This window comes from Megalopta genalis, unplaced genomic scaffold (genome assembly GCF_051020955.1).
Source record: "Megalopta genalis isolate 19385.01 unplaced genomic scaffold, iyMegGena1_principal scaffold0263, whole genome shotgun sequence".
Taxonomy (NCBI): Eukaryota; Metazoa; Arthropoda; class Insecta; order Hymenoptera; family Halictidae; genus Megalopta; species Megalopta genalis.
In genome coordinates, this window is record NW_027476332.1 from 88,955 (window position 1) to 161,043 (window position 72,089).

General features: G+C 36.5%; 1 protein-coding gene across 1 annotated transcript; it reads left to right on the forward strand.

Annotated features, from left to right (window-relative positions):
* Positions 1-36,129: 36,129 nt before the first annotated feature.
* LOC143262997 (uncharacterized) lies at positions 36,130-41,555 on the forward strand (the record flags this gene model as incomplete). Its single annotated transcript, XM_076528318.1, has 3 exons — positions 36,130-36,344; positions 36,542-39,342; positions 39,766-41,555. Coding segments are annotated over 3 exons (4,806 nt in total), but the record flags the coding sequence as incomplete, so codon positions are not given.
* Between the last annotated feature and the right edge of the window lie 30,534 nt (positions 41,556-72,089).

A 72,089-nucleotide genomic window follows, 5' to 3' on the forward strand; every position in this document is an offset into this window, starting at 1 on the left:
ACTCGTTTGTTTCGTCTGCATTTGAAGCTCTATCACTTATACCGCAAGTATCTGAACCTAAATCATTTGTTTCGCATGGATTGGAAGCTAAGCCTTCTACTTCGCATTGATTTGAAGCTAAATCAAGTTTATCGCATGGATTTTGAAGCTTACTCGTTTGATCGTCTGCATTTCAATCTATATCACTTATATCCGAACTGTTTGAAGCTAAATCATTTGTTGCGCATGGATTTGAAGGTGAACCTTCTACATCGCATTGATTTGAAGCTAAATCATGAGTTTCGCATGGATTAAATGCTAACTCGTTTGTTTCGCCTGCATTTGAAGCTATATCATTTACATCGCAAGTATTTGAAGCTAAATCATTTGTTAAGCATGGATTTGAAGGTAAACCTTCTACATCGCATTGATTTGAAAGTAAAATCATGTGTTTCGCATAGATATGAAGCTAACTCGTTTGTTTCGTCTGCATTTGAAGCTGTATCACTTATACCGCAAGTATCTGGACCTAAATCATTTGTTTCGCATGGATTGGAAGCCAAGCCTTCTACATCGCAATTGATTCGAATCTAAATCAAGTTTATCGCATGGATTTTGAAGCTAACTAGTTTGTTTCGCCTGCATTTGAAGCTATATCATTTATATCGCAAGTATTTGAAGCTAAATCATTTGTGTTGCATGGATTTGAAGCTCATCCTTCTACTTCGCATTCATTTGAAGCTAAATCAAGTTTATCGCATGGATTTTGAAGCTAACTCGTTTGATCGTCTGCATTTGAAGCTATATCACATATATCCCAAGTGTTTGAAGCTAAATTATTTGTTAAGCATGGATTTGAAGGTAAACCTTCTAAATCGCATTGATTTGAAGCTAAATCATGAGTTTCGCATGGATTAGAAGCTAACTAGTTTGTTTCGCCTGCATTTGAATCTATATCATTCATATCGCAAGTATTTGAAGCTAAATCATTTGTGTTTCACGGATTTGAAGCTAATCCTTCTACTTCGCATTGATTTGAAGCTAAATCAAGTTTATCGCATGGATTTTGTGGCTAACTTGTTTGATCGTCTGCATTTGAAGCTATATCACTTATATCCCAAGTGTTTGAAGCTAAATCATTTGTTGCGCATGGATTTGAAGGTGAACCTTCCACATCGCATTGATTTGAAGCTAAATCATGAGTTTCGCATGGATTAGAACTAACTCGTCTGCTTCTCCTGCATTTGAAGCTATATCATTTATATCGCAAGTATTTGAAGCTAAATCATTTGTGTTGCATGGATTTGAAGCTCATCCTTCTACTTCGCATTCATTTGAAGCTAAATCAAGTTTATCGCATGGATTTTGAAGCTAACTCGTTTGATCGTCTGCATTTGAAGCTTTTTCAGTTATATCCCAAGTGTTTGAAGCTAAATCATTTGTTAAGCATGGATTTGAAATTAAACCTTCTACATCGCATTGATTTGAAGCTAAATCATAAGTTTCGCATGGATTAGAAGCTAACACGTTTGTTTCGCCTGCATTTGAAGCTATATCATACATATCGCAAGTATTTGAAGCTAAATCATTTGTTAAGCATGGATTTGAAGGTAAACCTTCTACATCGCATTGATTTGAAGCTAAATCAAGTTTTTTCGCATGGATTTTGAAGCTAACTCGTTTGTTTCGCCTGCATTTGAAGCTATATCATTTATACCGCAAGTATCTGAACCTAAATCATTTGTTTCGCATGGATTGGAAGCTAAGCCTTCTACTTCGCATTGATTTGAAGCTAAATCAAGTTTATCGCATGGATTTTGAAGCTTACTCGTTTGATCGTCTGCATTTCAATCTATATCACTTATATCCGAACTGTTTGAAGCTAAATCATTTGTTGCGCATGGATTTGAAGGTGAACCTTCTACATCGCATTGATTTGAAGCTAAATCATGAGTTTCGCATGGATTAAATGCTAACTCGTTTGTTTCGCCTGCATTTGAAGCTATATCATTTACATCGCAAGTATTTGAAGCTAAATCATTTGTTAAGCATGGATTTGAAGGTAAACCTTCTACATCGCATTGATTTGAAGCTAAATCATGTGTTTCGCATAGATATGAAGCTAACTCGTTTGTTTCGTCTGCATTTGAAGCTGTATCACTTATACCGCAAGTATCTGAACCTAAATCATTTGTTTCGCATGGATTGGAAGCTAAGCCTTCTACTTCGCATTGATTTGAAGCTAAATCAAGTTTATCGCATGGATTTTGAAGCTAACTCGTTTGTTTCGCCTGCATTTGAAGCTATATCATTTATATCGCAAGTATTTGAAGCTAAATCATTTGTGTTTCACGGATTTGAAGCTAATCCTTCTACTTCGCATTGATTTGAAGCTAAATCAAGTTTATCGCATGGATTTTGTGGCTAACTTGTTTGATCGTCTGCATTTGAAGCTATATCACTTATATCCCAAGTGTTTGAAGCTAAATCATTTGTTGCGCATGGATTTGAAGGTGAACCTTCCACATCGCATTGATTTGAAGCTAAATCATGAGTTTCGCATGGATTAGAACTAACTCGTCTTCTTCTCCTGCATTTGAAGCTATATCATTTATATCGCAAGTATTTGAAGCTAAATCATTTGTGTTGCATGGATTTGAAGCTCATCCTTCTACTTCGAATTCATTTGAAGCTAAATCAAGTTTATCGCATGGATTTTGAAGCTAACTCGTTTGATCGTCTGCATTTGAAGCTTTTTCAGTTATATCCCAAGTGTTTGAAGCTAAATCATTTGTTAAGCATGGATTTGAAATTAAACCTTCTACATCGCATTGATTTGAAGCTAAATCATAAGTTTCGCATGGATTTGAAATTAAACCTTCTACATCGCATTGATTTGAAGCTAAATCATAAGTTTCGCATGGATTAGAAGCTAACACGTTTGTTTCGCCTGCATTTGAAGCTATATCATACATATCGCAAGTATTTGAAGCTAAATCATTTGTTAAGCATGGATTTGAAGGTAAACCTTCTACATCCCATTGATTTGAAGCTAAATCAAGTTTTTTCGCATGGATTTTGAAGCTAACTCGTTTGTTTCGCCTGCATTTGAAGCTATATCATTTATATCGCAAGTATTTGTAGCTAAAACATTTGTTAAGCATGGATTTGAAGGTAAACCTTCTACATCGCATTGATTTCAAGCTATATCATGTGTTCCGCATAGATATGAAGCTAACTCGTTTGTTTCGTCTGCATTTGAAGCTGTATCACTTATACCGCAAGTATCTGAACCTAAATCATTTGTTTCGCATGGATTGGAAGCTAAGCCTTCTACTTCGCATTGATTTGAAGCTAAATCAAGTTTATCGCATGGATTTTGAAGCTAACTCGTTTGTTTCGCCTGCATTTGAAGCTATATCATTTATATCGCAAGTATTTGAAGCTAAATCATTTGTGTTGCATGGATTTGAAGCTCATCCTTCTACTTCGCATTGATTTGAAGCTAAATCATGAGTTTCGCATGGATTAGAACTAACTCGTCTGCTTCTCCTGCATTTGAAGCTATATCATTTATATCGCAAGTATTTGAAGCTAAATCATTTGTGTTGCATGGATTTGAAGCTCATCCTTCTACTTCGCATTCATTTGAAGCTAAATCAAGTTTATCGCATGGATTTTGAAGCTAACTCGTTTGATCGTCTGTATTTGAAGCTATATCACTTATATCCCAAGTGTTCGAAGCTAAATTATTTGTTAAGCATGGATTTAAAGGTAAACATTCTACATCGCATTGATTTGTAGCTAAATCATGAGTTTCGCATGGATTAGAAGCTAACCCGTTTGTTTCGCCTGCATTTGAAGCTATATCATTTATATCGCAAGTATTTGAAGCTAAATCATTTGTGTTGCATGGATTTGAAGCTAATCCTTCTACTTCGCATTGATTTGAAGCTAAATCAAGTTTATCGCATGGATTTTGTGGCCAACTTGTTTGATCGCCTGCATTCGAAGCTATATCACTTATATCCCAATTGTTTGAAGCTAAATTATTTGTTAAGCATGGATTTGAGGGTAAACCTCCTACATCGCATTGATTTGAAGCTAAATCATGAGTTTCGCATGGATTAGAAGCTAACACGTTTGTTTCGCCTGCATTTGAAGCTATATCACTTATATCCCAAGTGTCTGAAGCTAAATCATTTGTTGTGCATGGATTTGAAGGTAAACCTTCTACATCGCATTGATTTGAAGCTAAATCACGAGTTTCGCATGGATTAGAAGCTAACTCGTTTGTTAGGCCTGCATTTGAAGCTATATCATTTATATCGCAAGTATTTGAAACTAAATCATTTGTGTTGCATGGATTTGAAGCTAATCCTTCTACTACGCATGGATTTGAAGCTAAATCAAGTTTATCGCATGGATTTTGAAGCTAACTCGTTTGATCGTCTGCATTTGAAGCTATTTCACTTATATGCCAAGTGTTTGAAGCTAAATTATTTGTTAAGCATTGATTTGAAGGTAAACCTTCTACATCGCATTGATTTGAAGCTAAATCATGAGTTTCGCATGGATTAGAAACTAACTCGTTTGATTCGTCTGCATTTGAAGCTATATCATTTATATCGCAAGTATTTGAAGCTAAATCATTTGTGTTTCACGGATTTGAAGCTAATCCTTCTACTTCGCATTGATTTGAAGCTAAATCAAGTTTATCGCATGGATTTTGTGGCTAACTTGTTTGATCGTCTGCATTTGAAGCTATATCACTTATATCCCAAGTGTTTGAAGCTAAATCATTTGTTGCGCATGGATTTGAAGGTGAACCTTCCACATCGCATTGATTTGAAGCTAAATCATGAGTTTCGCATGGATTAGAACTAACTCGTCTTCTTCTCCTGCATTTGAAGCTATATCATTTATATCGCAAGTATTTGAAGCTAAATCATTTGTGTTGCATGGATTTGAAGCTCATCCTTCTACTTCGAATTCATTTGAAGCTAAATCACTTATATCCCAAGTGTTCGAAGCTAAATTATTTGTTAAGCATGGATTTAAAGGTAAACATTCTACATCGCATTGATTTGTAGCTAAATCATGAGTTTCGCATGGATTAGAAGCTAACCCGTTTGTTTCGCCTGCATTTGAAGCTATATCATTTATATAGCAAGTATTTGAAGTTAAATCATTTGTGTTGCATGGATTTGAAGCTCATCCTTCTACTTCGCATTGATTTGAAGCTAAATCAAGTTTATCGCATGGATTTTGAAGCTAACTCGTTTGATCGTCTGCATTTGAAGCTATATCACATATATCCCAAGTGTTTGAAGCTAAATTATTTGTTAAGCATGGATTTGAAGGTAAACCTTCTAAATCGCATTGATTTGAAGCTAAATCATGAGTTTCGCATGGATTAGAAGCTAACTAGTTTGTTTCGCCAGCATTTGAATCTATATCATTTATATCGCAAGTATTTGAAGCTAAATCATTTGTGTTGCATGGATTTGAAGCTCATCCTTCTACTTCGCATTGATTTGAAGCTAAATCATTTGTTTTGCATGGATTTGAAGCTAAACCTTCTACATCGCATTGAATTGAAGCTAAATCATGTGTTTCGCTTGGATTTGAAGCAAAACCTTCTACATCGCATTGAATTGAAGCTAAATCATGTGTTTCGCTTGGATTTGAAGCAAAACCTTCTACATAGCATTGATTTGAAGCTTAATCATGTGTTTTGCATGGATTTGAAGTTAACTCATTTGTTTCCCCTCCATTTGAAGCTATATCACTTGTATCGCAAGTATTTGATGTTAAATCATTTGTTTCGCAGGGATTTGAAGCTAAACCTTCTACATCGCATTGATTTGAAGTTAAATCATGTGTTTCGCTTGGATATGAAGCTAACTCGTTGGTTTCGCATGCTGTTGAAGCTATATCACCTATATCCCAAGTGTTTGAAGATCAATCATTTGCTTCGCATGGATTTGAAGCTAATCCTTCTACAGCGCATTGATTTGAAACTAAATCAAGTGTTTCGCATGGATTTGAAGCTAACTCGTTATTTCGCCTGCAGATGAATCTATATCACTTATATCGCAAGTATCAGATGTTAAATCATTTGTTCCGCATGGATTTGAAGCAAAACCTTCTACATCGCATTGATTTGAAGCTAAATCATGTGTTTCGCTTGGATTTGAAGCTAAACCTTCTACATAGCATTGGTTTGAAGCTTAATCATGTGTTTTGCATGGATTTGAATCTGACAAATTTGTATCCCCTCCATTTGAAGCTATATCACTTATATCGCATGTATCTGATGTTAAATCATTTGCTTCGCATGAATTTAAGGCTAAGCCTTCTACATCGCATAGATTGGAAGCTAAATCATGTGTTTCGCTTGGATTTGAAGCTAACTCGTTTGATTCTTCTCCATTTGAAGCTATATCACTTATATCCCAAGTGTTTAAAGCTAAATCATTTGTTTCGCAGGGATTTGAAGCTAAACCTTCTACATCGCATTGATTTGAAGTTAAACCATGTGTTTCGCTTGGATATGAAGCTAACTCGTTGGTTTCGCATGCTGTTGAAGCTATATCACCTATATCCCAAGTGTTTGAAGATCAAGCATTTGCTTCGCATGGATTTGAAGCTAATCCTTCTACAACGCATTGATTTGAAACAAACATCAGGTGTTTCGCATGGATTTGAAGCTAACTCATTTGTATCCCCTCCATTTGAAGCTATATCACTTATATTGCATGTATCTGATGTTAAATCATTTGCTTCGCATGGATTTGAAGCTGAACTTTCTACATCGCATTGATTTGAAGCTAAATCATGTGTTTCGCTTGGATTTGAATCTAAACCTTCTACTTCGCATTGATTTGAAGCTAAATCATGTGCATCGTATGGATTTTGAAGCTAACTAGTTTTTTTTCGTCTGCATTTGAAGCTATATCACTTATATCACAAGTGTTTGAAGCTAAATCATTTGTTTCGCACGAATTTGAAGCTAAACCTTCTACATCGCATTGATTTGCAGCTAAATCATATGTTTCGCATGGAATTGAAGCTAACTCGTTTGTTTCGCCTGCATTTGAAGCTATATCACTGATATCGCAAGCATCTGATGTTATATCATTTGTTCCGCATGTATTTGAAGCTAAACCTTCTACATCGCATTGATTTGAAGCTAAATCATGTGTTTCGCTTGGATTTGAAGCTAAACCTTCTACATAGCATTGATTTGAAGCTTAATCATGTGTTTTGCATGGATTTGAAGCTGACTCATTTGTTCCACTCCATTTGAAGCTATATCACTTATATCGCAAGTATCTGATGTTAAATCATTTGTTCCGCATGGATTTGAAGCTAAACCTTCTAGATCGCATTGATTTGAAGCTAAATCATGTGTTTCGCTTGGATTTGAAGCTAAACCTTCTACATAGCATTGATTTGAAGCTTGAACATGTGTTTTGCATGGATTTGATGCTAACTCCTTTGTTTCCCCTCCATTTGAAGCTATATCACTGATATCGCAAGTATTTGTTGTTAAATCATTTGTTTCGCAGGGATTTGAAGCTAAACATTCTACATCGCATTGATTGGAAGCTTAATCATGTGTTTCGCTTGGATATGAAGCTAACTCGTTTGATTCTTCTCCATTTGAAGCTATATCACTTATATCCCAAGTGTTTAAAGCTAAATCATTTGTTTTGCATGGATTTGAAGCTAAACCTTCTACATCGCATTGAATTGAAGCTAAATCATCTGTTTCGCTTGGATTTGAAGCAAAACCTTCTACATAGCATTGATTTGAAGCTTAATCATGTGTTTTGCATGGATCTGATGCTAACTCATGTGTTTCCCCACCCTCTGAAGCTATGTCACTTATATCGCAAGTATCTGATGTTAAATCATTTGTTTCGCATGGATTTGAAGGTAAACCTTCTATTTCGCATTGATTTGAAGCTAAATCATGTGTATCGTATGGATTTTGAAGCTAACTTGTTTTTCTTCGACTGCATTTGAAGCTATATCACATATATCCCAAGTGTTTGAAGCTAAATCATTTGTTTCGCACGAATTTGAAGCTAATCCATGTGTTGCGCATGAATTTTAAGCTAAATCATGTGTTTCTCATGGAATTGAAGCTAACTGGTTTGTTTTGCCTGCATTTGATGCTATATCACTTATATCCCAAGTGTCTGAAGCTAAATCATTTGTTGTGCATGGATTTGAAGGTAAACCTTCTACATCGCATTGATTTGAAGCTAAATCACGAGTTTCGCATGGATTAGAAGCTAACTCGTTTGTTAGGCCTGCATTTGAAGCTATATCATTTATATCGCAAGTATTTGAAACTAAATCATTTGTGTTGCATGGATTTGAAGCTAATCCTTCTACTACGCATGGATTTGAAGCTAAATCAAGTTTATCGCATGGATTTTGAAGCTAACTCGTTTGATCGTCTGCATTTGAAGCTATTTCACTTATATGCCAAGTGTTTGAAGCTAAATTATTTGTTAAGCATTGATTTGAAGGTAAACCTTCTACATCGCATTGATTTGAAGCTAAATCATGAGTTTCGCATGGATTAGAAACTAACTCGTTTGATTCGTCTGCATTTGAAGCTATATCATTTATATCGCAAGTATTTGAAGCTAAATCATTTGTGTTTCACGGATTTGAAGCTAATCCTTCTACTTCGCATTGATTTGAAGCTAAATCAAGTTTATCGCATGGATTTTGTGGCTAACTTGTTTGATCGTCTGCATTTGAAGCTATATCACTTATATCCCAAGTGTTTGAAGCTAAATCATTTGTTGCGCATGGATTTGAAGGTGAACCTTCCACATCGCATTGATTTGAAGCTAAATCATGAGTTTCGCATGGATTAGAACTAACTCGTCTTCTTCTCCTGCATTTGAAGCTATATCATTTATATCGCAAGTATTTGAAGCTAAATCATTTGTGTTGCATGGATTTGAAGCTCATCCTTCTACTTCGAATTCATTTGAAGCTAAATCACTTATATCCCAAGTGTTCGAAGCTAAATTATTTGTTAAGCATGGATTTAAAGGTAAACATTCTACATCGCATTGATTTGTAGCTAAATCATGAGTTTCGCATGGATTAGAAGCTAACCCGTTTGTTTCGCCTGCATTTGAAGCTATATCATTTATATAGCAAGTATTTGAAGCTAAATCATTTGTGTTGCATGGATTTGAAGCTCATCCTTCTACTTCGCATTGATTTGAAGCTAAATCAAGTTTATCGCATGGATTTTGAAGCTAACTCGTTTGATCGTCTGCATTTGAAGCTATATCACATATATCCCAAGTGTTTGAAGCTAAATTATTTGTTAAGCATGGATTTGAAGGTAAACCTTCTAAATCGCATTGATTTGAAGCTAAATCATGAGTTTCGCATGGATTAGAAGCTAACTAGTTTGTTTCGCCAGCATTTGAATCTATATCATTTATATCGCAAGTATTTGAAGCTAAATCATTTGTGTTGCATGGATTTGAAGCTCATCCTTCTACTTCGCATTGATTTGAAGCTAAATCATTTGTTTTGCATGGATTTGAAGCTAAACCTTCTACATCGCATTGAATTGAAGCTAAATCATGTGTTTCGCTTGGATTTGAAGCAAAACCTTCTACATCGCATTGAATTGAAGCTAAATCATGTGTTTCGCTTGGATTTGAAGCAAAACCTTCTACATAGCATTGATTTGAAGCTTAATCATGTGTTTTGCATGGATTTGAAGTTAACTCATTTGTTTCCCCTCCATTTGAAGCTATATCACTTGTATCGCAAGTATTTGATGTTAAATCATTTGTTTCGCAGGGATTTGAAGCTAAACCTTCTACATCGCATTGATTTGAAGTTAAATCATGTGTTTCGCTTGGATATGAAGCTAACTCGTTGGTTTCGCATGCTGTTGAAGCTATATCACCTATATCCCAAGTGTTTGAAGATCAATCATTTGCTTCGCATGGATTTGAAGCTAATCCTTCTACAGCGCATTGATTTGAAACTAAATCAAGTGTTTCGCATGGATTTGAAGCTAACTCGTTATTTCGCCTGCAGATGAATCTATATCACTTATATCGCAAGTATCAGATGTTAAATCATTTGTTCCGCATGGATTTGAAGCAAAACCTTCTACATCGCATTGATTTGAAGCTAAATCATGTGTTTCGCTTGGATTTGAAGCTAAACCTTCTACATAGCATTGGTTTGAAGCTTAATCATGTGTTTTGCATGGATTTGAATCTGACAAATTTGTATCCCCTCCATTTGAAGCTATATCACTTATATCGCATGTATCTGATGTTAAATCATTTGCTTCGCATGGATTTAAGGCTAAGCCTTCTACATCGCATAGATTGGAAGCTAAATCATGTGTTTCGCTTGGATTTGAAGCTAACTCGTTTGATTCTTCTCCATTTGAAGCTATATCACTTATATCCCAAGTGTTTAAAGCTAAATCATTTGTTTCGCAGGGATTTGAAGCTAAACCTTCTACATCGCATTGATTTGAAGTTAAACCATGTGTTTCGCTTGGATATGAAGCTAACTCGTTGGTTTCGCATGCTGTTGAAGCTATATCACCTATATCCCAAGTGTTTGAAGATCAAGCATTTGCTTCGCATGGATTTGAAGCTAATCCTTCTACAACGCATTGATTTGAAACAAACATCAGGTGTTTCGCATGGATTTGAAGCTAACTCATTTGTATCCCCTCCATTTGAAGCTATATCACTTATATTGCATGTATCTGATGTTAAATCATTTGCTTCGCATGGATTTGAAGCTGAACTTTCTACATCGCATTGATTTGAAGCTAAATCATGTGTTTCGCTTGGATTTGAATCTAAACCTTCTACTTCGCATTGATTTGAAGCTAAATCATGTGCATCGTATGGATTTTGAAGCTAACTAGTTTTTTTTCGTCTGCATTTGAAGCTATATCACTTATATCACAAGTGTTTGAAGCTAAATCATTTGTTTCGCACGAATTTGAAGCTAAACCTTCTACATCGCATTGATTTGCAGCTAAATCATATGTTTCGCATGGAATTGAAGCTAACTCGTTTGTTTCGCCTGCATTTGAAGCTATATCACTGATATCGCAAGCATCTGATGTTATATCATTTGTTCCACATGTATTTGAAGCTAAACCTTCTACATCGCATTGATTTGAAGCTAAATCATGTGTTTCGCTTGGATTTGAAGCTAAACCTTCTACATAGCATTGATTTGAAGCTTAATCATGTGTTTTGCATGGATTTGAAGCTGACTCATTTGTTCCACTCCATTTGAAGCTATATCACTTATATCGCAAGTATCTGATGTTAAATCATTTGTTCCGCATGGATTTGAAGCTAAACCTTCTAGATCGCATTGATTTGAAGCTAAATCATGTGTTTCGCTTGGATTTGAAGCTAAACCTTCTACATAGCATTGATTTGAAGCTTGAACATGTGTTTTGCATGGATTTGATGCTAACTCCTTTGTTTCCCCTCCATTTGAAGCTATATCACTGATATCGCAAGTATTTGTTGTTAAATCATTTGTTTCGCAGGGATTTGAAGCTAAACATTCTACATCGCATTGATTTGAAGTTAAATCATGTGTTTCGCTTGGATATGAAGCTAGCTCGTTGGTTTCGCACGCTGCTGAAGCTATATCAATTATATCCCAAGTGTTTGAAGCTCAATCATTTGCTTCGCATGGATTTGAAGCTAATCCTTCTACATCGCATTGATTTGAAACTAAATCAAGTGTTTCGCATGGATTTGAAGCTAACTCGTTTATTTCGCCTGCAGTTTAATCTATATCACTTATATTGCAAGTATCTGATGTTAAATCATTTGTTCCGCATGGATTTGAAGCAAAACCTACTACATCGCATTGATTTAAGGCTAAATCATGTGTTTCTCTTGGATTTGAAGCTAAACCTTCTACATAGCATTGGTTTGAAGCTTAATCATGTGTTTTGCATGCGATTGAATCTAACTCATTTGTATCCCCTCCATTTGAAGCTATATCACTTGTATCGCATGTATCTGATGTTAAATCATTTGCTTCGCATGGATTTAAAGCTAAGCCTTCTACATCGCATAGATTGGAAGCTTAATCATGTGTTTCGCTTGGATATGAAGCTAACTCGTTTGATTCTTCTCCATTTGAAGCTATATCACTTATATCCCAAGTGTTTAAAGCTAAATCATTTGTTTTGCATGGATTTGAAGCTAAACCTTCTACATCGCATTGAATTGAAGCTAAATCATCTGTTTCGCTTGGATTTGAAGCAAAACCTTCTACATAGCATTGATTTGAAGCTTAATCATGTGTTTTGCATGGATCTGATGCTAACTCATGTGTTTCCCCACCCTCTGAAGCTATGTCACTTATATCGCAAGTATCTGATGTTAAATCATTTGTTTCGCATGGATTTGAAGGTAAACCTTCTATTTCGCATTGATTTGAAGCTAAATCATGTGTATCGTATGGATTTTGAAGCTAACTTGTTTTTCTTCGACTGCATTTGAAGCTATATCACATATATCCCAAGTGTTTGAAGCTAAATCATTTGTTTCGCACGAATTTGAAGCTAATCCATGTGTTGCGCATGAATTTTAAGCTAAATCATGTGTTTCTCATGGAATTGAAGCTAACTGGTTTGTTTTGCCTGCATTTGATGCTATATCACCTGTATCGCAAGTATTGAAGAACAATCATTTTTTTCGCACGGATTTGAGGCGATCTCGTTTATTTCGCCTGCAGTTGAATCTATATCACTTATATCGCAACTATCTGATGTTAAATCATATGTTCCGCATGGATTTGAAGCTAAATCATGTGTTTCGCTTGGATTTGAAACTAAACCTTCTACATAGCATTGATTTGAATCTTAATCATGTGTTTTGCATGGATTTGAAGCTAACTCATTTGTATCCCCTCCATTTGAAGCTATATCACTTATATCGCATGTATCTGATGTTAAAACATTTGCTTCGCTTGGATATGAAGCTAAACCTTCTACTTCGCATTGATTTGAAGCTAAATCATGTGCATCGTATGGATTTTGAAGATAACTAGTTTCTTTTCGTCTGCATTTGAAGCTATATCACTTATATCACAAGTGTTTGAAGCTAAATCATTTGTTTCGCACGAATTTGATGCTAAACCTTCTACATCGCATTGATTTGCAGCTAAATCATATGTTTCGCATGGAATTGAAGCTAACTCGTTTGTTTCGCCTGCATTTGAAGCTATATCACTGATATCGCAAGCATCTGATGTTAAATCATTTGTACCGCATGTATTTGATGCTAAACCTTCTACATCGCATTGAATTGAAGCTAAATCATCTGTTTCGCTTGGATTTGACGCAAAACCTTCTACATAGCATTGATTTGAAGCTTAATCATGTGTTTTGCATGGATTTGATGCTAACTCATTTGTTTCCCCTCCATTTGAAGCTATATCACTGATATCGCATGCATCTGATGTTAAATCATTTGTTTCGCATGGATTTGAAGCTAAACCTTCTATTTCGCATTGATTTGAAGCTAAATCATGTGTATCGTATGGATTTTGAAGCTAACTTGTTTTTCTTCGTCTGCATTTGAAGCTATATCACGTATATCCCAAGTGTTTGAAGCTAAATCATTTGTTTCGCACGAATTTGAAGCTAATCCATGTGTTGCGCATGAATTTTAAGCTAAATCATGTGTTTCTCATGGAATTGAAGCTAACTGGTTTGTTTTGCCTGCATTTGATGCTATATCGCCTGTATCGCAAGTATTGAAGAATAATCATTTTTTTCGCACGGATTTGAAGCTAAATCATGTGTTTCGCTTGGATTTGAAACTAAACCTTCTACATAGCATTGATTTGAATCTTAATCATGTGTTTTGCATGGATTTGAAGCTAACTCATTTGTATCCCCTCCATTTGAAGCTATATCACTTATATCGCATGTTTCTGATGTTAAATCATTTGCTTCGCATGGATTTGAAGCTAAGCCTTCTACATCGCATTGATTTGAAGCTAAATTATGTGTTTCGCTTGGATTTGAAGCTAAACCTTCAACATAGCATTGATTTGAAGCTTAATCATGTGTTTAGCATGCATTTGAAACTAACCCGTTTGTTTCCTCTGCATTTGAAGCTATATCACATATATCCCAAGTGGTAGAAGCTAAATCATTTGTTGCGCATGGATTTGAAGCTAAACCTTCGACATCGCATTGATTTGAAGCTAAATCATGAGTTTCGCATGGATTAGAAGCTAACTTGTTTGTTTCGCCTGCATTTGAAGCTATATCATTTATATCGCTAGTATTTGAAGCTAAATCATTTGTGTTGCATGGATTTGAAGCTCATCCTTCTACTTCGCATTGATTTGAAGTTAAATCATGTGTTTCGCTTGGATATGAAGCTAACTCGTTGGTTTCGCATGCAGATGAATCTATATCACTTATATCGCAAGTATCAGATGTTAAATCATTTGTTCCGCATGGATTTGAAGCAAAACCTTCTACATCGCATTGATTTGAAGCTAAATCATGTGTTTCGCTTGGATTTGAAGCTAAACCTTCTACATAGCATTGGTTTGAAGCTTAATCATGTGTTTTGCATGGATTTGAATCTGACAAATTTGTATCCCCTCCATTTGAAGCTATATCACTTATATCGCATGTATCTGATGTTAAATCATTTGCTTCGCATGGATTTAAGGCTATGCCTTCTACATCGCATAGATTGGAAGCTAAATCATGTGTTTCGCTTGGATATGAAGCTAACTCGTTTGATTCTTCTCCATTTGAAGCTATATCACTTATATCCCAAGTGTTTAAAGCTAAATCATTTGTTTTGCATGGATTTGAAGCTAAATCTTCTACATCGCATTGAATTGAAGCTAAATCATGTGTTTCGCTTGGATTTGAAGCAAAACCTTCTACATAGCATTGATTTGAAACTAAATCAAGTGTTTCGCATGGATTTGAAGCTAACTCATTTGTTTCCCCTCCATTTGAAACTATATCACTTATATTTCAAGTATCTGATGTTAAATCATTTGTTCCGCATGGATTTGAAGCAAAACCTTCTACATCGCATTGATTTGAAGCTAAATCATGTGTTTCGCTAGGATTTGAAGCTAAACCTTCTACATAGCATTGATTTGAAGCTTAATCATGTGTTTTGCATGGATTTGAAGTTAACTCATTTGTTTCCCCTCCATTTGAAGCTATATCACTGATATCGCAAGTATTTGATGTTAAATCATTTGTTTCGCAGGGATTTGAAGCTAAACCTTCTACATCGCATTGATTTGAAGTTAAATCATGTGTTTCGCTTGGATATGAAGCTAACTCGTTGGTTTCGCATGCTGTTGAAGCTATATCACCTATATCCCAAGTGTTTGAAGATCAATCATTTGCTTCGCATGGATTTGAAGCTAATCCTTCTACAACGCATTGATTTGAAACTAAATCAAGTGTTTCGCATGGATTTGAAGCTAACTCGTTATTTCGCCTGCAGATGAATCTATATCACTTATATCGCAAGTATCAGATGTTAAATCATTTGTTCCGCATGGATTTGAAGCAAAACCTTCTACATCGCATTGATTTGAAGCTAAATCATGTGTTTCGCTTGGATTTGAAGCTAAACCTTCTACATAGCATTGGTTTGAAGCTTAATCATGTGTTTTGCATGAATTTGAATCTGACAAATTTGTATCCCCTCCATTTGAAGCTATATCACTTATATCGCATGTATCTGATGTTAAATCATTTGCTTCGCATGGATTTAAGTCTAAGCCTTCTACATCGCATAGATTGGAAGCTAAATCATGTGTTTCGCTTGGATATGAAGCTAACTCGTTTGATTCTTCTCCATTTGAAGCTATATCACTTATATCCCAAGTGTTTAAAGCTAAATCATTTGTTTTGCATGGATTTGAAGCTAAATCTTCTACATCGCATTGAATTGAAGCTAAATCATGTGTTTCGCTTGGATTTGAAGCAAAACCTTCTACATAGCATTGATTTGAAACTAAATCAAGTGTTTCGCATGGATTTGAAGCTAACTCATTTGTTTCCCCTCCATTTGAAACTATATCACTTATATTTCAAGTATCTGATGTTAAATCATTTGTTCCGCATGGATTTGAAGCAAAACCTTCTACATCGCATTGATTTGAAGCTAAATCATGTGTTTCGCTAGGATTTGAAGCTAAACCTTCTACATAGCATTGATTTGAAGCTTAATCATGTGTTTTGCATGGATTTGAAGTTAACTCATTTGTTTCCCCTCCATTTGAAGCTATATCACTGATATCGCAAGTATTTGATGTTAAATCATTTGTTTCGCAGGGATTTGAAGCTAAACCTTCTACATCGCATTGGTTTGAAGCTTAATCATGTGTTTTGCATGAATTTGAATCTGACAAATTTGTATCCCCTCCATTTGAAGCTATATCACTTATATCGCATGTATCTGATGTTAAATCATTTGCTTCGCATGGATTTAAGGCTAAGCCTTCTACATCGCATAGATTGGAAGCTAAATCATGTGTTTCGCTTGGATATGAAGCTAACTCGTTTGATTCTTCTCCATTTGAAGCTATATCACTTATATCCCAAGTGTTTAAAGCTAAATCATTTGTTTTGCATGGATTTGAAGCTAAATCTTCTACATCGCATTGAATTGAAGCTAAATCATGTGTTTCGCTTGGATTTGAAGCAAAACCTTCTACATAGCATTGATTTGAAACTAAATCAAGTGTTTCGCATGGATTTGAAGCTAACTCATTTGTTTCCCCTCCATTTGAAACTATATCACTTATATTTCAAGTATCTGATGTTAAATCATTTGTTCCGCATGGATTTGAAGCAAAACCTTCTACATCGCATTGATTTGAAGCTAAATCATGTGTTTCGCTAGGATTTGAAGCTAAACCTTCTACATAGCATTGATTTGAAGCTTAATCATGTGTTTTGCATGGATTTGAAGTTAACTCATTTGTTTCCCCTCCATTTGAAGCTATATCACTGATATCGCAAGTATTTGATGTTAAATCATTTGTTTCGCTGGGATTTGAAGCTAAACCTTCTACATCGCATTGATTTGAAGTTAAATCATGTGTTTCGCTTGGATATGAAGCTAACTCGTTGGTTTCGCATGCTGTTGAAGCTATATCACCTATATCCCAAGTGTTTGAAGATCAAGCATTTGCTTCGCATGGATTTGAAGCTAATCCTTCTACAACGCATTGATTTGAAACAAACATCAGGTGTTTCGCATGGATTTGAAGCTAACTCATTTGTATCCCCTCCATTTGAAGCTATATCACTTATATTGCATGTATCTGATGTTAAATCATTTGCTTCGCATGGATTTGAAGCTGAACTTTCTACATCGCATTGATTTGAAGCTAAATCATGTGTTTCGCTTGGATTTGAATCTAAACCTTCTACTTCGCATTGATTTGAAGCTAAATCATGTGCATCGTATGGATTTTAAAGCTAACTAGTTTTTTTTCGTCTGCATTTGAAGCTATATCACTTATATCACAAGTGTTTGAAGCTAAATCATTTGTTTCGCACGAATTTGAAGCTAAACCTTCTACATCGCATTGATTTGCAGCTAAATCATATGTTTCGCATGGAATTGAAGCTAACTCGTTTGTTTCGCCTGCATTTGAAGCTATATCACTGATATCGCAAGCATCTGATGTTATATCATTTGTTCCGCATGTATTTGAAGCTAAACCTTCTACATCGCATTGATTTGAAGCTAAATCATGTGTTTCGCTTGGATTTGAAGCTAAACCTTCTACATAGCATTGATTTGAAGCTTAATCATGTGTTTTGCATGGATTTGAAGCTGACTCATTTGTTCCACTCCATTTGAAGCTATATCACTTATATCGCAAGTATCTGATGTTAAATCATTTGTTCCGCATGGATTTGAAGCTAAACCTTCTAGATCGCATTGATTTGAAGCTAAATCATGTGTTTCGCTTGGATTTGAAGCTAAACCTTCTACATAGCATTGATTTGAAGCTTGAACATGTGTTTTGCATGGATTTGATGCTAACTCATTTGTTTCCCCTCCATTTGAAGCTATATCACTGATATCGCAAGTATTTGTTGTTAAATCATTTGTTTCGCAGGGATTTGAAGCTAAACATTCTACATCGCATTGATTTGAGGTTAAATCATGTGTTTCGCTTGGATATGAAGCTAGCTCGTTGGTTTCGCACGCTGCTGAAGCTATATCACTTATATCCCAAGTGTTTGAAGCTCAATCATTTGCTTCGCATGGATTTGAAGCTAATCCTTCTACATCGCATTGATTTGAAACTAAATCAAGTGTTTCGCATGGATTTGAAGCTAACTCGTTTATTTCGCCTGCAGTTTAATCTATATCACTTATATTGCAAGTATCTGATGTTAAATCATTTGTTCCGCATGGATTTGAAGCAAAACCTACTACATCGCATTGATTTAAGGCTAAATCATGTGTTTCTCTTGGATTTGAAGCTAAACCTTCTACATAGCATTGGTTTGATGCTTAATCATGTGTTTTGCATGCGATTGAATCTAACTCATTTGTATCCCCTCCATTTGAAGCTATATCACTTGTATCGCATGTATCTGATGTTAAATCATTTGCTTCGCTTGGATATGAAGCTAAACCTTCTACTTCGCATTGATTTGAAGCTAAATCATGTGCATCGTATGGATTTTGAAGCTAACTAGTTTCTTTTCGTCTGCATTTGAAGCTATATCACTTATATCACAAGTGTTTGAAGCTAAATCATTTGTTTCGCACGAATTTGATGCTAAACCTTCTACATCGCATTGATTTGCAGCTAAATCATATGTTTCGCATGGAATTGAAGCTAACTCGTTTGTTTCGCCTGCATTTGAAGCTATATCACTGATATCACAAGCATCTGATGTTAAATCATTTGTACCGCATGTATTTGATGCTAAACCTTCTATATCGCATTGAATTGAAGCTAAATCATCTGTTTCGCTTGGATTTGACGCAAAACCTTCTACATAGCATTGATTTGAAGCTTAATCATGTGTTTTGCATGGATTTGATGCTAACTCATTTGTTTCCCCTCCATTTGAAGCTATATCACTGATATCGCATGCATCTGATGTTAAATCATTTGTTTCGCATGGATTTGAAGCTAAACCTTCTATTTCGCATTGATTTGAAGCTAAATCATGTGTATCGTATGGATTTTGAAGCTAACTTGTTTTTCTTCGTCTGCATTTGAAGCTATATCACGTATATCCCAAGTGTTTGAAGCTAAATCATTTGTTTCGCACGAATTTGAAGCTAATCCATGTGTTGCGCATGAATTTTAAGCTAAATCATGTGTTTCTCATGGAATTGAAGCTAACTGGTTTGTTTTGCCTGCATTTGATGCTATATCGCCTGTATCGCAAGTATTGAAGAATAATCATTTTTTTCGCACGGATTTGAAGCTAAATCATGTGTTTCGCTTGGATTTGAAACTAAACCTTCTACATAGCATTGATTTGAATCTTAATCATGTGTTTTGCATGGATTTGAAGCTAACTCCTTTGTATCCCCTCCATTTGAAGCTATATCACTTATATCGCATGTATCTGATGTTAAATCATTTGCTTCGCATGGATTTGAAGCTAAGCCTTCTACATCGCATTGATTTGAAGCTAAATTATGTGTTTCGCTTGGATTTGAAGCTAAACCTTCAACATAGCATTGATTTGAAGCTTAATCATGTGTTTAGCATGCATTTGAAACTAACCCGTTTGTTTCCTCTGCATTTGAAGCTATTTCACATATATCCCAAGTGGTAGAAGCTAAATCATTTGTTGCGCATGGATTTGAAGCTAAACCTTCGACATCGCATTGATTTGAAGCTAAATCATGAGTTTCGCATGGATTAGAAGCTAACTTGTTTGTTTCGCCTGCATTTGAAGCTATATCATTTATATCGCTAGTATTTGAAGCTAAATCATTTGTGTTGCATGGATTTGAAGCTCATCCTTCTACTTCGCATTGATTTGAAGCTAAATCAAATTTATCGCGTGGATTATGAAGCTAACTCGTTTGATCGTCTGCATTTGAAGCTATATCACTTATATCCCAAGTGTTTGAAGCTAAATTATTTGTTAATCATGGATTTAAAGTTAAACCTTCTATATCGCATTGATTTGAAGCAAAATCATGTCTTTCGCTTGAATTTGAAGCTAAACCTTCTGCATCGCATTGATTTGAAGCTTAATCATGTGTTTAGCATGCATTTGAAACTAACTCGTTTGTTTCGTCTGCATTTGAAGCTATATCACTTATATCCCAAGTGTTAGAAGCCAAATCATTTGTTTGGCATGGATTTGAATCTATGCCTTCTTCTTCGCATTGCTTTGAAGCTAAATCATTTGATTCGCCTAGATTTTGAACTCAACTCGTTTGATTCGTCTGCATTTGATGCTATATCACTCATACCGCAATTATTTGAAGCTAAATCTTTGGTTCCGCATGGATTTGAAGCTAAATCTTTGGTTCCGCATGGAATTGAAGCTAAATCTTTGGTTCCGCATGGATTTGAAGCTAAACCTTCTACATCGCATTCATTTGAAGCTAAATCATGTGTTTCGCTTGTATTTGAAGCGAACTCGTTTGTTTGGTCTGCGTTTGAAGCTATATCATTTACATCGCAGGTATCAGAAGCTTAACGATTTGCTTCGCATGGATTTGATGCTAAACTTTCTTCATCGTATTAATTTGAAGCTAAATCATGTGTATCGCTTGGATTTGAAGCTGTCTCTTTTGTTTCGCCTGCAGTTGAATCTATATCACTTATATCGCAAGTATTTGAAGCTAAATCAATTGACCCGCATGAATTTGAAGCTGAGCCTTCAACATCGCATTGATTTGAAGATAAATCATGTGTATCGCACGGATTTTTAAGCTAACTCGATAGTTTCGTCTGCATTTGAAACTATATCACTTATATCGCAAGTGTTTGAATCTATATCATTTGTTTCGCATGGATTTGAAGCTCAACCTTCTACATCGCATTGATTTGAAGCTAAATCATGTGTTTCGCTTGGATTTGATGCTAATCCTTCTACATCGCATTGATTTGAAGCTAAATCATGTGTTTCGCATTTATTTGAAGCTAACTCGTTTGTTTCGTCTGCATTTGAAGCTATATCACTTATATCACGAGTATTTGAATCTAAATCATTTGTTTCTCATGGATTTGAAGCTAAGCCTTCTACCTCGTATTGATTTGAGACTAAATCATGTGTTTCGCATGGAGTTGAAGCTAGCTCGTTTGTTTCGTCCGCAATTGAAACTATATCACTTACATCGCAAGTATCTGAAGCTAGATCAATTGTTTCGCATGTATTTGCAACTAAGCCTTCTGCATCTCATTGATTTGAAGCTAAATCATATGTTTCGCTTGGATTTGAAGCTAATCCTGCTATTTCGCATTGATTTGAAGCTAAATCATGTGTATCGTATGGATTTTGAAGCTAACTCGTTTGATTCGTCTGCGTTTGAAGCTATATCACTTATATCGCAAGTATCTGAAGCTAAATCGTTTGTGTCGCATGGATTTGAAGCGAAACCTTCTACATGGCATTGATTTGAGGCTAAATCGTGTGTTTCACATGGAGTTGAAGCTAGCTCGTTTGTTTCGTCTGCAATTGAAAGTATATCACTTACATCGCAAGTATCTGAAGCTAGATCAATTGTTTCGCATGTATTTGCAACTAAGCCTTCTACTTCGCATTGATTTTAAGATAAATCATTCGTTTCGCATGGATTTTTGAGCTAACTCGATTGATTCGTCTGCATTTGAAGCTATATCACTTATATCACAAGTGTTTGAAGCTAAATAATTTGTTTCGCATGGATTTGGAGCTAAACCTTCTGCATCTCATTGATTTGAAGCTAAATCATATGTTTCGCTTGGATTTGAAGCTAATCCTTCTATTTCGCATTGATTTGAAGCTAAATCATGTGTATCGTATGGATTTTGAAGCTAACTCGTTTGATTCGCCTGCATTTGATGGTATATCACTTATATCACAGGCATCTGATGCTAAATCATTTGTTTCGCATGGATTTGAAGCAAAACCTTCTACATCGCATTGATTTGATGCTACATCATGTGTTTCGCATGGATTTGAAGCTAACTCGTTTGTTTCGTCTGCATTTGAAGCTATATCACTTATATCGCTAGTATCTGAAGCTTAATTTTTTTTTCGCATGGATTTGAAGCTAAGCCTTCTACATCGCATTGATTAGACGCTAAATCATGTGTTTCGCATGGAGATGAAGCTAGCTCGTTTGTCTCGCCTGCAGTTGAATCTATATCACTTATATCGCAAGTATTTGAAGCTAAATCATTTGTTTCGCATGGATTTGTATCTAAGCCTTCTACTTCGCATTGATTTGAAGCCAAATCATTTGTTTCGCTTGGATTTTGAAGCTAACTCGTTTGATTCGTCTGCATTTGAAGCTATATCACTTATATCGCGATTATTTGAAGCTAAATCATTGATACCGCATGGATTTGAAGCTAAACCTTATACATCGCATTGATTTGAAGCTAAATAATTTGTTTCGCATGGATTTGAAGCTAAACCATCTACATCGCATTGATTTGAAGCTAAATCATGTGTTTCGCTTGGATTTGAAGCTAAACCTTCTATTTCGCATGGATTTGAAGCAAACCCTACTACATCGCATTGATTTGAAGCTAAATCATGTGTTTCGCTTGCACTTGAAGCTAAACCTTCTACATCGCATTGATTTGAAGCTAAATCATGTGTATCGCACGGATTTTGAAGCAAACTCGTTTGTTTTGTCTGCATTTGAAGCTATATCACTTATATCGCAATTAGTTGAAGCTAAATCATTGGTTCCGCATGGATTTAAAGCTAAGCCTTCTACTTCGCATTGATTTGAAGCTAAATCATGTGTTTCGCTTCGATTTGAAGCTTTCTAGTTTTATTTCGCCTGCAGTTGAATCTATGTCACTTATATCCCAAGTGTTTGAAGCTAAATAATTTGTTTCGCATGGATTTGGAGCTAAACCTTCTGCATCGCATTGATTTGAAGCTTAATCATGTGTTTAGCATGCATTTGAAACTAACCCGTTTGTTTCGTCTGCATTTGAAGCTATATCACATATATCCCAAGTATTAGAAGCTAAATCATTTGTTTCGCATGGATTTGAAGCTAAACCTTCGACATCGCATTGATTTGAAGCTAAATCATGAGTTTCGCATGGATTAGAAGCTAACTTGCTTGTTTCGAATTGCATTTGAAGCTATATCATTTATATCACAAGTGTTTGAAGCTAAGTCATTTGTTTCGCATGGATTTGAAGCTAAGCTTTCTACTTCGCATTGATTAGAAGCTAAATCATGTGTTTCGCTTGGATTTGAAGCGAACAGGTTTGGTTGGTCTGCGTTTGAAGCTATATCACTTATATCGCAAGTGTTTGAAGCTAAATCCATTTGTTTCGCATGGATTTGAAGCTAAACCTTCTACATCGCATTCATTTGAAGCTAAACCTTCTGCATCGCATTGATTTGAAGCTAAATCATGAGTGTCGCGTGGAGTTGAAGCTAGCTCGTTTGTTTCCTCTGCATTTGAACCTATATCACTTATATCGCAAGTATCTGAAGCTAAATCATTTGTGCCGCATGGATTTGAAGCTAAACCTTTTACATCGCATTGACTTGAAGCTAAATCTTGTGTTTCGCATGGATTTGAAGCTAACTCGTTTGTTTCGCCTGCATTTGAAGCTATATTACTTATGTCGCTAGTATCTGAAGCTAAATATTTTTTCGCATGAATTTGAAGCTAAGCCTTCTACATCGCATTGATTAGAAGCTAAATCATGTGTTTCTCATGGAGATGAAGCTAGCTCGTTTGTCTCGCCTGCAGTTGAATCTATATCACTTATATCGCAAGTATTTGAAGCTAAATCATTTGTTTCGCATGGATTTGAATCTAAGCCTTCTACTTCGTATTGATTTGAAGCCAAATCATTTGTTTCGCATGGATTTTGAAGCTAACTCGTTCGATTCGTCTGCATTTGAAGCTATATCACTTATATCGCAATTATTTGAAGCTAAGTCATTGATTCCGCATGGATTTGAAGCTAAGCCTTCTACTTCGCATGGATTTGAAGGTAAATCATGTGTATCGCTTGGATTTGAAGCTAACTCGTTCGTTTCGCCTGCATTTGAAGCTATATCACATATATCGCAAGTATCTGAAACTAAATCATTTGTATCGCTTGGATTTGAATCTAACTCCTCTGTTTCGTCTGCATTTGAAGCTATATCACTTATATTGCAAGTGTTTGAAGCTATATCATTTGTTTGGCATGGATTTGAAGCTAAACCTTCTACATCGCATGGATTTGAAGGTAAAATGTGTATCGCTTGGATTTGAAGCTAACTCGTTCGTTTCGCCTGCATTTGAAGCTATATCACATATATCGCAAGTATCTGAAACTAAATCATTTGTATCGCTTGGATTTGAATCTAACTCCTCTGTTTCGTCTGCATTTGAAGCTATATCACATATATTGCAAGTGTTTGAAGCTATATCATTTGTTTGGCATGGATTTGAAGCTAAACCTTCTACATCGCATTGAATTGAAGCTAAATCATGTGTTTCGCTGGATTTGAACTAAACCTTCTACATAGCATTGATTTGAAGCTTAATCATGTGTTTTGCATGGATATGAAGCTAACTCGTTTGATTCTTCTCCATTTGAAGCTATATCACTTATATCCCAAGTGTTTGAACCTAAATCATTTGTTTGGCATGGATTTGAAGCTAAACGTTCTACATTCGCATTGAATTGAAGCTAAATCATGTCTTTCGCATGGATTTGAAGCTAAACCTTCTACATCACTTTGATTTGAAGCTAAACCTTCTACATCGCATTGATTTGAAACTAAATCACGAGTGTCGCATGGATTTGTAGCTACCTCGTTTGATTCGTCTGTATTTGATGCTATATCACTTACATCGCAATTATTTGAAGCTAAATCTTTAGTTCCGCATGGATTTGCAGCTAAATCTTTGGTTCCGCATGGATTTGAAGCTAAACCTTCTACATCGCATTGATATGAATCTAAACCTTCTACATCGCATTGATTTGAAGCTAAATCATGAGTGTCGCATGGATTTGCAACTAAGCCTTCTACTTCGCATTGATTTGAATATAAATCATTTGTTTCGCAAGGATTTTTGAGCTAACTCGTTTGATTCGTCTGAATTTGAAGCTATAACACTTATATAACTAGTGTTTGAAGCTAAATAATTTTTTCGCATGGATTTGAAGCTAAACCTTCTACATCGCATTGAATTGAAGCTAAATCATGTGTTTCGCTTGGATTTGAAGCTAAACCTTCTACATAGCATTGATTTGAAGCTTAATCATGGGTTTTGCATGGATTTGAAGCTAACTCATTTGTTTCCCCTCCATTTGAAGCTATATCACTGATACCGCAAGCATCTGATGTTAAATGATTTGTTCCGCATGGATTTGAAGCTAAACCTCCTACATCGCATTGATTTGAAGCTAAATCATGTCTTTCGCATGGATTTGAAGCTAACCTTCTACATCACATTGATTTGAAGCTAAACCTTCTACATCGCATTGATTTGAAGCTAAATCTTTAGTTCCGCATGGATTTGAAGCTAAATCTTTGGTTCCGCATGGATTTGAAGCTAACCTTCTACATCGCATTGATTTGAAGCTAAATCATGTGTTTCGCTTGGATTTGAAGCTAAACCTTCTACATAGCATTGATTTGAAGCTTAATCATGTGTTTTGCATGGATTTGAAGCTAACTCATTTGCTTCCCCTCCAATTGAAGCTATATCACTGATATCGCAAGTATCTGATGTTAAATCATTTGTTTCGGATGGATTTGAAGCTAAACCTCCTACATCGCATTGATTTGAAGCTAAACCTTCTACATCGCATTGATTTGAAGCTAAATCATGTGTTTCGCTTGCATTTGAAGCTATATCATTTGTATCGCAAGTATTAGAAGAAAATTATTTTTTTCGCATGGATTTGAAGCTATCTCGTTTATTTCACCTGCAGTTGAATCTATATCACTTATATCGCAAGTATTTGAATAAAAATCATTTGTTTCGCAAGGATTTGAAGCTAAGCCTTCTACTTCGCATTGATTTGAAGCTAAATCATGTTTATCGCTTGGATTTTGAAGCTAACTCGTTTGATTGTCTGCATTTGAAGCTATATCACTTATATCCCAATTGTTTGAAGCTAAATCATTTGTTTCGCATGGATTTGAAGATAAACCTTCTACATCGCATTGATTTGAAGCTAAATCCTTTTTTTCGCATGGATATGCAGGTATCTCGTGTGTTTCTCCTGCATTTGAAGTTATATCACTTATATCGCAAGTATCTTAACCTAAATCATTTGTTTCGCATGGAATTGAATCTACCTGGTTTGTTTTGCCTACATTTGAAGCTATATCACTTGAATCGCAAGTATTTAAAGAAAAATCATTTGTTCGCATGGATTTGAAGCTAAGCCTTCTATTTCGCATTGATTGGAGGCTAAACCTTCTACATCGCATTGATTTGATGCTAAATCATGTGTTTCGCATGGATTTGGAGCTAACTCGTTTGTTTCGCCTGCATTTGAAGCTATATCACTTCTATCGCAAGTATTTGAAATAAAATCATTTTTTCACATGGATTTGAAACTATCTCGTTTATTTCGCCTGCAGGTGAATCTATATCTCTTATATCGCAAGTATGTGAAGCCAAATCATTTGTTTCGCATGGATTTGAAGCTAAACCTTCTACATCGCATAGATTTGAAGCTTAATTATCTGTTTAGCATGGAATTGAAGTTATCTCGTTTGTTTCGCATGCAGTTGAAGCTATTTCACCTATATCCCAAGTGTTTGAAGCCCAATCTTTGTTTCGCATGGATTTGAAGCTAAACCTTCTACATCGCATCGATTTCAAGCTAAATCATGTGTTTCGCTTGGATTTGAAGCTAAGCCTTCTACTTCGCATTGATTTGAAGCTAAATCATTTGATTCGCATGAATTTGGAGCTAACTCGGTTGTTGCGAATGCAGTTGATTCTAAATAACGTATATCACAAGTATTTGTAGCTAAAACATTTGTTTCGCATGGATTTGATGCTAATCGTTCTACTTCGAATTTATTTGAAGCTAAATCATATGTTTGGCATGAATTTGAAGCTAACTCGTTTGTTTCGCATGTAGTTGAATCTATATCGCCTATATCCCAAATGTTTGAAGCACAATCATTTGCTTCGCATGGATTTGAAGCTAATCCATCTACATCGCATTAATTTGAAGCTAAATCATGTGTTTCGCATGGATGTGAAGCTAACTCGTTTGTTTCCTCTACATTTGTAGCTATATCACTTATATCACAAGTTCCTGTGCTAAATCATTTGTTCCGCATGGATTTGAAGCTAAGCCTTCTATTTCGCATTGATTTGAAGCTAAATCATTTGCTTCGCATGGATTTGAAGCTAATCCATCTACATCGCATTAATTTGAAGCTAAATCATGTGTTTCGCATTGTTGTGAAGCTAACTCGTTTGTTTCCTCTACATTTGTAGCTATATCACTTATATCACAAGTTCCTGTGCTAAATCATTTGTTCCGCATGGATTTGAAGCTAAGCCTTCTATTTCGCATTGATTTGAAGCTAAATCATTTGATTCGCATGGATTTGGTTCTAACTCGTTCGTTCCTCCTGCAATTGAAGCTATATCACTTATATCGCAAGTATCTGAACCTAAATCATTTGTTTCGCATGGATTTGAATCTAAAGCTTCTACGTCGCATTGATTTGAAGCTAAATCATGTGATTCGCATGGATTTGTGGCTAACTCGTTTGTTTCTCCTGCAATTGAAGCTATATTACTTATATCGCAAGTATCTGATCCTAAATCATTTGTTTCGCATTGATTTGTATCTAAACCTTCTACATCGCATTGATTTGCTGCTAAATCATGTTCTTCGCATGGATTTGAAGCCACTTCGTTTGTTGCGCATGCAGTAGAATCAAAATAACGTATGTGACAAATGTTTGAAGCTCAATCTTTTGTTACGCATGGATTTGAAGCTAAACCTTCTACATCGCATAGATTTGAAGCTTAATTATCTGTTTAGCATGGAATTGAAGTTATGAATTGAAGTTATCTCGTTTGTTTCGCATGCAGTTGAAGCTATTTCACCTATATCCCAAGTGTTTGAAGCCCAATCTTTTGTTTCGCATGGATTTCAAGCTAAACCTTCTACATCGCATTGATTTCAAGCTAAATCATGTGTTTCGCTTGGATTTGAAGCTAAGCCTTCTACTTCGCATGGATTTGAAGCTAATCCATCTACATCGCATTAATTTGAAGCTAAATCATATGTTTCGCATGGATGTGAAGCTAACTCGTTTGTTTCCTCTACATTTGTAGCTATATCACTTATATCACAAGTTCCTGTGCTAAATCATTTGTTCCGCATGGATTTGAAGCTAAGCCTTCTATTTCGCATTGATTTGAAGCTAAATCATTTGCTTCGCATGGATTTGAAGCTAATCCATCTACATCGCATTAATTTGAAGCTAAATCATGTGTTTCGCATGGTTGTGAAGCTAACTCGTTTGTTTCCTCTACATTTGTAGCTATATCACTTATATCACAAGTTCCTGTGCTAAATCATTTGTTCCGCATGGATTTGAAGCTAAGCCTTCTATTTCGCATTGATTTGAAGCTAAATCATTTGCTTCGCATGGATTTGAAGCTAATCCATCTACATCGCATTAATTTGAAGCTAAATCATGTGTTTCGCATGGATGTGAAGCTAACTCGTTTGTTTCCCCTACATTTGTAGCTATATCACTTATATCACAAGTTCCTGTGCTAAATCATTTATTCCGCATGGATTTGAAGCTAAGCCTTCTATTTCGCATTGATTTGAAGCTAAATCATTTGATTCGCATGGATTTGGTGCTAACTCGTTCGTTCCTCCTGCAATTGAAGCTATATCACTTATATCGCAAGTATCTGAACCTAAATCATTTGTTTCGCATGGATTTGAATCTAAAGCTTCTACGTCGCATTGATTTGATGAAAATAATTTTCTTCGGATGGACTTGAAGCTAATTCGTTTGTTGCGCATGCAGTGGAATCTGAATAACGTATATGACAAATGTTTGCAGCTCTATCTTCTGTTTCGCATGGATTTGAAGCTAAACCTTCTACATCGCATAGATTTGAAGCTTAATTATCTGTTTAGCATGGAATTGAAGTTATCTCGTTTGTTTCGCATGCAGTTGAAGCTATTTCACCTATATCCCAAGTGTTTGAAGCCCAATCTTTTGTTTCGCATGGATTTGAAGCTAAACCTTCTACATCGCATTGATTTCAAGGTAAATCATGTGTTTCGCTTGGATGTGAAGCTAACTCGTTTTGTTTCCTCTACATTTGTAGCTATATCACTTATATCACAAGTTCCTGTGCTAAATCATTTGTTCCGCATGGATTTGAAGCTAAGCCTTCTATTTCGCATTGATTTGAAGCTAAATCATTTGCTTCGCATGGATTTGAAGCTAATCCATCTACATCGCATTAATTTGAAGCTAAATCATGTGTTTCGCATGGTTGTGAAGCTAACTCGTTTGTTTCCTCTACATTTGTAGCTATATCACTTATATCACAAGTTCCTGTGCTAAATCATTTGTTCCGCATGGATTTGAAGCTAAGCCTTCTATTTCGCATTGATTTGAAGCTAAATCATTTGCTTCGCATGGATTTGAAGCTAATCCATCTACATCGCATTAATTTGAAGCTAAATCATGTGTTTCGCATGGATGTGAAGCTAACTCGTTTGTTTCCTCTACATTTGTAGCTATATCACTTATATCACAAGTTCCTGTGCTAAATCATTTATTCCGCATGGATTTGAAGCTAAGCCTTCTATTTCGCATTGATTTGAAGCTAAATCATTTGATTCGCATGGATTTGGTGCTAACTCGTTCGTTCCTCCTGCAATTGAAGCTATATCACTTATATCGCATCTATCTGATGCTAAATCATTTGAATCACATGGAATTCAATCTAAACCCTCTATTTCGAATTGATTTGAAGCTAAATCATGTGTTTCGCTTGGATATGAAGCTAACTCGTTTGTTTCTCCTGCATTTGAAGCTATATCACTTATATCGCATGTATCTGATGCTAAATCATTAGTATCGCATGGATTTGAAACCATGCCTTCTACTTCGCATTGGTTAGAAGCTAAACCATTTGTTTCGCATGGATTTAAAGCTAAGCCTACTACTCCGAATTGATTTGAAACTAAATCATGTGTTTCGCCTGGATTTGGACCTAACTCGTTTGTTTCGTCTGTATTTGAAGCTAGATCACTTATATTGCAAGAATATGAAGCTAAATCATTTGTGTCGCATGGATTTGAAGCTAAAACTTCTACATAGCATTGATTTGTAGCTTAACCATGTGTTTCGCATGGATTTGAAGCTAAGCCTTCTATTTCGCATTGATTTTAAGCTGAATCATTTGCTTTTCGTGGATTTGAAGCTAATCCATCTACATCGCATTAATTTGAAGCTAAATCATGTGTTTCGCATGCATTAGAAGCTAAATCAGGTCTATTGGAATAATTTGAAGCTAAATCATCTGCTTCGCTGCAATTTGAAGCCAACTCGTTCATTTCGCATGCAGTTGGAGCTAAATTACGTTTACCTCTAGATTTTGTAGCTAAACCATTTGTTTCGTATGGATTTGAAGGTAAGCCTACTACTCCGAATTGATTTGAAGATAAATCATCTGTTTCGCATGGATTTGAATCTAAACCTTCTACATCGCGCTGATTTGAAGCTTAATCTTGTGTTTTGCATGGATTTGTAGCTAACTCGTTTGTTTTCCCTGCATTTGAAGCTATATCACTTCTATCGCAAGTATCTGAAGCTGCATCATTTGTTTCGCATGGATTTTGAGCTCACTCGTTTGTTTCTCCTGCATTTGAAGCTATATTACTTATGCCGCAAGTATCTGAAGCTAAATCATTTGTTTCGCATGGATTTGAACCTAAGCCTTCTATTTCGCATTGATTTGAAGCTAAATCATGTGTTTCGCTTGGATATGAAGCTAATTCGTTTGTTTCTCCTGCATTTGAAGCTATATCACTTATATCGCATCTATCTGATGCTAAATCATTTGAATCACATGGAATTGAATCTAAACCCTCTATTTCGAATTGATTTGAAGCTAAATCATGTGTTTCGCTTGGATATGAAGCTAACTCGTTTGTATCTCCTGCATTTGAAGCTATATCACTTATATCGCGTGTATCTGATGATAACCATTTGTGTCGCATGGATTTGAACTTAAACCTTCTACATCGCATTGATTTGGAGCTAAATCATGTGTTTCGCATGGAGTTGAAGCTAAATCTTCTATATCGAATTGATTAGCTGCAAAATCAGGTGTCTCGCATGGATTTGAAGCTAAATCGTTTGTTTCGCATGAAGTTGAAGCTATTTCACGTATATCCCAATTGAGTTAAGCTCAATCATTTGATTCGCATAGATTTGAAGCTAAACCTTCTAGATCGCATTGATTTGAAGCTAAATCATTTGTGTCGCATGGATTTGAAGCAAAACCATCTACATCGCATTGATTTGAAGCTAAATCATGTGTTTCGCATGGATTTGAAGCTAACTCGTTTGTTTCGTCTGCGTTTGAAGCTATTTCACTTATATCGCAAGTATCTGAAGCTAAATCATTTGTATCGCATGGATTTGAATCTAACTCGCTTGTTTCGTCTGCATTTGGAGCTATATCACCTATATCCCATGTGTTTGAAGCTAAATCATTTGTGTCGCATAGATTTGAATCTAAGCCTTCTACTTCGCATTGATTTGAAGCCAAATCATGTGTTTCGCATGGATATGAAGCTAACTCGTTTGTTACGTCTGCATGTGAAGCTATTTCACTTATATCGCAAGTATCTGCATCTAAATCATTTGTATCGCATGGATTTGAAGCTAACTCGTTTGTTTCTCCTGCATTTGAAGCTATATCACTTATATCGCATGTATCTGATGCAAAATCGTTAGTATCGCATGGATTTGAAGCCATGCCTTCTACTTCGCATTGGTTTGAAGCTAAACCATTTGTTTCGCATGGATTTAAAGCTAAGCCTACTACTCCCAATTGATTTGAAACTAAATCATGTGTTTCGCCTGGATTTGGACCTAACTCGTTTGTTTCGTCTGTATTTGAAGCTAGATCACTTATATTGCAAGAATATGAAGCTAAATCATTTGTGTCGCATGGATTTGAAGCTAAAACTTCTACATAGCATTGATTTGAAGCTTAATCATGTGTTTCGCATGGATTTGAAGCTAAGCCTTCTATTTCGCATTGATTTGAAGCTAAATCATTTGCTTCGCATGGATTTGAAGCTAATCCATCTACATCGCATTAATTTGAAGCTAAATCATGTGTTTCGCATGGATGTGAAGCTAACTCGTTTGTTTCCTCTACATTTGTAGCTATATCACTTATATCACAAGTTCCTGTGCTAAATCATTTGTTCCGCATGGATTTGAAGCTAAGCCTTCTATTTCGCATTGATTTGAAGCTAAATCATTTGATTCGCATGGATTTGGTGCTAACTCGTTCGTTCCTCCTGCAATTGAAGCTATATCACTTATATCGCATCTATCTGATGCTAAATCATTTGAATCACATGGAATTCAATCTAAACCCTCTATTTCGAATTGATTTGAAGCTAAATCATGTGTTTCGCTTGGATATGAAGCTAACTCGTTTGTATCTCCTGCATTTGAAGCTACATCACTTATATCGCGTGTATCTGATGATAATCATTTGTGTCGCATGGATTTGAACTTAAACCTTCTACATCGCATTGATTTGGAGCTAAATCATGTGTTTCGCATGAAGGTGGAGCTAAACCTTCTACATCGCATTGATTTGCTGCTAAATCAGGTGTTTCGCATGGATTTGAAGCTAAATCGTTTGTTTCGCATGCAGTTGAAGCTATATCATCTATATCGCAAGTGATTTAAGCTCAATCATTTGATTCGCATAGATTTGAAGCTAAACCTTCTACATCTCATTGACTTGAAGCTAAATCATTTTTGTCGCATGGATTTGAAGCAAAACCATCTACATCGCATTGATTTGAAGCTAAATCATGTGTTTCGCATGGATTTGAAGCTAACTCGTTTGTTTCGTCTGCGTTTGAAGCTATTTCACTTATATCGCAAGTATCTGAAGCTAAATCATTTATATCGCATGGATTTGAATCTAACTCGCTTGTTTCGTCTGCATTTGATGCTATATCACCTATATCCCATGTGTTTGAAGCTAAATCATTTGTGTCGCATAGATTTGAATCTAAGCCTCCTACTTCGCATTGATTTGAAGCCAAATCATGTGTTTCGCATGGATATGAAGCTAACTCGTTTGTTACGTCTGCATGTGAAGCTATTTCACTTATATCGCAAGTATCTGCATCTAAATCATTTGTATCGCATGGATTTGAAGCTAACTCGTTTGTTTCTCCTGCATTTGAAGCTATATCACTTATATCGCATGTATCTGATGCTAAATCATTAGTATCGCATGGATTTGAAACCATGCCTTCTACTTCGCATTGGTTTGAAGCTAAACCATTTGTTTCGCATGGATTTAAAGCTAAGCCTACTACTCCGAATTGATTTGAAACTAAATCATGTGTTTCGCCTGGATTTGGACCTAACTCGTTTGTTTCGTCTGTATTTGAAGCTAGATCACTTATATTGCAAGAATATGAAGCTAAATCATTTGTGTGGCATGGATTTGAAGCTAAAACTTCTACATAGCATTGATTTGTAGCTTAATCATGTGTTTCGCATGGATTTGAAGCTAAGCCTTCTATTTCGCACTGATTTTAAGCTGAATCATTTGCTTTTCGTGGATTTGAAGCTAATCCATCTACATCGCATTAATTTGAAGCTAAATCATGTGTTTCGCATGCATTAGAAGCTAAATCAGGTCTATTGGAATAATTTGAAGCTAAATCATCTGCTTCGCTGCAATTTGAAGCCAACTCGTTCATTTCGCATGCAGTTGGAGCTAAATTACGTTTACCTCTAGATTTTGTAGCTAAACCATTTGTTTCGTATGGATTTGAAGGTAAGCCTACTACTCCGAATTGATTTGAAGATAAATCATCTGTTTCGCATGGATTTGAATCTAAACCTTCTACATCGCGCTGATTTGAAGCTTAATCTTGTGTTTTGCATGGATTTGTAGCTAACTCGTTTGTTTTCCCTGCATTTGAAGCTATATCACTTCTATCGCAAGTATCTGAAGCTGCATCATTTGTTTCGCATGGATTTTGAGCTCACTCGTTTGTTTCTCCTGCATTTGAAGCTATATTACTTATGCCGCAAGTATCTGAAGCTAAATCATTTGTTTCGCATGGATTTGAACCTAAGCCTTCTATTTCGCATTGATTTGAAGCTAAATCATGTGTTTCGCTTGGATATGAAGCTAATTCGTTTGTTTCTCCTGCATTTGAAGCTATATCACTTATATCGCATCTATCTGATGCTAAATCATTTGAATCACATGGAATTGAATCTAAACCCTCTATTTCGAATTGATTTGAAGCTAAATCATGTGTTTCGCTTGGATATGAAGCTAACTCGTTTGTATCTCCTGCATTTGAAGCTATATCACTTATATCGCGTGTATCTGATGATAATCATTTGTGTCGCATGGATTTGAACTTAAACCTTCTACATCGCATTGATTTGGAGCTAAATCATGTGTTTCGCATGGAGTTGAAGCTAAATCTTCTATATCGAATTGATTAGCTGCAAAATCAGGTGTCTCGCATGGATTTGAAGCTAAATCGTTTGTTTCGCATGAAGTTGAAGCTATTTCACGTATATCCCAATTGAGTTAAGCTCAATCATTTGATTCGCATAGATTTGAAGCTAAACCTTCTAGATCGCATTGATTTGAAGCTAAATCATTTGTGTCGCATGGATTTGAAGCAAAACCATCTACATCGCATTGATTTGAAGCTAAATCATGTGTTTCGCATGGATTTGAAGCTAACTCGTTTGTTTCGTCTCCGTTTGAAGCTATTTCACTTATATCGCAAGTATCTGAAGCTAAATCATTTGTATCGCATGGATTTGAATCAAACTCGCTTGTTTCGTCTGCATTTGGAGCTATATCACCTATATCCCATGTGTTTGAAGCTAAATCATTTGTGTCGCATAGATTTGAATCTAAGCCTTCTACTTCGCATTGATTTGAAGCCAAATCATGTGTTTCGCATGGATATGAAGCTAACTCGTTTGTTACGTCTGCATGTGAAGCTATTTCACTTATATCGCAAGTATCTGCATCTAAATCATTTGTATCGCATGGATTTGAAGCTAACTAGTTTGTTTCTCCTGCATTTGAAGCTATATCACTTATATCGCATGTATCTGATGCTAAATCGTTAGTATCGCATGGATTTGAAGCCATGCCTTCTACTTCGCATTGGTTTGAAGCTAAACCATTTGTTTCGCATGGATTTAAAGCTAAGCCTACTACTCCTAATTGATTTGAAACTAAATCATGTGTTTCGCCTGGATTTGGACCTAACTCGTTTGTTTCGTCTGTATTTGAAGCTAGATCACTTATATTGCAAGAATATGAAGCTAAATCATTTGTGTCGCATGGATTTGAAGCTAAAACTTCTACATAGCATTGATTTGAAGCTTAATCATGTGTTTCGCATGGATTTGAAGCTAACTGGTTTGTTTCCTCTGCATTTGTGGCTATATCACTTATATCACAAGTTCCTGTGCTAAATCATTTGTGTTACGGCCAAGTGACCTGGATTTATGGCAGGGGCCATGTGCTTGGGTACCCGGACGGTATGGGTCTGTCCCGGGCCGTTCCCGGGCACATGCGGCACCGTCATAACGTGCGGCACCGAGATTCCTGATCTCAGGAGCTCAGTGACGAGAAGTTTCTTCCGGAGGCTACAGCATCCAGAGAAGGCAGTGCATATAGCTTCAGAGCACTGCAACACCACAGAAGTCCAGCACCACAGCACCACAGCAGGACAATCACGCAGCAGCTCAACATCATTGCAGAACAACGCAGCATCCCAGTGCAGCCAACAGGCATCGACAGCAGTACCAAGTATCCCAGCCCAAGTGTTAAGTACATTTATAGTCCCATTTGCGTCAGTAAATCACTATGGCGGAAGATCTCAAACCGTTGATGATCGAGCGCGGAACGGTCAAGGCTGCACTCACGCGTTTTAAGACATTTATTTGCAAATTCGCGACCACGACTTCGGTGGGCTCTCTTAAGAAACGGTTAGATGCAAATGTATGTCTCCTTGACAATTTTAATAGAGTTCAAACGAGAATCGAAATACTCGTAGCTGGAACGGACGCCGAAGCAGCGCACGCGATCGAGCGCGAAGAATTCAAGACCCCGTATTTTGATCTGATAGATCAAGTCGAAATAGTCATTGCCCGTGCCACTCCGGAGCAGAGTAGGATAACCACGAACAGCCCGATATCCGCGCAGACTGCAGATACCGCAATAAACGTTGGATTACCGACACTGCAACTGCCTTCCTTTGATGGCAATTACAGTGATTGGGTGAAATTTAAAGACACATTTACATCAGTGATTCACGAGAATAATTCATTAACAGACATACAACGGTTCCATTATTTAAATACCTCACTCAAGGGGGTAGCGGCTCGTGTGATTCAAGCGTTAGGCGTGTCCGGAACAAATTACAGACATGCATGGGAATTACTCAAGTCGCGATATGAAGATTCCACAAGTCTCAAGCGGCATCATGTAAATTCATTACTTGATTTAAAATCCATTCAAAGGGAATCAGATATCACATTGCGGGAATTTCTGGACGAAGCTACAAATCATAGAATAGCGTTAATGTCTTTGGGTGAATCGGTTGAAACTTGGGATACCATGTTAGTTCCATTATTGTCCAGAAAGTTAGGTCAAGTGTCCATGAGAGAATGGGAAAGGAGAATAATATCTCAGTCGGAAATGCCTACATTTGGTCAATTATCTGCGTTTATAGAAGAACGTTCCAAATATTTAGCAAATATCGCGGTCAGTGTTCAGGTAGCTGCACCTAGGGTCGACCAGCGACCTCGAGGAACAAATAATACCCCTCGTTACAACTACATAGCTTCGCATGTAGTTAACTCAGCCGGGTGCCCCGCATGCAAGGCCAATCACGCGATATATAACTGTGAGAAATTTAAGAACAGTGATTTAAATACAATAACAAAGATAGTGCAAGAAGCCCGGCTGTGTTTCAATTGTTTGTCATCGGGACATCGGGTACGGGCGTGTACACGGAGTCATTGCAAACAGTGTGGAAGGAAGCATCATTCCTTATTACATAATCCCGAATTCAAACGCGCAGAAGAAGGCTACGCGGCTACAGGAGAATCAGATTCGCGAGAACCCCCAGTACTCACAGCTAACGTAGCAAATACAATAGGGCATGCCGTATTATCAACAGCAATAGTTTATGTCAAGGACAAGGGGGGTCAGTCACATAAATGCAGGGTATTATTAGATTCGGGATCTCAAGCAAATTTTATAACCACGGAATTTTACCAACGACTCGGCATCAAACCGACTGCAATAATTTCAACAGTGACAGGATTAGGAAGGGCAGTAAATTCCATAGAAGGTAGAGCAACATTAACAATTCATTCGCGATATAATAAATTTCAACACACGGTACAATGCCTATCAATAGAAACCATCACGTCAGACATGCCCAATTTTCAGATACATAGAGAAAAAATAGAAATTCCAAGTCACATAGAGCTAGCCGATCCAGAATTCCATTTACAACGGCCAATAGATATGCTCATTGGAGCAGGTCTATTTTGGACATTGCTATGTGTCGGTCAACATAAGTCAACTTCCAACCTGCTCTTGCAAAAGACCCAACTAGGTTGGGTTTTGGGAGGCACTCCTACCTGTACAAATAAGAAATTATCACAAGACAATAAGTGTTGTTTAGCCACACTCAATGACCTACAATCTCAATTAGAGAGGTTTTGGGACATAGAGGAACTAACCCCAAGCGATACTAGATTAATCGATGAATGCGAGGCACATTTTAGGGAAACCATAAGACGAGATACGGACGGTAGATATATGGTTAGAATACCGTTTAAATCCAACGCAAATGAATTAGGTACTTCGCGAGCGCAAGCTGAACGGCGGTTATATTCGTTAGAAAGGAGGTTAGCAAGATATCCAGAAAAAAGACAGCAGTATACAGAATTCATGTCAGAATATGAGACATTAGGGCATATGTCGCGCATTGTAGAAGGTACACACGAGCAATCCGCCTACTATCTTCCCCACCACGCTCTATTCAAGGAAGGCAGCACGACAACGAAGCTTCGTGTTGTGTTCGATGGATCAGCAAAATCCTCATCAGACCTTGCATTGAACGACATCCAATTAGTGGACCCTACAGTTCAAAGCGATTTAATTTCCATTTTAATTCGTTTTCGATATAATCGGTACGTCCTGTCGGCCGATATTGCTAAAATGTATCGACAAATTTTAGTTCATCCAGCAGATAGGAAGTATCAAAGACTTTTGTGGCGAGCACAGCCCCATCTCCCAGTCCAAGAGTACGAGTTAAACACAGTAACTTATGGTACAGCATGCGCTCCTTTCCTAGCGACTCGTACTCTGCACGAAATTGGACTAACCTGTGCTCACACATTTCCGACGAGCAGTAAGGTTATAATCAATGATTTTTACGTAGACGATTTATTAACTGGGGCTCAAACAGAACAGGAAATAGAAACGCTGAAAAGGGAGCTGACGCAAATTCTATCACAAGCAGGTACGGACCTTCGTAAATGGGCAAGCAATTGCCCGACAGTTACAGCAACACACAGTACAGAGAGAAATCGCGTAATCGCCGTAGATAAAGACCCAAAAACGTTAGGCCTCTTGTGGTCACCGACGACCGACCACTTAATGTTTAGAGTAGAATCCCCACAGAACCAGCGTGTCACAAAACGTACTATTCTTTCTGAAATAGCTCAAATTTTTGACCCGTTAGGACTAATATCCCCCATTGTAATAGTCGCAAAATTGATCCTACAACAACTATGGCAGACTCAGATAGGTTAGGATCAATCAATACCGCAGAACCTGCATAGTCAATGGCTCCAATACCGCCAAGATATTAGCAAGGTAGGAGCAATGAACATCTCGCGATGTGCAATTTCAGAGTGTTTAGATGACATAGAACTGCACGGGTTTTGAGACGCGTCCGAGAAGGCGTACGGGGCTTGTGTTTACCTGCGCTCTAGGGATCTGTCAGGTAGTTGGGTAACGCGCTTATTGTGTGCAAAGTCCAGAGTCGCACCGCTCAAAACCATTTCATTACCGAGATTAGAATTATGCGGTGGATTATTACTAGCAAATGTAGTAAACAAGGTTAGAATAGCATTAGACACAATAAGGTTTAAGGAATACCTGTGGACAGATTCGACGATCACCCTCGCCTGGCTTTGAAGCTCCCCAAACAAATGGAAAACCTTCGTAGCCAATAGAGTATCGCAAATTCAGGGTTTAACGTCAAGTGATAGTTGGAGACATGTAGCCTCTGAAGACAACCCGGCAGATTTAATTTCGCGAGGCACAAAACCAGGTACATTACAGAACACAACCATTTGGTGGGACGGTCCCACCTGGTTACGTCAGAGCTCAAGTCTATGGCCTAGCGCGTTAGATAACCCAATCGACGTTCCGGAAGAGAAGGAAAGGAAACCGGTTATGTTGACTATATCGACTGCAGAGAGTAGCATTGTCAGGAGATTTTCAACCTATACGCGGTTACTCAGAAGCATAGCATACTGTCTCAGATTTGCCAAAATTATGAGAAACCGAGTTAAAAAATTAGAAGGTGACGCATCAGGTTCGCTAATAACGGGTCCATTGACAACAATAGAAATCAATGCAGCGAGAACACGTTTGGAATTACTTGCGCAAAGGGAGGCATTTTCGACAGAGATCAGATTAGTACAAACGCAACAAGCACTTCCAAATTCCAGTGCGCTACGGTCTCTAAATGTATTTCTGGACAATGGCGGACTACTCAGGGTGGGCGGAAGACTATCCAACGCACCCATAGACTACGATCAAAAACATCCGATCATATTGCCACCAAAGCATCCGCTAACGGATTTAATAATCAAATGCGAACATCACAGGTTAATGCATGCGGGATGTCAGGCTGTTTTAACGTCATTACAAACAAGGTATTGGTTGGTCTCAGCAAAACATAATGTAAAACGAAACATACGGAAATGTGTACGGTGCTTTAAAACAAACCCATTGAGTCAAACCTATCAGATGGGTCAATTACCTGCGTCGAGAGTCACCCCAGCGCGACCTTTTTTTACCTGTGGAGTTGATTACGCAGGCCCATTTTTTACAAAGGAGAGAACGAGAAGCAAGGTAACAGTCAAGGCATACCTATGCATTTTTGTATGTTTCGTTACGAAGGCCGTACATTTAGAATTAGCTACCAACTTGAGTACCGACGCTTTCATAAACTGTTTCCGACGTTTTATTGCCCGACGGGGACGATGTCATTGTATCATATCCGATAACGGTACAAACTTCATTGGGGCGCGAAACGAGCTAGTTGAGCTAAATATCTTAATTAAGGACAAACAACACAACGAAAAAATTGCAAACGCACTAAGTCAGGAATCCATCGAATGGCGATTAATTCCTCCGCACTCTCCACACTTTGGTGGATTGTGGGAGGGAGCGGCCAAATCTGCTAAATACCACCTCACACGCGTTATAGGAGATCAGAGGCTCACGTTCGAAGAGCTATATACGTTACTGACGCAAATAGAATCCTGTTTAAATTCACGCCCACTTTCACCATTATCCTCAGATCCCACAGACCTAAACCCTTTGACTCCTGAGCATTTTTTAATTGGTACTGCCCTTACCACACTGCCATCTCCTGACCTACGAGATATCAAGGACACTCGACTCAACAGATACCAGCTAATCCAGCAAATGGTCCAGCATTTCTGGCAAAGGTGGCAGCGGGAATGTATACAACAGTTACAGCAACGACACAAATGGCAGCATTCCACCACGTCGAAATTAGCCGTGGATTCCTTGGTCATCATCAGGGAGGACAATCTACCCCCGTTACAGTGGAGCATGGGAAGAATCGTTCAGGTTCACCCTGGTACAGATGGAGTGATTCGTGTCGCAACAGTCAGAACGTCAACCGGAACAATTAAACGACCCGTGACAAAATTGTGTATAATATCTTTAGATCACTTAGAAATGTCACACGAGGTGTAGCGCAACTATGTATAGTGTAAATTTCGATCATTGTAAATATTGTAATATTCACACAGAATACGTAGATTGTAATCATATCATAAGCTTACACTTATATGGGTTATCAACTATAGACATAGTTGAACATGCGATGCATGTTCAAGGTGGGCGGTATGTTACGGCCAAGTGGCCAGGATTTAAGGCAGGGGCCATGTGCTTGGGTACCCGGACGGTATAGGTCTGTCCCGGGCCGTTCCCGGGCACATGCGGCACCGTCATAACGTCTCCTGGTCCTTGATTACGGTCCAGTCAATTACGGTTGGGTCTGGCATTGTTCGGGCACGTAGGCCCATCAGCGCGGGATGTCTAGCAGGAGTTATTTTGCCACTCTCCCTCCTAACTCCCGACCCACCGTTTTGGGGCAGTCTCACTGGATTTGGGATTGCAGTGATTGGACCGTAATTCCTTGCCGCCCACCCTAGGTCAAGAGAAGTAGGGAGGACCGAGGTGATATTAGGCATGACTCCGGTCCTCTAGAGACAAGACGGAATAGACAGACAGAAAGCACAGAAGATCAAAGGGCACAGAACATCAGATGAGACAAAACATTCTTAGAGCTTCAGAAGAGAATACCTTAGACTGACAGAATAGAACAGAAGACGTAGAGAGATACGCGTAACGCTTAGGTTGCGCGTTACAAATAGAGTACTAGCAATTCATTTAGTCGCACTACAGTGGGTGGACCTTCGAGTTAGTCGGCACCAAGTGCAATATTCAGAGGATCTCCGTCTTCCATCTGATGAGTCCTCAACAATTTGCTTCGCATGGATTTGAAGCTAAACCTTCCACATCGCATTGATATGCAGCTAAATCATGTGATTCGCATGGATTTGAAGCTAACTCGTTCGTTTCGCCTGCATTTGATGCTATATCATTAATATCACAAGTGTTTGAATCTAAATCATTTGTTTCGGATGGTTTTGATGCTACACCTTCTACATCGCATTGATTTGCAGCTAAATCATGTGCTTCGCAACGATTTGAAGCTAACTCGTTCGTTTCGCCTGCATTTGATGCTGTATCATTAATATCCCAAGTGTTTGAATACAAATCATTTGTTTCGGATCGATTTGAAGCTAAACCATCTACATCGCATGGATTTGAAGCTAAATCATTTGTATCGCATGGATTTGAAGCTAACGCATTTGTTTCGCCTGCATGTGAAGCTATATCATTTATATCGCATGTATCTGAAGCTAAACCATTTGTTTCGCATGGATTTGAAGCTAAACCTTCCAAATCGCATTGATTTGAAGCTATATCCTGTGTTTCTCATGGAGTTGAAGCTAGCTCGTTTGTTTCCTCTGCATTTGAACCTATATCACTTATATCGCAAGTATCTGAAAATAAATCACTTGTGTCGCATGGATTTGAAGCTAAACCTTCTACATAGCATTGATTTGGAGATTAATCATGTGTTTTGCATGGATTTGAAGCTAACTCGTTTGTTTCGTCTGCATTTGAAGCTATATCACTTATATCGCAAGTATCTGAAGCTAAAACATTTGTGTCGCATGGATTTGAAGCTAAACCTTCTACATAGCATTGACTTGAAGCTTAATCAAGTGTTTTGCATGGATCTGAAGCAATCTCGTTCGTTTCCCCAGCATTTGAAGCTACATCACTTATATCGCAAGTATCTGAAGCTAAATCATTTGTTACGCATAGATTTGATGCTAAACCTTCTACATCGCATTGATTTGAAGCAAAATCATGTGTTCCATTTGCATATGAAGCTAACTCGTTTGTATTCCCTGCATTTGAAGATATATCACTTATATCGCAAGTATCTAATCCTAAATCATTTGTCTCGCATTGATTTGAAGCTAAACCTTCTACATCGCATTGATTTGCAGCTAAATCATGTGTTTCGCAGGGTTATGATGCTAACTCGATCGTTTCGCCTGCATTTGATGCTATATCACTTATATCGCAAGTATCTGAAGCTAAATCAGTTGTGTAACATGGATTTGAAGCTAAACCTTCTATATAGCATTGGTTTGAAGCTTAATCATTTGTTTTGCATGGAATTGGAGCTAACTCATTTGTTTCTCCTGGATTTGAAGCTATATCACTTATATCGCATATTTCTGATGCTAAATCATTTGTATCGCATGGATTCGAATCTAATCTTCTACATAGCATTGATTTGAAGCTTAATCATGTGTTTCGCATGGATATGGAGCTAACTCGTTAGTTTCGTCGGCATTTGAAGCTTTATCACTTATATCGCTGGTAGCTGAAGCTAAATCATTTGTTTCGCATGGATTTGTAGCTAAACCTTCTACATACCATTGATTTGAAGCTAAATCATTTGTTTCGCATGTATTTTCAAGCTAACTCGTTTGTTTCGCCTGTATTTGAAGCTATATTACATATATCCCAAGTGTTTGAAACTAAATCATTTGTTTCGCATGGATTTGAAGCTAAACCTTCTACATAGCATTGGTTTGAAGCTTAATCATATGTTTCGTATGGATTTGTAGCTAAACCTTCTACATACCATTGATTTGAAGCTAAATCATTTGTTTCGCATGTATTTTCAAGCTAACTCGTTTGTTTCGCCTGTATTTGAAGCTATATTACATATATCCCAAGTGTTTGAAACTAAATCATTTGTTTCGCATGGATTTGAAGCTAAACCTTCTACATAGCATTGATTTGAAGCTAAATCATTTGTTTCGCATGGATTTTGAAGCTAACCCGTTTGTTTCGCCTGTATTTGAAGCTATATCACTTATATCCCAAGTGTTTGAAACTAAATCATTTGTATCGCCTCTATTTGAAGCTATATCACTTATATTCCAAGTGTTTGAAACTAAATAATTTGTTTCGCATGGATTTGAAGTTAAACCTTCTATATCGCATCGATTTGAAGCTAAATGATGTGTATCGCATGGAGTTGAACCTAGCTAACGTGTATCACAAGTATTTGTAGCTAAACAATTAGTTTCGCATGGACTTGAAACTAATCCTTCTACTTCGAATTGATATGAAGCTCAATCATTTTTCTTGGATACATTTGAAGCTGAACCTTCTACATCGCAAGTATTTGAAGTTAAATCATTTATGTGGCATGGATTTGAATCTAAGCCTTCTACATAGCATTGATTTGAAACTTAATCATTTGTTTTGCATGGGTTTGAAGCTAACTCGTTTGTTTCCCCTGCATTTGAAGCTATATCACTTATATCGCAAGTATCTGAGGCTAAATCATTTGTTTCGCTTGGATTTTAAGCTAAACCTTCTACATAGCATTGATCTGAAGCTAAATCATGTATTTCGCCTTGATTTGAAGCTATATCATTTGTTTCGCATTGATTTGGAGCTAATCCTTATACATCGCATTGATTTGAAGCTAAATCATGTGTTTCGCTTGGATTTGAAGCTAACTCGTTTGTTTCTCCTGCATTTGAAGCTATATCACTTATATCGCATGTATCTGATGCTAATTTATTTGTGTCGCATGGACTTGAAGCTAAACCTTCTACATCGCATTGACTTGAAGCTAAACCATGTGATCAACATGGATTTTGAAACTAACTCGTTTGTTTCGTCTGCATTTGAACCTATATCACTTATATCGCAAGTATCTGAAGCTAAGTCATATGTTCCGCATGGAATTGAAGCTAATCCTTCCACATCGAATTGATTTGAAGCTAAGTCATGTGTTTCGTATGGATTTGAAGCTAACTCGTTAGTTTCGTCTACATTTGAAGCTATATCACTTATATCACTAGTATCTGGAGCTAAATCATTTGTCTTGCATGGATTTGAATTTAAGCCTTCTACTTCGCATTGATTTGAAGCTAAATCATGTGTATCGCATGTATTTTGAAGCTAACTCGTTTGATTCGTCTGCATTTGGAGCTATATCACTTATATACCAAGTGATTGAAGCTAAATCATTTGTTTCGCTTGGATTTGAAGCTAAACCTTCTATATCGCATTGATTTGAAGCTAAATCATGTGTTTCGCTTGGATTTGAAGCTAACTCGTTTGTTTCTCCTGCATTTGAAGCTATATCACTTATATCGCATGTATCTGATGCTAAATTATTTGTGTCGCATGGACTTGATGCTAAACCTTCTACATCGCATTGATTTGAAGCTAAATTATGTGTTTCGCATGGATTTGGAGCTAACTCGTTAGTTTCGGCTGCATTTGAAGCTTTATCACTTATATCGCTGGTAGCTGAAGCTAAATCATTAGTTTCGCATGGATTTGAAGCTAAACCTTCTACATACCATTCATTTGGAATTTAATCATGTGTTTTGCATGGATGTGGAGCTAACTCATTTGTGTCTCCTGCATTTGAAGCTATATCACTTATATCGCATATTTCTGATGCTAAATCGTTTGTATCGCATGGAATTGAATCTAATCTTTCTACATAGCATTGATTTGAAGCTTAATCATGTGTTTCGCATGGATTTGGAGCTAACTCGTTAGTTTCGTCTGCATTTGAAGCTTTATCACTTATATCGCTGGTAGCTGAAGCTAAATCATTTGTTTCGCATGGATTTGAAGCTAAACCTTCTACATAGCATTGGTTTGAAGCTTAATCATGTGTTTTGCATGGATTTGAAGCTAACTCGTTTGTTTCCCCTGCATTTGAATCTATATCACTAATATAGCAAGTATCTCAAGCTAAATCATTTGTGTCGCATGGATTTGAAGCTAAACCTTCTATATAGCATTGATTTGAAGCTTAATCATGTGTTTCGCTTGGTTTTGAAGCTATCAAGTTTGTTTCACATGCAGTTGAAGCAATATCACCTATATCCCAAGTGTTTGCAGCTCAAACTTTTATTTCGCATGGATTTGAAGCTAAACATTCTACATCGCATTGATTTGAAGATAAATCATGTGTTTCGCATGTATTTGAAGCTAACCCGTTTGTTTCGTCTGCATTTGAAGCTATTTCACTTATATCGCAAGTATCTGAAGCTAAATCATTTGTTCCGCATGGATTTGATGCTAAGCCTTCTTCTTCGCATTGATTTGAAGCTAAATCATGTGTATCGCATGGATTTTGAAGCTAACTCGATTGATTCGTCTGCATTTGAAGCTATATCACTTATAGCCCAAGTGTTTGAAGCTAACTCATTTGTTTCGCATGGATTTGAAGCTGAACCGTCTACATCGCATTGATTTGAAGCTAAATCATGTGTTTCGCTTGGATTTGAAGCTGATCCTTTTACTTCGAATTGATTTGAAGCTAAATGATGTATTTCGTATGGATTTGAAGCTAACTCGATTGATTCGCATGCAGTTGAAACTATATCACCTATATCCCAAGTGTGTGAAGCTCAATCTATTGTTTCGCTTGGATTTGAAGCTGATCCTTCTACTTCGAATTGATTTGAAGCTAAATGATGTATTTCGTATGGATTTGAAGCTAACTCGTTTGATTCGCATGCAGTTGAATCTATATCACCTATATCCCAAGTGTTTGAAGCACAATCTACTGTTTCGCTTGGATTTGAAGCTAAACCTTCTACTTCGCATTGATTAGAAGCTAAACCATGTGTTTCTCATGGTTTTGAAGGTAACTCATTTGTTTCGTCTGCGTTTGCAGGTATATCTCTTATATCGCAAGTATCTGAAGCTAAATCATTGGTTGCGAATGTATTTGATGCAAAACGTTCTGCATCGCATTGATTTGCTGCTAAATCATGTGTTTCGCATGGATTTGAAGCTAAATCGTTTGTTCCGCATGCAGTTGAAACTATATCACCTATATCCCAAGTGTTTGAAGCTCAATCTATTGTTTCGCTTGGAATTGAAGCTAAACCTTCTACATCGCATTGATTTGAAGCTAAATCATTTGTGTCGCATTGATTTGAAGATAAACCATCTACATCGCATTGATTTGAAGCTAAATCATGTGTTTCGTTTGGATTTGAAGCTAACTCGTTTGTTTCGTCTGCATTTGAAGCTATATCACTTATATCGCAAGTATCTGATGCTAAATCATTTGTTTCCCATGGATTTGAACTAAACCTTCTACATCGCATAGATTTGAAACTAACTCGTTTGATTTGTCTGCATTTGAAGCTATATCGCATGGATTTGAAGATAAAACCTTCTACAGAGCATTGATATGAAGCTAAATCATGTGTTTCGCTTGGATTTGAAGCTAAACTTTCTATTTCGCATGGATTTGAAGCAAAACCTTCTACATCGCATAGATTTGAAGCTAAATCATGTGTTTCGCTTGGGTTTGAAGCTAAACCTTCTACATCGCATTGATTTGAAGCTAAATCATGAGATTCGCATGGATTAGAAGCTAACACGTTTGTTTTGCCTGCATTTGAAGCTATATCATTTATATCGCTAGTATTTGAAGCTGAATCATTTGTGTTGCATGGATTTGTAGCTAATCCTTCTACATCGCATTGATTTGAAGCTAAATCATGTGTTTCGCATGGATTTGAGGCTAACTCGTTTGTTTCGCCTGCATTTGAAGCTATATCATTTATATCGCAAGTATTTGAAGCTAAATCATTTGTGTTCCACGGATTTGAAGCTAATCCTTCTACTTCGCATTGATTTGAAGCTAAATCAAGTTTATCGCATGGATTTTGAAGCCAACTCGTTTGATCGTCTGCAGTTGAATCTATATCACTTATATCGCAAGTATTTGGAGCTAAATCATTTGTTCCGCATAGATTTGAAGCTAAACCTTCTATGTAGCATTGATTTGAAGCTTAATCATGTGTTTTGCATGGTTTTGAAGCTAACTCGTTTGTTTCTCCTGCATTGGAAGCTATAACACTTATATCGCTAGTATCTGATGCGAAATCATTTGTTTCGCATGGATTTGAAGCTAAACCTTCTACATAGCATTGATTTGAAGCTTAATCATGTGTTTAGCATGGATTAGAAGCTAACTCGTTTGTTTCCCCTGCATTTGAAGCTATATCACCTATATCCTAAGTGATTGAAGCTCAATCATTTCATTCGCATAGATTTGAAGCTAAACCTTCTACATCGCATTGATTTGAAGCTAAATTATTTTTGTCGCATTGATTTGAAGCTGAACCTTCTACATAGCATTGATTTGAAGCTTAATCATGTGTTTTGCATGGATTTGAAGTTAACTCATTTGTTTCCCCTCCATTTGAAGCTATATCACTGATATCGCAAGTATTTGATGTTAAATCATTTGTTTCGCAGGGATTTGAAGCTAAACCTTCTACATCGCATTGATTTGAAGTTAAATCATGTGTTTCGCTTGGATATGAAGCTAGCTCGTTGGTTCCGCATGCTGTTGAAGCTATATCACTAATATCCCAAGTGTTTGAAGCTCAATCATTTGCAACGCATGGATTTGAAGCTAATCCTTCTACATCGCATTGATTTGAAACTAACTCAAGTGTTTCGCATGGATTTGAAGCTAACTCGTTTAATTCGTCTGCAGTTTAATCTATATCACTTATATCGCAAGTATCTGATGTTAAATCATTTGTTCCGCATGGATTGGAAGCTAAGCCTTCTATTTCGCATTGATTTGAAGCTAAATCAATTTTATCGCATGGATTTTGAAGCTAACTCGTTTGATCGTCTGCATTTCAAGCTATATCACTCATACCCCAAGTGTTTGAAGCTAAATCATTTGTTGCGCATGGATTTGAAGGTGAACCTTCTACATCGCATTGATTTGAAGCTAAATCATGAGTTTCTCATGGATTTGAAGCTAACTAGTTTGTTTCGCCTGCATTTGAAGCTATATCATTTATATCGCAAGTATTTGAAGCTAAATCATTTGTGTTCCACGGATTTGAAGCTAATCCTTCTACTTTGCATTGATTTGAAGCTAAATCAAGTTTATCGCATGGATTTTGAATCTAACTCGTTTGATCGTCTGCATTTGATGCCATATCACTTATATCCCAAGTGTTTGAAGCTAAATCATTTGTTAAGCATGGATTTGAAGGTATACCTTCTACATCGCATTGATTTGAAGCTAAATCATGTGTTTCGCATAGATGTGAAGCTATCTCGTTTGTTTCGTCTGCATTTGAACCTGTATCATTTATACCGCAAGTATCTGAACCTAAATCATTTGTTTCGCATGGATTTGAAGCTAAGCCTTCTACTTTGCATTGATTTGAAGCTAAATCAAGTTTATCGCATGGATTTTGAAGCTAACTCGTTTGATCGTCTGCATTTCAAGCTATATCACTTATGTCCCAAGTGTTTGAAGCTAAATCATTTTTTAAGCATGGATTTGAAGGTAAACCTTCTACATCGCATTGATTTGAAGCTAAATCATGAGTTTCGCATGGATTAGAAGCTAACACGTTTGTTTCGCCTGCATTTGAAGCTATATCATTCATATCGCAAGTATTCGAAGCTAAATCATTTGTGTTGCATGGATTTGAAGCTAATCCTTCTACTTCGCATTTATTTGAAGCTAAATCAAGTTTATCGCATGGATTTTGAATCTAACTCGTTTGATCGTCTGCATTTGATGCCATATCACTTATATCCCAAGTGTTTGAAGCTAATTCATTTGTTGCGCATGGATTTGAAGGTGAACCTTCTACATCGCATTGATTTGAAGCTAAATCATGAGTTTCGCATGGATTAGATGCTAACACGTTTGTTTCGCCTGCATTTGAAGCTATATCATTTATATCGCAAGTATTTGAAGCTAAATCATTTGTTAAGCATGGATTTGAAGGTATACCTTCTACATCGCATTGATTTGAAGCTAAATCATGGGTTTCGCATAGATATGAAGCTAACTCGATTGTTTCGTCTGCATTTGAAGCTATATCACATATATCCCAAGTGTTTGAAGCTAAATCATTTGTTTCGCACGAATTTGAAGCTAATCCATGTGTTGCGCATGAATTTTAAGCTAAATCATGTGTTTCTCATGGAATTGAAGCTAACTGATTTGTTTTGCCTGCATTTGATGCTATATCACCTGTATCGCAAGTATTGAAGAATAATCATTTTTTTCGCATGGATTTGAGGCGATCTCGTTTATTTCGCCTGCAGTTGAATCTATATCACTTATATCGCAACTATCTGATGTTAAATCATTTGTTCCGCATGGATTTGAAGCTAAATCATGTGTTTCGCTTGGATTTGAAACTAAACCTTCTACATAGCATTGATTTGAATCTTATTCATGTGTTTTGCATGGACTTGAAGCTAACTCATGTGTTTCCCCTCCATCTGAAGCCATGTCACTTATATCGCAAGTATCTGATGTTAAATCATTTGTTTCGCATGGATTTGAAGCTAAACCTTCTATTTCGCATTGATTTGAAGCTAAATCATGTGTATCGTATGGATTTTGAAGCTAACTTGTTTTTCTTCGTCTGCATTGGAAGCTATATCACATATATCCCAAGTGTTTGAAGCTAAATCATGTGTTTCGCACGAATTTGAAGCTAATCCATGTGTTGCGCATGAATTTTAAGCTAAATCATATGTTTCTCATGGAATTGAAGCTAACTGGTTTGTTTTGCCTGCAGTTGATGCTATATCACCTGTATCGCATGTATTGAAGGATAATCATTTTTTTCGCATGGATTTGAGGCGATCTCGTTTATTTCGCCTGCAGTTGAATCTATATCACTTATATCGCAACTATCTGATGTTAAATCATTTGTTCCGCATGGATTTGTAGCTACATCATGTGTTTCGCTTGGATTTGAAGCTAAACCTTCTACATAGCATTGATTTGAATCTTAATCATGTGTTTTGCATGGATTTGAAGCTAACTCATTTGTATCCCCTCCATTTGAAGCTATATCACTTATATCGCAAGTATCTGATGTTAAATCATTTGTTGCGCATGGATTTGAAGCTAAACCTTCTATTTCGCATTGATTTGAAGCTAAATCATGTGTATCGTATGGATTTTGAAGCTAACTTGTTTTTCTTCGTAGGCATTTGAAGCTATGTCACATATATCCCAAGTGTTTGAAGCTAAATCATCTGTTTCGCTAGGATTTGAAGCAAAACCTTCTACATAGCATTGATTTGAAGCTTAATCATGTGTTTTGCATGGATTTGAAGTTAACTCATTTGTTTCCCCTCCATTTGAAACTATATCACTGATATCGCTAGTATTTGATGTTAAATCATTTGTTTCGCACGAATTTGAAGCTAAACCTTCTACGTAGCATTGATTTGAAGCTAATCATGAGGTTCGCATGGATTAGAAGCTAACACGTTTGTTTCGCCTGCATTTGAAGCTATATCATTTATATCACAAGTATTTGAAGCGGAATCATTTGTTAAGCATGGATTTGAAGGTAAACCTTCCACATCGCATTGATTTGAAGCTAAATCATGAGTTTCGCATGGATTAGAAGCTAACTCGTTTGTTTCGCCTGCATTTGGAGCTATATCATTTACATCGCAAGTATTTGAAGCTAAATCATTTGTGTTCCACGGATTTGAAGCTAATCCTTCTACTTCGCATTGATTTGAAGCTAAATCAAGTTTATCGCATGGATTTTGAATCTAACTCGTTTGATCGTCTGCATTTGATGCCATATCACTTATATCCCAAGTGTTTGAAGCTAAATCATTTGTTAAGCATTGATTTGAAGGTAAACCTTCCACATCGCATTGATTTGAAGCTAAATCATGAGTTTCGCATGGATTAGAAGCTAACTCGTTTGTTTCGCCTGCATTTGACGCTATATCATTTATATCGCAAGTATTAGAAGCTAAATCATTTGTATTGCATGGATTTGAAGCTCATCCTTCTACTTCGCATTGATTTGAAGCTAAATCAAATTTATCGCGTGCATTATGAAGCTAACACGTTTGTTTCGCCTGCATTTGAAGCTGTATCACTTATACCGCAAGTATCTGGACCTAAATCATTTGTTTCGCATGGATTGGAAGCTAAGCCTTCTACTTCGCATTGATTTGAAGCTAAATCAAGTTTATCGCATGGATTTTGAAGCTAACTCGTTTGATCGTCTGCATTTCAAGCTATATCACTTATATCCCAACTGTTTGAAGCTAAATCATTTGTTTCGCATGGATTGGAAGCTAAGCCTTCTACTTCGCATTGATTTGAAGCTAAATCAAGTTTATCGCATGGATTTTGAAGCTAACTCGTTTGATCGTCTGCATTTCAAGCTATATCACTTATGTCCCAAGTGTTTGAAGCTAAATTATTTGTTAAGCACGGATTTGAAGGTAAACCTCCTACATCGCATTGATTTGAAGCTAATCATGAGTTTTGCATGGATTAGAAGCTAACACGTTTGTTTCGCCTGCATTTGAAGCTATATCATTTATATCACAAGTATTTGAAGCGGAATCATTTGTTAAGCATGGATTTGAAGGTAAACCTTCCACATCGCATTGATTTGAAGCTAAATCATGAGTTTCGCATGGATTAGAAGCTAACTCGTTTGTTTCGCCTGCATTTGGAGCTATATCATTTATATCGCAAGTATTTGAAGCTAAATCATTTGTGTTCCACGGATTTGAAGCTAATCCTTCTACTTCGCATTGATTTGAAGCTAAATCAAGTTTATCGCATGGATTTTGAATCTAACTCGTTTGATCGTCTGCATTTGATGCCATATCACTTATATCCCAAGTGTTTGAAGCTAAATCATTTTTTAAGCATGGATTTGAAGGTAAACCTTCTACATCGCATTGATTTGAAGCTAAATCATGAGTTTCGCATGGATTAGAAGCTAACACGTTTGTTTCGCCTGCATTTGAAGCTATATCATTTATATCGCAAGTATTTGAAGCTAAATCATTTGTTAAGCATGGATTTGAAGGTATACCTTCTACATCGCATTGATTTGAAGCTAAATCATGTGTTTCGCATAGATATGAAGCTATCTCGTTTGTTTCGTCTGCATTTGAAGCTGTATCATTTATACCGCAAGTATCTGAACCTAAATCATTTGTTTCGCATGGATTTGAAGCTAAGCCTTCTACTTTGCATTGATTTGAAGCTAAATCAAGTTCATCGCATGGATTTTGAAGCTAACTCGTTTGATCGTCTGCATTTGAAGCTTTTTCACTTATATCCCAAGTGTTTGAAGCTAAATCATTTGTTAAGCATTGATTTGAAGGTAAACCTTCCACATCGCATTGATTTGAAGCTAAATCATGAGTTTGGCATGGATTAGAAGCTAACTCGTTTGTTTCGCCTGCATTTGAAGCTATATCATTTATGTCGCAAGTATTTGAAGCTAAATCATTTGTGTTGCATGGATTTGAAGCTCATCCTTCTACTTCGCATTGATTTGAAGCTAAATCAAGTTTATCGCATGGATTTTGAAGCTAACTCGTTTGATCGTATGCATTTGAAGCTATATCACTTATATCCCAAGTGTTTGAAGCTAAATTATTTGTTAAGCATGGATTTGATGGTAAACCTCCTACATCGCATTGATTTGAAGCTAAATCATGAGTTTCGCATGGATTAGAAGCTAACACGTTTGTTTCGCCTGCATTTGAAGCTATATCATTTATATCGCAAATATTTGAAGCGAAATCATTTGTTAAGCATGGATTTGAAGGTAAACCTTCTACATCGCATTGATTTGAAGCTAAATCATGAGTTTCGCATGGATTAGAAGCTAACTAGTTTGTTTCGCCTGCATTTGAAGCTATATCATTTATATCGCTAGTATTTGAAGCTAAATCATTTGTGTTCCACGGATTTGAAGCTAATCCTTCTGCTTCGCATTGATTTGAAGCTAAATCAAGTTTATCGCATGGATTTTGAATCTAACTCGTTTGATCGTCTGCATTTGTTGCCATATCACTTATATCCCAAGTGTTTGAAGCTAAATCATTTTTTAAGCATGGATTTGAAGGTAAACCTTCTACATCGCATTGATTTGAAGCTAAATCATGAGTTTCGCATGGATTAGAAGCTAACACGTTTGTTTCGCCTGCATTTGAAGCTATATCATTTATATCGCAAGTATTTGAAGCTAAATCATTTTTTAAGCATGGATTTGAAGGTAAACCTTCTACATCGCATTGATATGAAGCTAAATCATGTGTTTCGCATAGATATGAAGCTAACTCGTTTGCTTCGTCTGCATTTGAAGCTGTATCATTTATACCGCAAGTATCTGAACCTAAATCATTTGTTTCGCATGGATTTGAAGCTAAGTCTTCTACTTCGGATTGATTTGAAGCTAAATCAAGTTTATCGCATGGATTTTGAAGCTAACTGGTTTGATCGTCTGCATTTGAAGCTATATCATTTATATCGCAAGTATTTGAAGCTAAATCATTTGTTAAGCATGGATTTGAAGGTAAACCTTCTACATAGCATTGATTTGAAGCTATATCATGTGTTTCGCATAGATATGAAGCTAACTCGTTTGTTTCGTCTGCATTTGAAGCTGTATCACTTATACCGCAAGTATCTGAACCTAAATAATTTGTTTCGCATGGATTGGAAGCTAAGCCTTCTACTTCGCATTGATTTGAAGCTAAATCAAGTTTATCGCATAGATTTTGAAGCTTACTCGTTTGATCGTCTGCATTTCAAACTATATCACTTATATCCGAACTGTTTGAAGCTAAATCATTTGTTGCGCATGGATTTGAAGGTGAAACTTCTACATCGCATTGATTTGAAGCTAAATCATGAGTTTCGCATGGATTAGATGCTAACTCGTTTGTTTCGCCTGCATTTGAAGCTAAGTCAATTACATCGCAAGTATTTGAAGCTAAATCATTTGTTAAGCATGGATTTGAAGGTAAACCTTCTACATCGCATTGATTTGAAGCTAAATCAAATTTATCGCGTGGATTTTGAAGCTAACTCGTTTGATCGTCTGCATTTGAAGCTATATCACTTATGTCCCAAGTGTTTGAAGCTAAATCATTTGTTAAGCATGGATTTGAAGGTAAACCTTCTACATCACATTGATTTGAAGCTAAATCAAGTTTATCGCATGGATTTTGAAGCTAACTCGTTTGATCGTCTGCATTTGATGCCATATCACTTATATCCCAAGTGTTTGAATCTAAATCATTTTTTAAGCATGGATTTGAAGGTAAACCTTCTACATCGCATTGATTTGATGCTAAATCATGGGTTTCGCATAGATATGAAGCTAACTCGTTTGTTTCGTCTGCATTTGAAGCTGTATCACTTATACCGCAAGTATCTGGACCTAAATCATTTGTTTCGCATGGATTGGAAGCTAAGCCTTCTACTTCGCATTGATTTGAAGCTAAATCAAGTTTATCGCATGGATTTTGAAGCTAACTCGTTTGATCGTCTGCATTTCAAGCTATTTCACTTATATCCCAACTGTTTGAAGCTAAATCATTTGTTGCGCATGGATTTGAAGGTGAACCTTCTACATCGCATTGATTTGAAGCTAAATCATGAGTTTCGCATGGATTAGAAGCTAACTCGTTTGTTTCGCCTGCATTTGAAGCTATATCATTTATGTCGCAAGTATTTGAAGCTAAATCATTTGTGTTGCATGGATTTGAAGCTCATCCTTCTACTTCGCATTGATTTGAAGCTAAATCAAGTTTATCGCATGGATTTTGAAGCTAACTCGTTTGATCGTCTGCATTTGAAGCTATATCACTTATATCCCAAGTGTTTGAAGCTAAATTATTTGTTAAGCATGGATTTGAAGGTAAACCTCCTACATCGCATTGATTTGAAGCTAAATCATGAGTTTCGCATGGATTAGAAGCTAACACGTTTGTTTCGCCTGCATTTGAAGCTATATCATTTATATCGCAAATATTTGAAGCGAAATCATTTGTTAAGCATGGATTTGAAGGTAAACCTTCTACATCGCATTGATTTGAAGCTAAATCATGAGTTTCGCATGGATTAGAAGCTAACTCGTTTGATCGTCTGCATTTCAAGCTATATCACTTATATCCCAAGTGTTTGAAGCTAAATTATTTGTTAAGCATGGATTTGAAGGTAAACCTCCTACATCGCATTGATTTGAAGCTAAATCATGTGTATCGCATGGATTTTGAAGCTGACTCGTTTGATTCGTCTGCATTTGAAGCTATATCATTTATATCACAAGTATTTGAAGCGGAATCATTTGTTAAGCATGGATTTGAAGGTAAACCTTCCACATCGCATTGATTTGAAGCTAAATCATGAGTTTCGCATGGATTAGAAGCTAACTCGTTTGTTTCGCCTGCATTTGGAGCTATATCATTTATATCGCAAGTATTTGAAGCTAAATCATTTGTGTTCCACGGATTTGAAGCTAATCCTTCTACTTCGCATTGATTTGAAGCTAAATCAAGTTTATCGCATGGATTTTGAATCTAACTCGTTTGATCGTCTGCATTTGATGCCATATCACTTATATCCCAAGTGTTTGAAGCTAAATCATTTTTTAAGCATGGATTTGAAGGTAAACCTTCTACATCGCATTGGTTTGAAGCTAAATCATGAGTTTCGCACGGATTAGAAGCTAACACGTTTGTTTCGCCTGCATTTGAAGCTATATCATTTATATCGCAAGTATTTGAAGCTAAATCATTTGTGTTCCTCGGATTTGAAGCTAATCCTTCTACTTCGCATTGATTTGAAGCTAAATCAAGTTTATCGCATGGATTTTGAATCTAACTCGTTTGATCGTCTGCATTTGATGCCATATCACTTATATCCCAAGTGTTTGAAGCTAAATCATTTTTTAAGCATGGATTTGAAGGTAAACCTTCTACATCGCATTGTTTGAAGCTAAATCATGAGTTTCGCATGGATTAGAAGCTAACACGTTTGTTTCGCCTGCATTTGAAGCTATATCATTTATATCGCAAGTATTTGAAGCTAAATCATTTGTTAAGCATGGATTTGAAGGTATACCTTCTACATCGCATTGATTTGAAGCTAAATCATGTGTTTCGCATAGATATGAAGCTATCTCGTTTGTTTCGTCTGCATTTGAAGCTGTATCATTTATACCGCAAGTATCTGAACCTAAATCATTTGTTTCGCATGGATTTGAAGTTAAGCCTTCTACTTTGCATTGATTTGAAGCTAAATCAAGTTCATCGCATGGATTTTGAAACTAACTCGTTTGATCGTCTGCATTTGAAGCTTTTTCACTTATATCCCAAGTGTTTTGAAGCTAAATCATTTGTTAAGCATGGATTTGAAGGTAAACCTTCTACATCGCATTGATTTGAAGCTAAATCATGAGTTTCGCATGGATTAGAAGCTAACTCGTTTGATCGTCTGCATTTCAAGCTATATCACTTACGTCCCAAGTGTTTGAAGCTAAATTATTTGTTAAGCATGGATTTGAAGGTAAACCTCCTACATCGCATTGATTTGAAGCTAATCATGAGTTTCGCATGGATTAGAAGCTAACACGTTTGTTTCGCCTGCATTTGAAGCTATATCATTTATATCACAAGTATTTGAAGCGGAATCATTTGTTAAGCATGGATTTGAAGGTAAACCTTCCACATCGCATTGATTTGAAGCTAAATCATGAGTTTCGCATGGATTAGAAGCTAACTCGTTTGTTTCGCCTGCATTTGGAGCTATATCATTTATATCACAAGTATTTGAAGCGGAATCATTTGTTAAGCATGGATTTGAAGGTAAACCTTCCACATCGCATTGATTTGAAGCTAAATCATGAGTTTCGCATGGATTAGAAGCTAACACGTTTGTTTCGCCTGCATTTGAAGCTATATCATTTATATCGCAAGTATTTGAAGCTAAATCATTTGTTAAGCATGGATTTGAAGGTATACCTTCTACATCGCATTGATTTGAAGCTAAATCATGTGTTTCGCATAGATATGCAGCTATCTCGTTTGTTTCGTCTGCATTTGATGCTGTATCATTTATACCGCAAGTATCTGAACCTAAATCATTTGTTTCGCATGGATTTGAAGCTAAGACTTCTACTTTGCATTGATTTGAAGCTAAATCAAGGTCATCGCATGGATTTTGAAACTAACTCGTTTGATCGTGTGCATTTGAAGCTTTTTCACTTATATCCCAAGTGTTTGAAGCTAAATCATTTGTTAAGCATTGATTTGAAGGTAAACCTTCCACATCGCATTGATTTGAAGCTAAATCATGAGTTTCGCATGGATTAGAAGCTAACTCGTTTGTTTCGCCTGCATTTGAAGCTATATCATTTATGTCGCAAGTATTTGAAGCTAAATCATTTGTGTTGCATGGATTTGAAGCTCATCCTTCTACTTCGCATTGATTTGTAGCTAAATCAAGTTTATCGCATGGATTTTGAAGCTAACTCGTTTGATCGTCTGCATTTGAAGCTATATCACTTATATCCCAAGTGTTTGAAGCTAAATTATTTGTTAAGCATGGATTTGAAGGTAAACCTCCTACATCGCATTGATTTGAAGCTAAATCATGAGTTTCGCATGGATTAGAAGCTAACACGTTTGTTTCGCCTGCATTTGAAGCTATATCATTTATATCGCAAATATTTGAAGCGAAATCATTTGTTAAGCATGGATTTGAAGGTAAACTTCTACATCGCATTGATTTGAAGCTAAATCATGAGTTTCGCATGGATTAGAAGCTAACTAGTTTGTTTCGCCTGCATTTGAAGCTATATCATTTATATCGCAAGTATTTGAAGCTAAATCATTTGTGTTCCACGGATTTGAAGCTAATCCTTCTACTTCGCATTGATTTGAAGCTAAATCAAGTTTATCGCATGGATTTTGAATCTAACTCGTTTGATCGTCTGCATTTGTTGGCATATCACTTATATCCCAAGTGTTTGAAGCTAAATCATTTTTTAAGCATGGATTTGAAGGTAAACCTTCTACATCGCATTGATTTGAAGCTAAATCATGAGTTTCGCATGGATTAGAAGCTAACACGTTTGTTTCGCCTGCATTTGAAGCTATATCATTTATATCGCAAGTATTTGAAGCTAAATCATTTGTTAAGCATGGATTTGAAGGTATACCTTCTACATCGCATTGATTTGAAGCTAAATCATGTGTTTGGCATAGATATGAAGCTATCTCGTTTGTTTGGTCTGCATTTGAATCTGTATCATTTATACCGCAAGTATCTGAACCTAAATCATTTGTTTCGCATGGATTTGAAGCTAAGCCTTCTACTTTGCATTGATTTGAAGCTAAATCAAGTTTAGCGCATGGATTTTGAAGCTAACTCGTTTGATCGTCTGCATTTGAAGCTATATCACTTATATCCCAAGTGTTTGAAGCTAAATCATTTGTTAAGCATTGATTTGAAGGTAAACCTTCTACATCGCATTGATTTGAAGCTAAATCATGAGTTTCGCATGGATTAGAAGCTAACTCGTTTGTTCCGCCTGCATTTGAAGCTATATCATTTATATCGCAAGTATTAGAAGCTAAATCATTTGTAATCCATGGATTTGAAGCTCATCCTTCTACTTCGCATTGATTTGAAGCTAAATCAAATTTATCGCGTGGATTATGAAGCTAACTCGTTTGATCGTCTGCATTTGATGCCATATCACTTATATCCCAAGTGTTTGAAGCTAAATCATTTTTTAAGCATGGATTTGAAGGTAAACCTTCTACATCGCATTGATTTGAAGCTAAATCATGAGTTTCGCATGGATTAGAAGCTAACACGTTTGTTTCGCCTGCATTTGAAGCTATATCATTTATATCGCAAGTATTTGAAGCTAAATCATTTGTTAAGTAGGGATTTGAAGGTAAACCTTCTACATCGCATTGATTTGAAGCTAAATCATGGGTTTCGCATAGATATGAAGCTAACTCGTTTGTTTCGTCTGCATTTGAAGCTGTATCACTTATACCGCAAGTATCTGGACCTAAATCATTTGTTTCGCATGGATTGGAAGATAAGCCTTCTATTTCGCATTGACTTGAAGCTAAATCAAGTTTATCGCATGGATTTTGAAGCTAACTCGTTTGATCGTCTGCATTTCAAGCTATATCACTTATATCCCAACTGTTTGAAGCTAAATCATTTGTGTTTCAAGGATTTGAAGCTCATCCTTCTACTTCGCATTGATTTGAAGCTAAATCATTAGTTTCGCATGGATTAGAATCTAACACGTTTTTTTCGCCTGCATTTGAAGCTATATCACTTATGTCCCAAGTGTTTGAAGCTAAATTATTTGTTAAGCATGGATTTGAAGGTAAACCTCCTACATCGCATTGATTTGAAGCTAAATCATGAGTTTCGCATGGATTAGAATCTAACACGTTTGTTTCGCCTGCATTTGAAGCTATATCATTTATATCGCAAGTATTTGAAGCGAAATCATTTGTTAAGCATGGATTTGAAGGTAAACCTTCTACATCGCATTGATTTGAAGCTAAATCATGAGTTTCGCATGGATTAGAAGCTAACTAGTTTGTTTCGCCTGCATTTGAAGCTATATCATTTATATCGCAAGTATTTGAAGCTAAATCATTTGTGTTCCACGGATTTGAAACTAATCCTTCTACTTCGCATTGATTTGAAGCTAAATCAAGTTTATCGCATGGATTTTGAATCTAACTCGTTTGATCGTCTGCATTTGAAGCTTTTTCACTTATATCCCAAGTGTTTGAAGCTAAATCATTTGTTAAGCATTGATTTGAAGGTAAACCTTCTACATCGCATTGATTTGAAGCTAAATCATGAGTTTCGCATGGATTAGAAGCTAACTCGTTTGTTCCGCCTGCATTTGAAGCTGTATCATTTATATCGCAAGTATTAGAAGCTAAATCATTTGAATTGCATGGATTTGAAGCTCATCCTTCTACTTCGCATTGATTTGAAGCTAAATCAAATTTATCGCGTGGATTATGAAGCTAACTCGTTTGTTTCGTCTGCATTTGAAGCTATATCACTTATGTCCCAAGTGTTTGAAGCTAAATCATTTGTTAAGCATGGATTTGAAGGTAAACCTTCTACATCGCATTGATTTGAAGCTAAATCATGAGTTTCGCATGGATTAGAAGCTAACACGTTTGTTTCGCCTGCATTTGAAGCTATTTCATTTATATCGCAAGTATTTGAAGCTAAATCATTTGTTAAGCATGGATTTGAAGGTAAACCTTCTACATCGTATTGATTTGAAGCTAAATCATGTGTTTCGCATAGATATGAAGCTAACTCGTTTGTTTCGTCTGCATTTGAAGCTGTATCACTTATACCGCAAGTATTTGAACTTAAATCATTTGTTTCGCATGGATTGGAAGCTAAGCCTTCTACTTCGCATTGATTTGAAGCTAAATCAAGTTTATCGCATGGATTTTGAAGCTAACTCGTTTGATCGTCTGCATTTCAAGCTATATCACTTATATCCCAAGTGTTTGAAGCTAAATCATTTGTTGCGCATGGATTTGAGGGTGAACCTTCTACATCGCATTGATTTGAAGCTAAATCATGAGTTTCGCATGGATTAGAAGCTAACACGTTTGTTTCGCCTGCATTTGAAGCTATTTCATTTATATCGCAAGTATTTGAAGCTAAATCATTTGTTAAGCATGGATTTGAAGGTATACCTTCTACATCGCATTGATTTGAAGCTAATTCATGTGTTTCGCATGGATATGAAGCTATCTCGTTTGTTTCGTCTGCATTTGATGCTGTATCATTTATACCGCAAGTATCTGAACCTAAATCATTTGTTTCGCATGGATTTGAAGCTAAGCCTTCTACTTTGCATTGATTTGAAGCTAAATCAAGTTCATCGCATGGATTTTGAAGCTAACTCGTTTGATCGTCTGCATTTCAAGCTATATCACTTATATCCCAACTGTTTGAAGCTAAATCATTTGTGTTTCATGGATTTGAAGCTCATCCTTCTACTTCGCATTGATTTGAAGCTAAATCATTAGTTTCGCATGGATTAGAATCTAACACGTTTTTTTCGCCTGCATTTGAAGCTATCTCACTTATGTCCCAAGTGTTTGAAGCTAAATTATTTGTTAAGCATGGATTTGAAGGTAAACCTCCTACATCGCATTGATTTGAAGCTAAATCATGAGTTTCGCATGGATTAGAATCTAACACGTTTGTTTCGCCTGCATTTGAAGCTATATCATTTATATCGCAAGTATTTGAAGCGAAATCATTTGTTAAGCATGGATTTGAAGGTAAACCTTCTACATCGCATTGATTTGAAGCTAAATCATGAGTTTCGCATGGATTAGAAGCTAACTAGTTTGTTTCGCCTGCATTTGAAGCTATATCATTTATATCGCAAGTATTTGAAGCTAAATCATTTGTGTTCCACGGATTTGAAGCTAATCCTTCTACTTCGCATTGATTTGAAGCTAAATCAAGTTTATCGCATGGATTTTGAATCTAACTCGTTTGATCGTCTGCATTTGAAGCTTTTTCACTTATATCCCAAGTGTTTGAAGCTAAATCATTTGTTAAGCATTGATTTGAAGGTAAACCTTCTACATCGCATTGATTTGAAGCTAAATCATGAGTTTCGCATGGATTAGAAGCTAACTCGTTTGTTCCGCCTGCATTTGAAGCTGTATCATTTATATCGCAAGTATTAGAAGCTAAATCATTTGAATTGCATGGATTTGAAGCTCATCCTTCTACTTCGCATTGATTTGAAGCTAAATCAAATTTATCGCGTGGATTATGAAGCTAACTCGTTTGTTTCGTCTGCATTTGAAGCTATATCACTTATGTCCCAAGTGTTTGAAGCTAAATCATTTGTTAAGCATGGATTTGAAGGTAAACCTTCTACATCGCATTGATTTGAAGCTAAATCATGAGTTTCGCATGTATTAGAAGCTAACACGTTTGTTTCGCCTGCATTTGAAGCTATTTCATTTATATCGCAAGTATTTGAAGCTAAATCATTTGTTAAGCATGGATTTGAAGGTAAACCTTCTACATCGTATTGATTTGAAGCTAAATCATGTGTTTCGCATAGATATGAAGCTAACTCGTTTGTTTCGTCTGCATTTGAAGCTGTATCACTTATACCGCAAGTATTTGAACTTAAATCATTTGTTTCGCATGGATTGGAAGCTAAGCCTTCTACTTCGCATTGATTTGAAGCTAAATCAAGTTTATCGCATGGATTTTGAAGCTAACTCGTTTGATCGTCTGCATTTCAAGCTATATCACTTATATCCCAAGTGTTTGAAGCTAAATCATTTGTGTTTCATGGATTTGAAGCTCATCCTTCTACTTCGCATTGATTTGAAGCTAAATCATTAGTTTCGCATGGATATGAAGCTATCTCGTTTGTTTCGTCTGCATTTGATGCTGTATCATTTATACCGCAAGTATCTGAACCTAAATCATTTGTTTCGCATGGATTTGAAGCTAAGCCTTCTACTTTGCATTGATTTAAGGCTAAATCAAGTTCATCGCATGGATTTTGAAACTAACTCGTTTGATCGTCTGCATTTGAAGCTTTTTCACTTATATCCCAAGTGTTTGAAGCTAAATCATTTGTTAAGCATTGATTTGAAGGTAAACCTTCCACATCGCATTGATTTGAAGCTAAATCATGAGTTTCGCATGGATTAGAAGCTAACTCGTTTGATCGTCTGCATTTGAAGCTATATCACTTATATCCCAAGTGTTTGAAGCTAAATTATTTGTTAAGCATGGATTTGAAGGTAAACCTCCTACATCGCATTGATTTGAAGCTAAATCATGAGTTTCGCATGGATTAGAAGCTAACACGTTTGTTTCGTCTGCATTTGAAGCTGTATCATTTATACCGCAAGTATCTGAACCTAAATCATTTGTTTCGCATGGATTTGAAGCTAAGCCTTCTACTTTGCATTGATTTGAAGCTAAATCATGAGTTTCGCATGGATTAGAAGCTAACACGTTTGTTTCGCCTGCATTTGAAGCTATATCATTTATATCGCAAGTATTTGAAGCTAAATCATTTGTTAAGTATGGATTTGAAGGTAAACCTTCTACATCGCATTGATTTGAAGCTAAATCAAGTTTATCGCATGGATTTTGAAGCTAACTCGTTTGATCGTCTGCATTTCAAGCTATATCACTTATATCCCAACTGTTTGAAGCTAAATCATTTGTGTTTCATGGATTTGAAGCTCATCCTTCTACTTCGCATTGATTTGAAGCTAAATCATTAGTTTCGCATGGATTAGAATCTAACACGTTTTTTTCGCCTGCATTTGAAGCTATCTCACTTATGTCCCAAGTGTTTGAAGCTAAATTATTTGTTAAGCATGGATTTGAAGGTAAACCTCCTACATCGCATTGATTTGAAGCTAAATCATGAGTTTCGCATGGATTAGAATCTAACACGTTTGTTTCGCCTGCATTTGAAGCTATATCATTTATATCGCAAGTATTTGAAGCGAAATCATTTGTTAAGCATGGATTTGAAGGTAAACCTTCTACATCGCATTGATTTGAAGCTAAATCATGAGTTTCGCATGGATTAGAAGCTAACTAGTTTGTTTCGCCTGCATTTGAAGCTATATCATTTATATCGCAAGTATTTGAAGCTAAATCATTTGTGTTCCACGGATTTGAAGCTAATCCTTCTACTTCGCATTGATTTGAAGCTAAATCAAGTTTATCGCATGGATTTTGAATCTAACTCGTTTGATCGTCTGCATTTGAAGCTTTTTCACTTATATCCCAAGTGTTTGAAGCTAAATCATTTGTTAAGCATTGATTTGAAGGTAAACCTTCTACATCGCATTGATTTGAAGCTAAATCATGAGTTTCGCATGGATTAGAAGCTAACTCGTTTGTTCCGCCTGCATTTGAAGCTGTATCATTTATATCGCAAGTATTAGAAGCTAAATCATTTGAATTGCATGGATTTGAAGCTCATCCTTCTACTTCGCATTGATTTGAAGCTAAATCAAATTTATCGCGTGGATTATGAAGCTATCTCGTTTGTTTCGTCTGCATTTGAAGCTATATCACTTATGTCCCAAGTGTTTGAAGCTAAATCATTTGTTAAGCATGGATTTGAAGGTAAACCTTCTACATCGCATTGATTTGAAGCTAAATCATGAGTTTCGCATGTATTAGAAGCTAACACGTTTGTTTCGCCTGCATTTGAAGCTATTTCATTTATATCGCAAGTATTTGAAGCTAAATCATTTGTTAAGCATGGATTTGAAGGTAAACCTTCTACATCGTATTGATTTGAAGCTAAATCATGTGTTTCGCATAGATATGAAGCTAACTCGTTTGTTTCGTCTGCATTTGAAGCTGTATCACTTATACCGCAAGTATTTGAACTTAAATCATTTGTTTCGCATGGATTGGAAGCTAAGCCTTCTACTTCGCATTGATTTGAAGCTAAATCAAGTTTATCGCATGGATTTTGAAGCTAACTCGTTTGATCGTCTGCATTTCAAGCTATATCACTTATATCCCAAGTGTTTGAAGCTAAATCATTTGTTGCGCATGGATTTGAGGGTGAACCTTCTACATCGCATTGATTTGAAGCTAAATCATGAGTTTCGCATGGATTAGAAGCTAACTCGTTTGTTTCACCTGCATTTGAAGCTATATAACTTGTATCGTAAGTATTTGAAGCTAAATCATTTGTGTTCCACGGATTTGAAGCTAATCCTTCTACTTCGCATTGATTTGAAGCTAAATCAAGTTTATCGCATGGATTTTGAAGCTAACACGTTTGATCGTCTGCATTTGCAGCTATATCACTTATATCCCAAGTGTTTGAAGCTAAATCATTTTTTAAGCATGGATTTGAAGGTAAACCTTCTACATCGCATTGATTTGAAGCTAAATCATGAGTTTCGCATGGATTAGAAGCTAACTCGTTTGTTCCGACTGCATTTGAAGCTATATCATTTATATCGCAAGTATTAGAAGCTAAATCATTTGTATTGCATGGATTTGAAGCTCATCCTTCTACTTCGCATTGATTTGAAGCTAAATCAAATTTATCGCGTGGATTATGAAGCTAACTCGTTTGTTACGTCTGCATTTGAAGCTGTATCACTTATACCGCAAGTATCTGGACCTAAATCATTTGTTTCGCATGGATTGGAAGATAAGCCTTCTATTTCGCATTGATTTGAAGCTAAATCAAGTTTATCGCATGGATTTTGAATCTAACTCGTTTGATCGTCTGCATTTGAAGCTTTTTCACTTATATCCCAAGTGTTTGAAGCTAAATCATTTGTTAAGCATTGATTTGAAGGTAAACCTTCTACATCGCATTGATTTGAAGCTAAATCATGAGTTTCGCATGGATTAGAAGCTAACTCGTTTGTTCCGCCTGCATTTGAAGCTGTATCATTTATATCGCAAGTATTAGAAGCTAAATCATTTGAATTGCATGGATTTGAAGCTCATCCTTCTACTTCGCATTGATTTGAAGCTAAATCAAATTTATCGCGTGGATTATGAAGCTATCTCGTTTGTTTCGTCTGCATTTGAAGCTATATCACTTATGTCCCAAGTGTTTGAAGCTAAATCATTTGTTAAGCATGGATTTGAAGGTAAACCTTCTACATCGCATTGATTTGAAGCTAAATCATGAGTTTCGCATGTATTAGAAGCTAACACGTTTGTTTCGCCTGCATTTGAAGCTATTTCATTTATATCGCAAGTATTTGAAGCTAAATCATTTGTTAAGCATGGATTTGAAGGTAAACCTTCTACATCGTATTGATTTGAAGCTAAATCATGTGTTTCGCATAGATATGAAGCTAACTCGTTTGTTTCGTCTGCATTTGAAGCTGTATCACTTATACCGCAAGTATTTGAACTTAAATCATTTGTTTCGCATGGATTGGAAGCTAAGCCTTCTACTTCGCATTGATTTGAAGCTAAATCAAGTTTATCGCATGGATTTTGAAGCTAACTCGTTTGATCGTCTGCATTTCAAGCTATATCACTTATATCCCAAGTGTTTGAAGCTAAATCATTTGTTGCGCATGGATTTGAGGGTGAACCTTCTACATCGCATTGATTTGAAGCTAAATCATGAGTTTCGCATGGATTAGAAGCTAACTCGTTTGTTTCACCTGCATTTGAAGCTATATAACTTGTATCGTAAGTATTTGAAGCTAAATCATTTGTGTTCCACGGATTTGAAGCTAATCCTTCTACTTCGCATTGATTTGAAGCTAAATCAAGTTTATCGCATGGATTTTGAAGCTAACACGTTTGATCGTCTGCATTTGCAGCTATATCACTTATATCCCAAGTGTTTGAAGCTAAATCATTTTTTAAGCATGGATTTGAAGGTAAACCTTCTACATCGCATTGATTTGAAGCTAAATCATGAGTTTCGCATGGATTAGAAGCTAACTCGTTTGTTCCGACTGCATTTGAAGCTATATCATTTATATCGCAAGTATTAGAAGCTAAATCATTTGTATTGCATGGATTTGAAGCTCATCCTTCTACTTCGCATTGATTTGAAGCTAAATCAAATTTATCGCGTGGATTATGAAGCTAACTCGTTTGATCGTCTGCATTTGATGCCATATCACTTATATCCCAAGTGTTTGAAGCTAAATCATTTTTTAAGCATGGATTTGAAGGTAAACCTTCTACATCGCATTGATTTGAAGCTAAATCATGAGTTTCGCATGGACTAGAAGCTAACACGTTTGTTTCGCCTGCATTTGAAGCTATATCATTAATATCGCAAGTATTTGAAGCTAAATCATTTGTTAAGTATGGATTTGAAGGTAAACCTTCTACATCGCATTGATTTGAAGCTAAATCATGGGTTTCGCATAGATATGAAGCTAACTCGTTTGTTTCGTCTGCATTTGAAGCTGTATCACTTACACCGCAAGTATCTGGACCTAAATCATTTGTTTCGCATGGATTGGAAGATAAGCCTTCTACTTCGCATTGATTTGAAGCTAAATCAAGTTTATCGCATGGATTTTGAAGCTAACTCGTTTGATCGTCTGTACTTCAAGCTATATCACTTATATCCCAACTGTTTGAAGCTAAATCATTTGTGTTGCATGGATTTGAAGCTCATCCTTCTACTTCGCATTGATTTGAAGCTAAATCAAGTTTATCGCATGGATTTTGAAGCTAACTCGTTTGATCGTCTGCATTTGAAGCTATATCACTTATATCCCAAGTGTTTGAAGCTAAATTATTTGTTAAGCATGGATTTGAAGGTAAATCTCCTACATCGCATTGATTTGAAGCTATATCATGAGTTTCGCATGGATTAGAAGCTAACACGTTTGTTTCGCCTGCATTTGAAGCTATATCATTTATATCGCAAATATTTGAAGCGAAATCATTTGTTAAGCATGGATTTGAAGGTAAACCTTCTACATCGCATTGATTTGAAGCTAAATCATGAGTTTCGCATGGATTAGAAGCTATCTAGTTTGTTTCGCCTGCATTTGAAGCTATATCATTTATATCGCAAGTATTTGAAGCTAAATCATTTGTGTTCCACGGATTTGAAGCTAATCCTTCTACTTCGTATTGATTTGAAGCTAAATCAAGTTTATCGCATGGATTTTGAATCTAACTCGTTTGATCGTCTGCATTTGTTGCCATATCACTTATATCCCAAGTGTTTGAAGCTAAATCATTTTTTAAGCATGGATTTGAAGGTAAACCTTCTACATCGCATTGATTTGAAGCTAAATCATGGGTTTCGCATAGATATGAAGCTAACTCGTTTGTTTCGTCTGCATTTGAAGCTGTATCACTTATACCGCAAGTATCTGGACCTAAATCATTTGTTTCGCATGGATTGGAAGATAAGCCTTCTATTTCGCATTGATTTGAAGCTAAATCAAGTTTATCGCATGGATTTTGAAGCTAACTCGTTTGATCGTCTGCATTTCAAGCTATATCACTTATATCCCAACTGTTTGAAGCTAAATCATTTGTGTTTCATGGATTTGAAGCTCATCCTTCTACTTCGCATTGATTTGAAGCTAAATCATTAGTTTCGCATGGATTAGAATCTAACACGTTTTTTTCGCCTGCATTTGAAGCTATATCACTTATGTCCCAAGTGTTTGAAGCTAAATTATTTGTTAAGCATGGATTTGAAGGTAAACCTCCTACATCGCATTGATTTGAAGCTAAATCATGAGTTTCGCATGGATTAGAATCTAACACGTTTGTTTCGCCTGCATTTGAAGCTATATCATTTATATCGCAAGTATTTGAAGCGAAATCATTTGTTAAGCATGGATTTGAAGGTAAACCTTCTACATCGCATTGATTTGAAGCTAAATCATGAGTTTCGCATGGATTAGAAGCTAACTAGTTTGTTTCGCCTGCATTTGAAGCTATATCATTTATATCGCAAGTATTTGAAGCTAAATCATTTGTGTTCCACGGATTTGAAGCTAATCCTTCTACTTCGCATTGATTTGAAGCTAAATCAAGTTTATCGCATGGATTTTGAATCTAACTCGTTTGATCGTCTGCATTTGAAGCTTTTTCACATATATCCCAAGTGTTTGAAGCTAAATCATTTGTTAAGCATTGATTTGAAGGTAAACCTTCTACATCGCATTGATTTGAAGCTAAATCATGAGTTTCGCATGGATTAGAAGCTAACTCGTTTGTTCCGCCTGCATTTGAAGCTGTATCATTTATATCGCAAGTATTAGAAGCTAAATCATTTGAATTGCATGGATTTGAAGCTCATCCTTCTACTTCGCATTGATTTGAAGCTAAATCAAGTTTATCGCATGGATTTTGAAGCTAACTCGTTTGATCGTCTGCATTTCAAGCTATATCACTTATATCCCAAGTGTTTGAAGCTAAATCATTTGTTGCGCATGGATTTGAGGGTGAACCTTCTACATCGCATTGATTTGAAGCTAAATCATGAGTTTCGCATGGATTAGAAGCTAACACGTTTGTTTCGCCTGCATTTGAAGCTATTTCATTTATATCGCAAGTATTTGAAGCTAAATCATTTGTTAAGCATGGATTTGAAGGTATACCTTCTACATCGCATTGATTTGAAGCTAATTCATGTGTTTCGCATGGATATGAAGCTATCTCGTTTGTTTCGTCTGCATTTGATGCTGTATCATTTATACCGCAAGTATCTGAACCTAAATCATTTGTTTCGCATGGATTTGAAGCTAAGCCTTCTACTTTGCATTGATTTGAAGCTAAATCAAGTTCATCGCATGGATTTTGAAACTAACTCGTTTGATCGTCTGCATTTGAAGCTTTTTCACTTATATCCCAAGTGTTTGAAGCTAAATCATTTGTTAAGCATTGATTTCAAGGTAAACCTTCCACATCGCATTGATTTGAAGCTAAATCATGAGTTTCGCATGGATTAGAAGCTAACTCGTTTGATCGTCTGCATTTGAAGCTATATCACTTATATCCCAAGTGTTTGAAGCTAAATTATTTGTTAAGCATGGATTTGAAGGTAAACCTCCTACATCGCATTGATTTGAAGCTAAATCATGAGTTTCGCATGGATTAGAAGCTAACACGTTTGTTTCGTCTGCATTTGAAGCTGTATCATTTATACCGCAAGTATCTGAACCTAAATCATTTGTTTCGCATGGATTTGAAGCTAAGCCTTCTACTTTGCATTGATTTGAAGCTAAATCATGAGTTTCGCATGGATTAGAAGCTAACACGTTTGTTTCGCCTGCATTTGAAGCTATATCATTTATATCGCAAGTATTTGAAGCTAAATCATTTGTTAAGTATGGATTTGAAGGTAAACCTTCTACATCGCATTGATTTGAAGCTAAATCAAGTTTATCGCATGGATTTTGAAGCTAACTCGTTTGATCGTCTGCATTTCAAGCTATATCACTTATATCCCAACTGTTTGAAGCTAAATCATTTGTGTTTCATGGATTTGAAGCTCATCCTTCTACTTCGCATTGATTTGAAGCTAAATCATTAGTTTCGCATGGATTAGAATCTAACACGTTTTTTTCGCCTGCATTTGAAGCTATCTCACTTATGTCCCAAGTGTTTGAAGCTAAATCATTTGTTAAGCATTGATTTGAAGGTAAACCTTCTACATCGCATTGATTTGAAGCTAAATCATGAGTTTCGCATGGATTAGAAGCTAACTCGTTTGTTCCGCCTGCATTTGAAGCTGTATCATTTATATCGCAAGTATTAGAAGCTAAATCATTTGAATTGCATGGATTTGAAGCTCATCCTTCTACTTCGCATTGATTTGAAGCTAAATCAAATTTATCGCGTGGATTATGAAGCTAACTCGTTTGTTTCGTCTGCATTTGAAGCTATATCACTTATGTCCCAAGTGTTTGAAGCTAAATCATTTGTTAAGCATGGATTTGAAGGTAAACCTTCTACATCGCATTGATTTGAAGCTAAATCATGAGTTTCGCATGTATTAGAAGCTAACACGTTTGTTTCGCCTGCATTTGAAGCTATTTCATTTATATCGCAAGTATTTGAAGCTAAATCATTTGTTAAGCATGGATTTGAAGGTAAACCTTCTACATCGTATTGATTTGAAGCTAAATCATGTGTTTCGCATAGATATGAAGCTAACTCGTTTGTTTCGTCTGCATTTGAAGCTGTATCACTTATACCGCAAG